Here is a 72089-nt window from a genome sequence, read left to right on the forward strand (position 1 = left end):
GACTCAGAGCTAATTTAAGGAAATATTTCTTTCCAGAGAAGATGGTAGATGCATGGAACAGCCTTCAAGTGGAGGAAGTGGCGATAAGCACAATATCTGAATTCAAGAAATAATGGGATAAGCACATGGGATCTCTGAGGGAGTGGTAGGGATTCCAGAGCTGAGAAGTTGGTGTGGATGACCTTCACCTATACCAGCGCCATTCGCTGCAGGTTGAACCATTGAGTTCCAGGGGCCAGCAGGACTTAGGTGAGTTTCCCTAAGGACAGTCAGAAAGAGAGCCAAGCTGAGGTCAGGGCAGGCCAAGTGATCAGGCAGTTACCAGGTTCAGGCCAAGTGTCAGGGGAAGCAGCAATTAAGGAGAAGTTGGGGGTCTGTTGCAGAGGTCAGTACCTGGCAGTAGGCAAGAGAATGGTCTGGGTCCATAGTGGAGGTCAGTATCAGGCAATCAGGCAGGTGGAGGACTGGAACAGGGCAAGGCAGGAAGCAGAAATGAGGTAAGGCTGGGACTAGAGTTAGGTGTTATAGTTAGTGAGGTTTGGGTGGACCCTTGGATACTGTGGCAGCTGACCACGCCCACGGGGGAAGTCCCATGAGGGGGCCACAGTTCAGGCTCAGCTCTGGACACACAAACATAGATAGTTCTTTATTTAGACAGTTTGAGAAGACACCAGAGGTGGTGGTAGTGAGTAGAAGAGAAAGCCCGGATAGTATTACCCAGGGCGCTGGAACAGCGGTTCTTCCGGTAGCAGTGTTGTAGTGAAGAGAACTGAGAAAGTGAGCACAATAGAATATTCACAGAGTCCCAGATATGGAGAAACCCCGAGATAGGGAGAGCTGACCCTTGAGGAGTGAGTACCAGATCCCTGGAGGTAGAGAGACTTGTTGGCAAAGTACTCACACAGTGGTTCCACGTAGGAGATGGCACTGGCACTGGAACGGGGGCAGGCCCTCTAGGAGCGAGTACCTGGTTCCAGGGCGACAGCTCTGAGTAGTAGATGACAATAGTACTCACTGATGGTGTCTGTAGCGTATTCTTCCAAGTAGAAGAGAAGATAGATGCAGGCAGCGAGTCAGGGAACATGGGCCCTCGAGGAGTGAGTACCAGTTGCTTGATAGCGACCTGAAAGAAACAATGAGGCCCCCGAGAAGTGAATACCCCGTTAGCAGAAAGAGTCCAATAGGAGTTGGAAGGCAGAGTAGTTGGGTATGGAGAGTGAATCCCATCCGTAAGATCACCCTTGCTAACTCAACGGTTAACAATAAACAGTAGGCTTAAATATCCAGGCAGCGTGACATCATCACAGGGGGACGCCCCTGAGGAACGCGCCAATGAGGAAATAAGAATGAGGGCTGCGCGGTGTGCGCACCCTAAGGTACCTGAAGAGCATGGCGGGAGGCAGTGCCCAAGCTGGTCTGGGGACGCCGGAGAAGACGGCAAGCGGACGCCGTGGCAGCCAGGCGTCCATGAGGAGCAGAAGGAGTTGCAAGAAAGGAAAGGTAGGCGGAGTGAAGCCGTCAGGAAGTGACGGTCGCAACACTAGGCAAGGTAGGAACAAGGCAAGGTTGGAACAGGAACAAGACTCGATTGAGGTAGGATCAGGAGCAAACCAGGAGAAGCAACATGCACTGCAGAGCTGCAGGAGGACCTGTTGTTGAGGCACAGAAGGAAGCGTGGATGGGGTTTAAATACCCAGCCATGAGTTGTCATCAGGAGGCATTGGTCTAGGGCTTTCCTGCCATAGAAATATATCACCTGGAGTATGGTGCACTTACCTAAGAGTAGCACCAGGAGAAAGGGAGGCAACAGCTGGCAGCATCCACACCATGAAGACACTTGGGGCCAGATTTTCAAAGGGGTACGCGCGTAAGATACACGCGCACCCCCAAAAAACCTGCCCAAGTTCCCCCTGTGCGTGCCGAGCCTATGTTGAGTAGGCTCGGCAGTGCGCGCAAGCCCCGGGACGTGCGTAAGTCCCGGGGCTTTCCTGGGGGGGGGGGCATGTCGGGGGGTGTGTTGCAGCGGCGCGTCATTTGGGGGCGGGTCTGCGGGGTGGTTCCGGCCCGGAGGCGTTTCGGGGGCGTGGCCGAGGCCTCCAAAATGGCTCCGGGTCTGGGAATTGCACGCCAGCAGCATGCAAAATTGCAATAAAGGTATGGGGGGTTTAGGTAGGGCTGGGTTAGGTAGGGGAAGGGAGGGTAAGGTGCAGGGGGGGTGGAAGGAATGTTCCCTCTGAGGATGTTCCGATTTTGGAGCAGCCTCGGAGGGAACGGAGGCTGCGCGGCTTGGCATGCGCAGGCTGCCGATTTTGTACAGCCTTGCGCGCGCCGATCCTGGATTTTAACAGATACGCGCGGCTACGCACATATCTATTAAAATCCCGCGTACTCTTGTTTGCGCCCGGTGCACGAACAAAAGTACGCGTGTGCGCAAATTTGTAAAATCTACCCTTGGTGTTGGGCCGAACTTTTGGGGTCCTTTGGGTGAGTGCGGCTGGTTTTGGGGCCTTTCCATGGCCAGCCAAACATTACAATGGCCTTTTCCTCATGTGATGTTTCTATGTTTCAGTGGATAGGAAACAGAGTTTAGGAGTGAATGGTCATTTCTCTCAATGGAGAAAGGTAAATAGTGGAGTGCCCCAGGGAGTTGTACTTTTTAAATATATTTATAAAGATCTGGAAAAGGGAATGGTGTGAAGTGATTCTAAATGCATAAGGCACACATTTATTCAAAGTAATTAAAAGATGAACTGATTGTGAGAAATTGCAAGAGGACATTGGGAAACTGGGGAATTAGGCATCTAAATAGCAGATGAAATTTAATGTGGACAAATGCAAAGTGATAAATTTTGGAATGAATAATCCAAACTAAACGTAGATAATGCAGGGTTTCATGTTAGGCATCATTACCAGGCAAAGAATCTAGGAGTCATTGTGAACAAGAGGCCATTATTTTTAAATCAACGCTGAGGTAGATCTTCAAAATATACGCGCGTGCGAACAAAAGTACACCAGATTTTATAAGATACGCGCGTAGCCGCGCGTATCTTATAAAATCTGGGGTCGGCACGCGCAAGGCTGCACAAAATCAGCAGCCTGCACGTGCCGAGCCGCGTAGCCTGCCTCCATTCCCTCCGAGGCCGCTCCGAAATTGGAGCGGCCTCGGAGGGAACTTTCCTTCCGCGTCCCCCCACCTTCCCCTCCCTTCCCTATCTACCCCACCCCCCAGCCCTACCTAAATCCCCCCCTACCTTTGTTGGGCAAGTTACGCCTGCTTGAAGCAGGCGTAACTTGCACGTGCCGCCCCGGCATCCCCCGGCACAGGCTGCAGTGCCAGGGGACTCGGGATCGCCCTCCCGGCCCGCCCCCGAACTGTCGCCATGCCCCGGACCGCCCCTGCCCCCGGACATGCCCCCGGACACGCCCCTCCCGCCCCTTTTACGAAGCCCCGGGACTTACGCTCGTCCCAGGGCTTTGCGCGCGCCGGCGGCCTATGCAAAATAGGTGTGCCGGCGCGCAACTGCCCTGCGCGCGTAAATCCTCCCGGATTTACGCGCACAGGGGTTTTAAAATCTACCCCATAGTGTGTGGTGGAGGTCACAAAAGCAAATAGAATGTTAGATATTATTAGGAAATTAATAGAAAATAAAACAGAGATATCACAGTGTCTCTTTATCGATCCACTATGCTTCTGCAACTCAAGTATTGTATGCGGGACTAATCACTACATCTTAAAAATTATATAGCAGAGCTAGAAAAGGTACAGAGAAAAGCAACCAAAATGATAAAGAGGAAAGGCTGAATGACAGACCTCTTCAACTTGGAGAAGAGATGGCAGAGAGGAGATATGATAGATATCTATAAAATCTGAGCAAAGTGGAACTGGTAAAAGGGGAACGGTTATTTATCCTTTTAAAGAGTACTAAGACTAGGGGACACTCTATGAAGTTAATAGCATACGTAAATCAGGGAAAGTATTTTTTCATTCAATAAAAAATTAAACTGTGGAATTTTTTGCCAAATGATATATTGAAAGCAGTTGATGTAACTGGATTTAAAAAGTTTTGGACAAGTTCCTAGAGGAAAAGTCCATAAACCAATATTTGCCATGTAAACTTGGGAAAGTTTATTCCTGGAGTGAGCAAGAAGGATAGGATCTATTCTTTGGGATTTCTTATGGTTCTTATGCCAGGGGAAAGTAATTTACTGCAGTTAATTATTTGTATGAACTCCATGAAGGTGTCCAGGGTACAGGGCTAGTGCAAGAGTATTTGGTACCCTAGGCAAACCTTCAGTCAGGCACTCTCTCCCTAACTTACCTACTGGTGGCAGCTCCAGCACAGCCTCTTTTCTGCATTAGTGGCTTCATCACAGATTTCTCTTCTTTGGCAACATTTGCTCCAGCACTGCACAGCACCCTCTGAGCCTCGTAATGGATGGGTTTTGCCTCCTTCGAAATTTTGGCACTTTTGGTGACCGCCTAGTTTGCTTAACGGAAGCACCGCCCTGCTAGGAAATTCCCAGCAAGTCCCTGCATCCAGCAGTTTCCTAGCAGCTTAAGCAATAATGCACTTTGCTTCAACATTGCTCTAAGTAAATACAGTTATTGATGACCCTAGTATAAATAACTTTATTTTAAAGAACTGTAAGATATGATGTAATCTCTATATAAATTTCTAAATAGACATCATATGAGCCGACAGACTTTGCCAAAGTAGTATTGTGAATTGACGAGACCTCATATATGTGGCGGGCTGTTCAACCACAAGCCCTACTGCCACTATTAGAAAAACTTGCGGTGATGTAGGAAAACTTTTGCACCGTCTTCACGTTATAATCATTGGTCTCACAGAAAAACTGGATGTGTAACCGTGAATATGTAACAGTTTACTATGCAGCGGGTTATAAACAGTAGGTTATTTTGTTACTTATCGTAGCGTGGTGTTGCAGATAGGGTATAACACTGGCTCTGGCCCGACACGGCTCGTGTTTCGGAGAACCTTCTTCAGGGGCCGCTCAATGCCATTAATTTCCCAGTTCTGCCAATCAGTTCCACTACCGGGCTGCAAATGTGTTCGGACAGCAGCCCGGTAGTGGAACTGATTGGCAGAACTGGGAAATTAATGGCATTGAGCGGCCCTGAAGAAGGTTCTCCGAAACACGAGCCGTGTCGGGCCAGAGCCAGTGTTATACCCTATCTGCAACACCACGCTACGATAAGTAACAAAATAACCTACTGTTTATAACCGCTGCATAGTAAACTGTTACATATTCACGGTTACACATCCAGTTTTTCTGTGAGACCAATGATTATAACGTGAAGACGGTGCAAAAGTTTTCCTACATCACCGCAAGTTTTTCTAATAGTGGCAGTAGGGCTTGTGGTTGAACAGCCCGCCACATATATGAGGTCTCGTCAATTCACAATACTACTTTGGCAAAGTCTGTCGGCTCATATGATGCCTAGTATAAATAAGACATTGATGTTGATTTTGTAGGAATAGAAAGAGACACATACAGATTGACATAGAAAACTAGACAGAGCTGCCTGGTTTTGAGGATTAACGATGCAGTATATTTTCATAACTTTGTGGGGAGTCCTACTCTTCAATTCAGCATGTCTTCCAACAGGTAAGTGCACTCTAACAATGGTATCTGTACGTTTCTCTCACAGTATGAACGTGTAACATATTATCGCAGCAATTTTAAAAGCCCTTCATCCACATAAAAGCCCTTCCTCCATATAAAATACCCTTCATCCACATAAAATGCTCTTACATTTGCATATCCTAAGGACAATTCAATGACATATATTGTAGCAATTTCCAAAGCCCACTTACATGGGTAAAGGGCATTTACACTTGTAAAATCCAATTTTAAGCATGTAAATGCTTTTTAAAATCAGGCCCAGAGAATGAATAATGATCTTAATGATTTTGATTATTTAAACTGTCATAAGAAAATGCCAGTTAGTATGATTGTTTTAATATCCCTTCAGATCCTGCATGAGTGGGATGTGCTACATGAATCTACAGTCTTTCTATTGCATTAAGATAAAAGTGGAAAATTGATTTTGTAGTTTAGAAAAGTCTCTGATAAAAGCTATATTCCAAATTATTTATTTGTGTTTTGTGGACCCACCTAACAAATGTGAAAAAATCATGGATCCCACTGCACAATCATGAGCCTTCAAAGTCACTTTTAGAAATTCTTTCCAGCTTCATACTGGCTGGGCTATTATTATTAAATAGAAGGAGGTTAATTTCGAACCTGACCATTTAAATAACTTAACCAGTTTTATCTTATCTTTATCTAAGCTACGAGATATATTCAGTGGCATGACTAAATTCAAACAGGTACATACAATAAAAATTGTATACTTACCAAATGATAAATGTTTAAATGCTCACAATTAGCATTCAACACCATCAATTGCATCAACATTTGTTTTGTTCCCTTGAGAAAGGTGCTGTTTAATGAAATTATCTCTGACCTCTAGGTAATGCTGTTCCAATCGAATAATTTAATTTAAATAACGACATCAGCATAATACAGTATAGTGTCCTCCTTCTAGAAAATCCTTTGTGATCCACAAGTTGAGAATGACACATCCATTCTGACATTACACCCGCATCCATCAAACTTTATCCCTTCTTAAAGACCTTGAAGAAGAGCTACTACAATTTTATGATCCTAACAGCATAATAAACTTCTTTTCTGTGTGTTTTTTTTTTTTTAGCTGTGACAAAGGATGATAAAGCCAGCAATACCATCAGCAGTAAAACTGCTAGCTTAAGTGACCTAATTGACCAATTAGAGGTAAAAATGTTTGTTTGTTTGTGGATTGCTGCCCTGAGGCATATCACTTGTTGAAGTGTCTGTTATTTTGATCCAATATTATTTCCCCTTTTTGCACTGGACAGTGATGTCCAGCAATGGCAAAATCCATGTCCTGTAAAAAGAAGTTTATGGTTTTTCTTTTACTGCCCCAGAATTCTATTTGTATGTCAATTTATCTTACCAATCCAACCAACAAGTCAGTGTGCACCCAGCGACAGAAATTAGATAGGTACATGTGTTAAGGTGGCCATTCAACTATTTAGCACAGAATTGCAATACTTAGGGATTGAATCACTAAGGCTTATTTCATTTTCGTGTCTGTTAGGGAAAACATTTTTGGGGGCTGATAATCAGCTGACCCTTTGGGGTTTGATGTTCAAAGAATGTGTCCAACTTGACAATCTTTGGACTGAATATCTAAAGTTAACCAGACCGCTGAACTTTGTTCCCTCTACTTACAAATTTAAAGGGACAACTTTGATTCTATTTATATATTCAGCCTGAAGATGGTCCAGCTGAATACCTGTCTGTAGGTAACTGGGCAAAGTTGTCTAGTTAGCACCTGCTATTTGACCAATCAGCATTAACCTGATTGGCCAACCAGTATAGAATATGAGTACCAACCAGCTAGATTTTAAACACATCCTGGAAACACTCCTATTACCATCACTTTTTTTTTTCCCCCTGTGGGCAATGATTTTCCAGAACAAATTTAGCTAATTGGGGGAGTTAATTTCAAAGCTGAAATGCAGAACCTCCAGGGAGGCATTCTCTGAAATATTCCCTGTTCCACAAGCAGGTGCCCAGAGGCAGGCAGAGCTCCGGAGTTTCAATGCATGGATGAGACGATGGTGTAGGGAAGGGGGATTCAGTTTGGTAAAGAAATGGACAACCTTTTGGGGAAGGGGGAGACTTTCCTGAAAGGACAGGCCCCATCTTAACCAGTGGAACTAGGCTGCTGGCACTAACTTTATAAAGGAGATAGATCAGCTGACAGTCACTCAGCAGTGCATGGTTTGGAGGAAGCTATCTTTGAAGGATACTAATGAAACAGGAAAGTTAAAGCACCCCAACAGAGAGGTTCCAATAAAAGTAAAAGTAGTCCATGTGCCTATAAGTAAAGAATCACCTGAGCTAAAGGATTCCAAGTTATTCCTATCAACTGAAAAGCAGTTGTTAATACAAACAATGCACTTTGAAATGTCTGTATGTCAATCCCAGAAGTCTAAGAAGTAAGTTGTGAGAGTTAGAGCATATAGCAGTGAAGGAGGAAAGGCATAATTATTAGCTCAGTGACCTGGTGAAGGAGGATAACCAATGGGACAGTGCTATATCAGGGAACAAATTATATCACAATGATAGTGAGGATCAACTTGCTGGGGGTGTGGCGCTTTATGTCCGGGATGGCATAGAGTTCAACAGGATAAAGATAAAGATACAAGAGACTAAATGTTCAGTAGAATCTACAAGGATAGAAATCCCATGTGTGTTGGGTAAGACTATAGTCATAGGAGTATACTACTGTCTACCTGGCCTTAAAATGATGAGATGGATGATGAAATGCTATGAGAAATCAGGGAAGCTAACCAATTTGTCAGTGCAATAATAATGGAAGATTTCAATTATCTCAAAATTGACTGGGTAAATATAATATCAGGCATGCTAGTTATTTAAAGTTCCTGGATGGAATAAATGACTGCTTTATGGAGCAATTGGCTCAGGAACTGATGAGACAGGGAGCTATTTTAGATCTAATTCTTAATGGAATGCAGGATTTGGTGAGAAAGGTCATGGTGATTTAGCCACTTGGCAATAGTGATCATAACCAAGGAGATGCAAGGAAAAAGAGAGTATTGCAACCAGTATTTGTTTTTCTGCTGAAAGGATTGTTTCTTGGGACAAAGAAAAAAAAAAAACCCAACGGGAAAGTAGAGATGATTTTTGCTTCAAGGAAAAAGAGAGTCTGGTAAACTTCAGTGGGCATTGGGTTTTCTGCTTTCTGTATTCTCTTAGGACAATCTGAGCCAGATGGTTTTTTTGTTCACAAAAAGAATGACAGGAACAATGAAGAGTATTACTTTTCTGGGTACCCAGTAGCTAAGTATCAGCTGAGATTTATTAATAATTTACTATTTTATTCAGTTGCTTGACCTAATTGGCATAAAAATTCTATTTTCAGTGATTTTGTACACTGTACTTCAATGTTTTTTTATTGTTGCTTATTCTGCAACATTTTCCTAATTGGATGGCGTTATAATTTTATCTCTTAATAGGCTAATGAGATTGAATTCTTGTAAGTTATGTAATTTCTGGAAATTGAGCCAAAAAAGCAAAAAAAAATTCAGGGCTGACTCCTAATATACTTTATGACCTTTAGCATACATTCTAGCATTCAGTTGCCTCGGATAGGTTTTACAAGTCTAATCTGTGTAATCTCATTACTGTAACTGTCTTTGATTTCTTCAAACTAATCTGGCTGCATAGGAAAACCATTTCAAAACACCCATATGATCCACCCTTTGTCATATTTAGTATGACAACATAATGACTTAGATTTAAATGGTAATTATAAAAAGGTCTATTGGGACTTAGACAGTCAAAGTGGTTCTAGGTTTTGGGTCATCAGGATACAAAGTAAGGGGTGAATTATAAAAGAGTTGCTTGCATTAAAAGGCACATATATATGAGTATCTCAGCCAAGCATGAGCAACTCATATTTTAAAACGGCCCAATTACATGTGTGTATGTGCATGCGTGAACAACCCATTGGGTAGAAAAAGGGGTGGAGTTAGGGCATGTCAGGGGCATTCTGAGATGTGTGTAAATAGAGGTTTAAATCTCACGCCTGCAGTGCGTTTTGGGCTATTACCCGTGCTTATTTACTTATGCTCTTGATGAGATGATTATTTCAGCAAGCGTCTCAGGAGGGTAGCAGTAAATGGTGAATATTTATATTTATAAATTAGAAAGAGCTAAAAGCAGTAGTAAACTGTTGAGTTGGTCAAATTGTTAAATGTCTTGTCTTGGAAGAGTCTTTTGTTAGGCTATTAAGATGATAATTGTATGAAGTATTATCGATGAAAACAGTCTTTTATGCTGAGTGATTGTTTGATTTTGATTTTAGTTTATATGTTTATATAATTATGTAAACCGATATGATGGTACCTAACCAAATACCGGTATATAAATTTTAATAAATAAATAAAATAAATAAATAAATCTGAAATGACTGTGTGAGGGGTGTGGGTAAACTGGGGGGGAATGCAGGCTGAAAAACCTTAGGGGCCTTGATAACATAGAGATAGACTAGGCAAACTAAGTGGTTTAACTGTTTATTTCCTTCATGCACGCTTGTTTTAAAATTGGCTTACTTGTGAGTGTTAAAGCTGATAAGGCCTAAGGAAAGATATGTAAAGGAAATTTCCTTGCATAACCACTTAAAACTAGGAGCATACATATACACATTGGGGTAGATTTTAAAACCCCTGCGCACGTAAATCCTCCCGGATTTACGCGCGCAGAGCACTCACATGCCGGCACACCTATTTTGCATAGGCCACCAGCACGCGCAAAGCCCCGGGACATGCGTAAGTCTTGGGGCTTCGTAAAAGGGGCGTGTCCGGGGCGTGTCCGGGGCGTGGTGACGGGTCGGAGGCGGGTCGGGAGGGCGGTCCCGAGTCCCCCGGCACTGCGGCCTGTGCCAGGGAATGCCGGGGCAGGCGTAATTTGCCCAACAAAGGTAGGGGGGGATTTAGGTAGGGCTAGGGGGTGGGGTAGATAGGGGAAGGGAGGGGAAGATGGAGGGACACGGAAGGAAAGTTCCCTCTGAGGCCACTCCGATTTTGGAGCGGCCTCGGAGGGAACGGAGGCAGGCTGCGCGGCTCGGCGCGCGCAGGCTGCCGATTTTGTGCAGCCTTGCACGCACCGACCCCGGAGTTTATAAGATACGCGCGGCAACGCACGTATCTTATAAAATCTGGTGTACTTTTGTTCGCGCGCGTGTATGTTTTGAAGATCTACCTCAGCAGGTGTATATTAAATAAATGTGCACTTGTGTGGATGATTTAAAATTGCAGTGTATATACACTTGCATGTGCTCATTTTAAAGTTACCAATGACCATCTAATAGTCCTATTGTAGGTGGGTTTGGCCCTTTTCATACATATGTTAGTATTTGAAATAGGGGATTGCAATGGGATATACTGACATTAAGAATCATTTGCAGTTTTGAAGTTTTTAAATTAAAGCAATTCTCTCCCCAGGAGGAAGGAGGCAGGAAATGGCTAGTTGTTTTTTTGTGGCACATTAGTTAGATTAATATAAATTTGTGGGAAGTGGATAGAGCTCCAAAACATATTAGTAACTTTTCTAGCTGTCACTACCAGTCAGAGGAAATGGAAGGTAGTAATATAATATTCTAGTTAATTCAATAAGCCCAGCTTAGCAGTTAGCTAGATGATGAAAAATACAAACCCAGGTCAACTGGGCCTACTAAGATTCACAATTCCTCACAATTGCATAGATAAGCAGATTTAAAAACTTTCTTATGGATGCCATGCTACCACACCCATCATTACACTTACACATCCCTATAAACATTTTACAATAACTCCATAATTATCAAATGAACAGACTCTTCCTGAAAAGAGAGCTCCTTCAATTCTTGTCCTGTTAGTGAAGACCACCCCAGCAAGTGAGGAAACTTCTTGTTGAGGCTTTACCAGTTTTTTGCTGGTTTCATTGGCTATTTGCTCTACTATGAAGGAGCAGTTTTTCACAAACACTGCCAGCCCTTAGACTCCAATGTTGGGAATTAATAATGCAGAAATTTGTGCCAACTGGACAGATTTAATGGTGTGGTGACCCCTTGGGTCAGCCACTAGATGATCTCAGGTTCCTGTTTAGAACATTTACATCTACAAGCCTTCCATCCCTTTCTACTCCTCCCAACCTGGAGAGTTTGGATTGAATGCCTCACCCTATTTAGTGCAGCTATTTTAGTAATCTGTGGGGACTTTTTGAGTCGACTTTAGAGCAGTGAGGATATAATTTTTCCACTCTCTGGTGACACCTCCCTAGGTGAGGCAAGCACCAGTGACAGTACCTGCTGCGTGAGATTTTTGATGGCCAATGGAGTTCAGGCATGCCTCGTCTGTGGTTGGTGTTTGCTGTTGCAGGTTCAAAACTCTTTTTGCAGTGACTGACATTGGGATGCATGCTTTAGCTTTCTTACCTTTTACGTTCATTGGCCTTTAATTTTCATGGCTGTAGGAGTGGTGAGTAATACTTGATAGGGTTCTTCCTAGCGTTATTTGAGAGTGGTTCTCTGAGGAAAGCTTCTGATCAAAACAGTGTCACTGAATTGTATTCTATGTGCAACGTCAGCTTGTGATCATGGCAATGCAGCATTGATATGTTGAGAGGACTTAGAAATAATACTTTGCAATATGAAGTCATTGAGTCTGTTAATTGAAACAAATCACATTCAATCAAGATTATTTTTGGAGATGGGGTGTTAGGTATTGGAATGGGATGCCCAGTAATCATCTGAAATGGGTTCAGATTAGTGTTTTATTAGGATTATTGGCAGTACCTCTGGTCAGGGTAATCCGGTTTATTTTGCAGTTTTAGTAAGTCTAAGTCAGTTTAGTCATTCATTTATCTGCAAGGAATATTCATACTACTTCAAAAAATCTCTTAATTCATTTATGCAAATGAAAACATGCTTAAAATGCTTTCATATAAATCAATAGAGGTGACATTGCACTCAATATGACAGAAGAAAGAAAAACTCGTTTCAATTAAATAAAAGTAATCTTTACTTTCTAAAGGCAGTACAAAGAAAAATCCTGTAACAATCATGGTACCAAACAGTAGTAGGATGAAAGAGTTAAGGAAAAAAAAAACCTAATCAGGAAGCATCGTCCTTTAGCAACAGCACCCGAAAAAATAACAGGTTTTAGAATGCAATTGTAATAATCCACATCATATCAAACTAAAACTGAGTTATTTCATAGCAGCAATATAATGAAATATTTTGAGAAAAATTAGATCTCAAAATTTTAATTTGTGCCAAAATGTGATTGCGTACCCAGACATGGCTGTAGGTCTCAAAATATTTAAATTTCTTAAAATAACTTCTTCATTCCATATAACTAGACTTTCTTAAACAATGCATAATATTGTTGCGATTCGGGTCGGCCCCGGAATCAACTACTCACGCCATCAGAGTCCCACGTTGGGCCTGCGCTCCCCGGACCTCCGGGGGCCTCGGCCGCCGTGGCTCGGCGTCTCCCCGCCTCCCCCGGGCCTGCACTCGCTCCTGCCCAGGCCTCTTTGCTGCGACGCAGCAGCCGCGCTCCTCGGTGGCTGGCCCCGCCCCCTAGACGCGCGCGCGCGTCTCTGATTTAAATTTAAAGGGGCCAGCGCGGAATAGGCAGGGGACGCTCCTGATGACGTCAGACGCTGCAGGGTATTTAAACCCTGCAGCTCAGCCAAGAGATTGCCTTGCAACCGAGGTTCCCAGGTTTCCTTCCTGTCCCCAGTTGCGGCGTTCTTGCTTGTTTGTCTCCTACTTGGCTCCTGACCCGGATTGGCTTACGTTATTCTTGGCTTCTGACCTCGGACCGGCTTGCGTTGACCCTCTGGCTTCTGACCTCGGACCGGCTTACGTTGACCCTTGGCTTCTGACCTCGTACTGGCTTACGGAGATCCATTGGTTCTGACTCTGGACTGGCGAGCAACGACCCTTCGGCACTCAACCTGGACTACAGCGGACCAGGCCCCCGCGGGCCCTCCTAAGTCCCAGCGGGCCGGGGTCCCTACGGGCTCCTCCTGGGGGGACTCCGGCTTCCAAGGTGAATCTCCTAAGTCCCAGCGGGCCGAACTCCTACGAGCTCCTCTCGGGGGAGATCGGCTTCCAGGGCGAAGGTTCTCTCAACACAGTGCCAGCACACTATCACCTCTTTCCTCGCCAGAGCTCTTGGTCGCATAGGGCTCCCAGAGTTCCACCTTCGGCCAGTCACCAGTCTGTCCTCGCGCCTCCCGGTCGGGGGTCGCTGCTGCAATCCTTACAGCAGTTCTTCCTCCGGCTCCGATCGGCCCAAGGGTCACGAATCCAACAATATGATTCTAAGCTTATTAGTTTCATTCTTATCATAGCTTCAGTTGTCTGATCTGTTTTAAGCACTTTCAACCCATACTGATATTTATTTCTATAACCAAGTTAAATATATAGAATTCTTGTACTTTATTTCCTATATTGTGTTTTTTTGTCTATTGTTTCTTTATGTATAATAATGGTGGTAGTTTTTATTTTCCTCTAAAAAATGAAAAGGAATTCATTGTTTATTGATACACAGGCTAGTGAAAGATTCTTTTTCAGCTTGCACAGAAAATCTAAAATAAATATAAGTAGAAGCAGCATAGAAACAGAAAAATGGCAAATGATAAAATATATTATTATAGAATCTCAACCAGGTACATTAGAACATATTACATATTATTACTGTGCATCAATACATTATTTATAAACACACACACTCATACACACAGTTACCATAATCACTTTTCCTTTTGTCATTCCTATTAACATCACAGGGCACTACTGGCACAGGAGAGAGGAAGGGGGTTTTTGCTAGGGCTGGCATTCCACAATTCACAGTACAATTGAGGAAACAGACAACACAGACAGATATGAAAATAACAGTTTCAGAATTCTGCTCTCTGTGCAATGCAGTTATCATGACTCTTAACACAAAATTGATTCACTCATACATTACCCAAAATAATCCTTGGCAATAACAGACAAAACAAAACTTGCAATAAATCTCAAGTATACATTCGCATACATTCACACTCAATGTCCCCAAAACTGTTACTTCTACAATAGACAGCTAAAACAAACTCAGATCTCCCTAAACATGAGAGCCATTCATTCACACACAGTGATAAACAGTAAAAGCACTACACAACACACAAACGTTTATGTGATTCCTCATTCAAACATAACCACTATCTCACTTGAAAGCACTCATGCATTCTATTCTGGATGTCTTCCACACTAAGGGGTAGATTTTAAAAGAATGCGCGCACGCATGTTATAAAATGCCGGGTCGGTGCGCCCAAGGGGGAGAGGATTTTTTGCAATAACGCACAGCGACGCATTGGGCATTCCCCAGTTCCCTCCCAGTCCACTCCAATTAAGGAGCGGACTGGGAGGGAACTTCCCAACCTCCTAACCCTGACCTCCTTTCCCCTTCCCCTATCCTGCCCTCCCCCTATCCCTATCCTACCCCCCCCCCCCCATAGCTTTAGCCTACCTTTTGCCGCATGCTTCGAGGAGCCAAGTTGCGTGTGGGATCCCCCGGCACAGCGGCAAATGGACTGCTGTGCTGGGTACCTCTAGCCCGCCCCCCCCGTACCGCCCCTTCAGCAACCCCGGCCCTAATAGCACTAGTATAATTTGAGAGCTCACACAACACTGTGACTAGGCTTAATCAAATACTATCCCTGCTACCTGTCTCAGGTGGAGTCTTCCAAGAATTAATGATGTAGAGGTAACTGTAACCAATTTCACAAAGCAATCCTCTTGAGGTTAGTTCTACTCTACATAAGCAAAATAAGCACAGACACTAAACAACTAAACAAACCTAAACCCATTTAAACAGAAATGTATCTCACCTGTCAGTATGCTGAGCAAATGCCCAAATTGATGGGGACCCTTACATGGGGAGACGAGGGTAGAGGAAACCAGGGACTCTCTAGTCTGTACAAGGAAAACAAAAGCAAGAAACAAGCCTTTACTCCCCTCCCCCCTTCTTATTCCATGTCCCATCTCAGTTGTCAAAATTGTTGTGTGCTATAAATAAATACTTAACACTGGCAGCTAAAAGAGAATAATCTTTATTCCAGAAAATGGAATATCCCAAGAGAGTGCAATTACTAGTAAGGGGAATGCAGGAGCAGACTCAGAGAATGTTAATAGTAAATTAGGTTAAATAGTGGCCTTCTGGTTATGCTCTGAAGTAGGCAGACACGGCTTGACTGAGCTCCTGCTTACCTCCTGTTCATTCACCCTTTTTTTGGAGTCTTTTTGCTGTTTTACTTCTACAAAAGAGCAAGATGCTTTCCGCTAAAGATCTGAGGAAATGCTTCAATCCATCCTTTTAGGCAACAAGGACAGTAAAGCAAAACCTGCAAAAAGATACGGAAAGACCAGCTCCAGGGAACAGTTACAAGATGGCAACTCCTTTTTGGAGGACAATTTGATGGAGAACAACTCTGCTACATTTGTCTCAGATGAGATGTGGGCATTTATGGACAACTTTGCAGAGCGTATCTCTGCCAAATTAGATTCTTGTCTGGGGATCATCACTGAGAAAGTGGCACTAATAGTTAAAGGGTGCACAACACGGAGCGCCTTGAGGAGCATGAAAAAAGTTTACTGACCTGGAAATCACTGCTACTGCTACTTCAGCTAAATTGGAGAAGATAGAAAGAAACTACTTGGCAGCCTTAGGCAAACTAGATGATTTGGAAAACCATTCCCGCTGCTCCAATATCTGAATATTATGTGTTCCAGAGCGCATAGAAGGCGCTGAAGCAGTTACAATGTTTTCAACATGGCTGTCGAACATATTGCAGATGGATGTGATGCATACCCACTTCAAATTGGATCGTGCACACAGCGTTTTAGCCGCAATGCCTTCTCAAGGTGGGCGACTTAGAGCGGTTATTATAAAATTGCATAACTTTACAGATATGCAATGACTTTCTCTGAAGCTTTAGCTTATGTATAGGTACCTCAGCAACCGAAGTTTGCGGGTATTACAATCTTTCAGTTTTTTTTCTCTGACCAAGATGTTTTGGCAGCAATCAATGGTTCTTTATCGGCTATTTTGATCTTTCTTTGATGGAAGATGAACTTTTTTTCTTTTATATTTTTTCTTCAGGAAGGACTTATAAGCCTTACTTTGAACAGTTTCTTGACTTTTTAGGTCGCTATGAAAATTGTTACACGTTAGGCATAGTTGTGGAAGCCGCCATTTCTTGTTTTCTTTTCTCCTTTTTTTTTTCACTTGCCACAGCTGAGCACTGTAACTTGCTTGTTTTTGAACTTTACAGACTTTAGGTCAAAATATTCTGGACAATGGTGACGTGCCCTTTGATCCTTTTTTTTGTGGCACGCATGTGTCTATTGCTGCTTATTCTGTGTGTTGTTTTCTGCTATTTTATACAGCCTAGGGCAATTTGTGCCATTCATTTTTATTTTTCCCTGGTTTTCTGGAGATATATATTGAGCTGCTGGTCCTGGTTTACCTGTTTAATGCTTCTTTTATGCCATTAATGTATTTCTCCTTTCAGTTTTCTTTCAGTTGAGTTTTTCCTTTTTTGTCTTTCTGTTTTTATTTATGACACAATATTGCTATTGTTTTGGGTTAGAGATCCTTCCTCTCCTTTCTTTTATTTTATTGAGCTGGAGTGGATGGGTATTTGCCTGGTAATCCAAGGAGTTGGAGGGGCTGGGAAGATTGGGGAGGGGGGTTGGTTGGAACCACTTTGGGGAGGATGAGCTCTTAGTCCCTTTTGGGCATGGGTGTGTTTGGTTCCTGGTGCAGGTTGGTTATATGTTCTTGTTTGGGATGGTCCCTCCCCTTGGGTTCTTCTGGGGGTTTCACTTGAGAGGTTCTGGGCTTGGGGGGAGGGGGTTGGGTTCCTCCTGGATTTTTCCCCAGGAAGGCTTGTTGGGTTGGAAGAGGGATGGGTGGGTCATAAGGTTTTGCATTCTCTACCCCAATTTTGGAAGGGTAGATGTTTATGGTATACTGGAGTTCTTAAGTTGCAGCCTTTTTCCTGTAGCACAGTTTATAATCAGGGTTGGTTCTCCTGATGTCACTCTCTGGACTAGTAGCTGTATGGGTGTTTATTTGTTGCCCTCTATTGGGTGTTACTCAAGTTACATCTCACAAGCTCTAATGCAAAGGTCTGGAATAATGGCTAATGCGGTGACCTGTCTCTCCTTGAATGTTAGAGGCATTTCTTGCCCTATAAAGCATAAGAGATTCTGCAGATGGCTCAGAGGAATCATGTGCAGATTCGTTTTTTGCAGGAAACCCATCTCATTGCAAAAGAACATGAGAAGCCTCAGGTCTGGATGGGTAGGCTCTGTGTATTACTCCTCTTATAATTCACATAGTTGGGGGGGGGGGGGGTTTTGTACATTAATTGGCATTTACCAATTACTGTAAACAGATCACTGGCTGATACTGAGGAGGAAGGTTCATTATTTTGGACTTACCCTGTTTTTTAATATTATGCTAGTGAATGGCTATGGGCCAAATGTGGGTCAGTCGGCCGTCTATCGATCTCTTATGGACAGGTTATTTGTTCTTGGGTTTCAGCAGCTCTGCATAGGTGGTGATTGGAACTCCTGTCTTGTTCCCTTATTAGATAAATCTTCAGGGTCTAACAGTATGCATCTTTCATCTGTGCATACTAAAGACCTTCTTAATACTTTTCATTTGCTAGATATTTGGAGACACTATCACCCTGGAGACTGACATTATACTTACTTCTCACCATGCCATACACATATAGTCGCCTTGACTTTTTTTTTTATGTTTCCCTGCCCTGGTTCCTTTTACACGTGATAGTGTTATAATTGTCAAGTACAATTTTGGATCATCACCATTTGTTTTTTCACCTAATGTTTCTCGTTCCTTCTCTTGGCATCTAAACACCTCGCTACTGGAGAATACGCAGTTTCAAAGTATGGTCCATGATGCGATAAAAGAATTTGAAGAGCATAATCCAGTCTCTAACTATGATCCCATTTTGCACTGGGAAGCCCTTAAAGCTTATGTTCGGGGTCACATAATAAGCTTTGGCAGTTTTTTTTTATGTAAAGAAAGGAGAAAACAATCTGAACTCTTAATATCAAATATCAAAGACCTGGAGCGTTGCATAAACAGACTTGTTCACCTCATATGCTTAAGGCTCTGGAGGCTACCCGCCGGGAGCTTCAATCTCTGGATAGGGTTAAAATTGTCAAAGTTCTTAAATATATGAAGCTTAAATTTTATGAACATGGTGATAAGCCAGGTGCATTTCTTGCTGGGCAGTTAAGAAAAAAGCTGGCAATGCCTATATCTCTAAGGTATGGAAGCCTAATGGTTCCCTGATCTCCAGTTATAGAGAGGTGGAGGAATCTTTTGTGGAATTTTTACTGAATTATATAAAGATCCTGTCATAGCCTAAGCTTCTGCCAGATCAGATTGACCGGTTTAGCGGCACCTATCACTTTGCTGGAAATACAGATGGCTGAGGCATTCGTACCTAGAGGCAAATGTCCCAGTCCCGATGGCTATCCTATTGAATTTTATAAAACATTTTACCAGAAGTTTGCGCCATCCTTGTTTCAATTTTCAACTTGGCTGGGAAAGATACTTTTCCCTTGTGAGACATGGCTGACACTACGGTTATTCTCCTTCCTAAGCCTGGTAAAAGCTGCAGTTGAATGCAGTTCCTATCACTCCATCTCACTCCTGAACTCTGACATTAAAAGTCTTGCAAAATGTTTGCAGCTCTGCCTGGAGCAAATGCTTCCTTGCTTGGTTCATGAGGATCAAATGGGCTTTATCAAGGGCAGGCAGACTACTTGTAATACGAAGCGCCTATTTACTATTCTGCATCTGGTGAAGCAGAGGGGTATTTCAGGATTCTTGCTGTCTTTAGACGCTGACAAAGTATTTGATAGAGTGTCATGGCCATTTATGTTTGAGGTTTGGCTAAGGTGGGTATTCTGCACAGTTTGTAGAATGGGTTAAGGCAATGTATGCATGATCTAGGGCATGTTTGTTGGTAAACGGGCATTTAACTCCCTTTTTTAAGATTGCCAGAGGCACTCAGCAGGGCTGCCCCCTGTCATCTTTGTTGTTCAATTTGGTCATCGAACCTCTGGCTCGGGCTTTACGTCAACACCCTAAAATTACTGGAGTGAATCTTGGTGGTCAGGAGCATATTATAACCTTATATGCTGATGATGTTCTTTTATATTTAACTAACCCTTGAGAATCAGGACCTGCACTAATTGATCTTCTTTGGGGATCTTCAGGATATCAAGTAAACCTGAACAAGTCTGAGCTTTTTCTTTCTCACTGGTGATATAACCCCTTCCAGATTGTCTTTCTGTCTTTTGTTGAGTCACAGATGGTTTCAAGCACTTAGGGATTTTTGTTACTAACAATTTTAATTCTTTATATACCGCAAATTATAGTCCAGTGATAAGTCAAATAAGGGAGGATTTGGTTAAGTGGGGACATCGCTCTCTTTCTTGGGCAGGGAGGATTAGACTTTTTAAAATGAATATTCTGTCAAAGCTGTTGTACTTATTTCAGCATTTCCCTTGCTCAGTGCCTGCTAAAGTTTTTGTGGAGGTGCACAAGTTGATGGCTCAATTTATCTGGAAGAACTATAGGGCTCAGGTGAAATTAAGACAACTGTGGTTGCCTAAACACAAGGGGGCATGGCTCTTCTGAATTTATGGCTTTATTATTGGACCTGCAGGTTAATTTGTTACATGAGTGGTTACACAGGGGGGGGGGGGGGGGGGGCTGCCTCATGATTGGCCCAGAAAAAATTGCAGGCTGAATTGGTTAACTTAGCCATGTTGCCACTTCTTCCCCCTGGGTCTCCGGTAATTAGACGAATCATCTGATGATTAAGTCCAATATTAGCTCATACCCTGTGTGTTTGGGGGTCAAGTTTGTACATTTTGGAATTGGATAGGGATACACTTTCTCTCATAGCACCCTTGTTTGAAAACCCTCTGTTGACAGGTATCACTTTTTCTTTCAACTTATAGGGACTGGAGAGCTAGGGGTTGCTTTTTATTTCACAATTGTGGGAGGATGATACTTTTTACCATTTTCTGATCTCATAGAAGAATTTGATTTGGAAGCAGACTCTGAGGCACTTATCTTCAATTAAAGGACATTTTAGCCTGCCACTTTTCAGTGGCTAACCTCTTGAGACCTCTTAAAGGCATGGGACTCTTTTTGATTGAACCTGGGGATATGCGCAAGGGAATATCTTTGATATATAAGTGCTTGTTGAAAGATAAGTACGGCTCTGTTACAACTCCCAATTTGATTACACAATGGAACTCAGATTTGGGTCTGAATTTGGGCAAGCAGGCTTGAAAACGTATCTGGCTCTCAGCCTACCACATCACTATTTGTGCTTGATGTACAGAGCTCATGGTTAAGTTGCCTCAAAGAGCACACCATACTTCGGTATATTATTCTAAGGTTTGCTCCAGTACGAGTTCTGTACGTTGGCGGGGCTGTGGTCAAGAGGGCACATATATACGCATGTGACAGTTTTGACCATCTGTTCAGCAGTTTTGGTCACAGGTGACTCAAGAAATATTTATTTATTTATTTATTTTATTTCAAATTTCTTCTATACCGATAACCGTTTGCACATCGTATCGGTGTACATACAACTAAGAACTATTGGGCAAGGCCCTTACATAGAACAATAGCAAAAAGGAAGCAAAACAAACTATATATAACGTGAAGAGGAGGAGCAATAAAACGGGTATGTTAGGCATAAATTATACCCTGTATAATACATAATACATAAACTATAATACAAGGTAAAGAGAGGTTGGGAGTGGGAAAGATAAGGGTAACAATAAGGGGAGTATAGATGACAGGAGGGGGAGAGAGGGTTTCTAGTGATTAAGAAATAACTTACTGGCTGTCAGGTATTATTTGTGGGAGGGGGAAGGGAGTAGAGGGTAGGCCTGAAGGAACAACCATGTTTTTAAATTTTTTTTTGAATTTAGGAGTGGAGGTCTCGGTGCGTAAGTCAGGGGGTAGGGAATTCCATAAGGTGGGACCAGCAAAGGAAAGGCTCTGTTCATAGTAGAAGTCAGTTTGATGGATTTGATTGAAGGGGTGCGGAGTGTTCCTTGGAGGGCGGGACGAGTAGGTCTTGTGGTTGTGCGAGGAAGGAGCGGGGGGTTGATCCATTGGAGGTTGTCATTTGTAATGCTTTTATGGATGAGGGAGAGTGCTTTGTAGAGTATGCGTGATTGTATAGGAAGCCAGTGAAGTTCAATGAGAGTAGGAGTGATGTGGTCTCTTTTTTTGGAGCATGAAAGAATACGTGCAGCGGCGTTTTGTAAGAGTTGTAACGGTTTAGTATATGTTGAGGGGAGGCCGAGGAGGAGAGAGTTACAGTAGTCTATTTTAGAAAAAATAATAGACTGAAGAACTATGCGAAAATCAGAGAAGTGTAGTAAAGGTCTGATTTTTTTAATAGTTTGTAGCTTGAAAAAGCAGTCTCTTATGATAGAGTTTATAAAGGGTTTGAAAGTGAGATTGTTGTCAATGAGAACACCCAGGTTGCGAGTGTGGGAGGGGAAGGATGTGGTGGAGTGAGAGAGGGGGATAGGGGGGTGAGGATGTTTGGAGGAAATGATGAGGAGTTCAGTTTTTTTAGGGTCAAGGGCAAGGTGCATGTCAGTGAGGAGCTGGTTAATGGAGGAAAGGCATGCTTCCCAGTTTTGGAGGGCGGTTTGTAGGGAGTCAGAAAAGGGGAAGAGAATTTGCACGTCATCTGCGTAGATGAAATGCTTGATACCAAGATTGGTGAGAAGTGTGGTAAGAGGAAGCATGTAGATGTTAAAGAGGGTAGAGGACAGAGATGAACCCTGGGGGACGCCCTGGAGAAGGTTGATAGGTTCAGATTCAGTGTTATTAGTTAGGACGGTGAAGTAACAATTTTGAAGGTAGGATTGTATCCAGGAGAGTGCAATTCCAGATATCCCAATGCTTCTGAGGATGTTGATGAGGATATTGTGATTGATGGTGTCAAACGCAGCAGAGATGTCCAACATGGCAATCAGATAAGAGGAGCCAGAGTCAATACCCTTGATTAATGTGTCAGTAAGTGAGATTAGAAAGGTTTCTGTGCTAAGGTGCTTCCTGAAACCATATTGCGTTGAGGGAAGTATATTGTGTTGTTCAAGGAAGAAAGAGAGGCAAGAGTTGACTAGTTTTTCAAGGATTTTAGCTAGGATGGGTAGGTTGGAGACAGGTCTGAAATTGGAAAGGGTGGAGGGATCAAGATTGGGTTTTTTGAGGATGGGTTTAACCACTGCTTGTTTGAGAAAATTGGGGACTGTGCCTTGTTCCAGTGGGCAGTTGCAGATGTTAGACAGGGGTTTGGCAATTTCTTTGGGGATAGATAGGAGAAGTTTAGAGGGGATAGTTTCAGAGGGATGTGAGGATGGTTTCATCTTTCTTAGGATGTTCTCTATTTCCAGCGAGGAAGAAGAGTCAAAAGAGGACAGTGAGGCTGTGAAATTGAGGATAGGAAGAGTCACATTATTGGGGTTGTGAGAAAATTGAGCAGTGAGAGAGGAAACTTTATTTTTAAAGAAATAGGCTAATTCATTGCAGAGATTCTTGGAGGTAGTTGTTAGAGGTTGCATAGAGGGGGAGCTGGTCAGGTCAGAGATCATAGAAAAAAGGGCCTTGGGATTGTATTGCAGACCATGTATCTTTTTAGCATAGTATTCTCGTTTAGTACGGAGGATGGTGTTTCTGTATTCGTGCATGCATTGATAATAAGTAGTTTTGGTTGCTGGAGATGGGTGTTTGCGCCAGGACCTTTCTGCAGCTCTCAGGTGTGTTTTGAGATTTCTGAGATCATGTGTGAACCAGGGTTTTCTATTTGAGCAGCCGGGATTGATAGTTTTTGTTGTTAAGGGGCAGAGATTGTTAGCAATGTTGCTGGTGAGGTCGACCCAGGAGGAGAAGGCGCTTTCTGGAGATGAGAGGTCAAGTTGGTTATCAATGTCAGATAATGCTTGTGTGAGAGTGTCCAAGCTGCAGGTTTTGCGGTATTTAAAGGATAGGGGTTGTGATGGGTGGGTAGGAGAAGTTTGTGGTATTACGAGGGTGGTATGGATAATAGAGTGATCAGACCAAGGAATTGTCAGACCTGAAGGGGATTTGATGATATTGATGGTGGAGTTGATGAAGATAAGATCCAAAGTGTGGCCAGCATTATGGGTGGGGGAGTGTATGATTTGGTTGAAGCCCATTGCTTCAAGGGAGGACATGAAGGCTTCACACGCAGGGGATTGTGGGAGAGAGTCAACGTGGAGATTGAAATCTCCAAGGAGAATCGTGGGTATATCAGGGGAGAGGGAGTTGGCGAAGAATTCAATAAGGGGGGAAGAGTCTTTCTCAAGTAGACCTGGGGGGGGGGGGGTGTAAATGAGACAGATTTGTAGTGAATTGGATTTGAAGAAGCCTTTTTCATACTGGTTGGGAAGATAGCATTTCTGGGAGGTGAGCTTGAGCTCCTTTTTTACCGCCAAGATATTATTAACCTTCCAATTCATATTACACCTTTCTGTCCCTGGCTGTTCTGCAGTATGTCCTTCAGAGATACACATTTGTCTGACATGACACAGTGACTAGGACTGGATCAAAATGCCCAGCCCACAGCTTCAAATGAACCCATGTTCCCCTGTGATTGTCAAGACAAACTCTGACTGACATCCTGGCTGACAGAGCACTGACAGGGCACACCTGATCTAGGAGTCCCTGCCCTCTGGACACATAGAGGATTTGGTTAACAAGTGACATTTCAAGAGCTCCAAGAGGGAGGATTTGAACAACTACTTGCTTATATTAACAAGTTGAAAGTCTGTAGTGTTCAGTTACACACAGAGCTTTGTGGTAAGTGCAATGTTTTGGCATGCAACATTAATAAGCCTCTCCAGCATGGAATGTGAAACCAGCGCCCTGGCACTATGGCTTGTAGACCTAACTGAGCAAGTCACTCGTCATGTAAACAATGCAGACACATTCCTGACAGCCCCCCATATCAGTGGAGCTTGCTGTAAACACATAGCCAGAGAGGGACTATAGAAAGAAGCAGCTCTCTTACCTACATACCAACTGTCACCATAGAGGCCATTTTCAAAATTTTCAAACATCAGATTGTCTAAGTATAAAGGAATCATACACAGCTCCTGAATACCTGGCAAATATGTTGAGGATGTGCAGTCAAATGACACAAACCACTTGTATGTTGATGAAGTGGAAGAGCTTTCTGTTGCAGTAGATTTCCTCCCTGCCATAGGTGGCATGAAGGCTATTACTGAGTGCAGTCAATAACTCCAGAATATTATAAAATGTGTCAATGTCTTAAAAACCTCTCTCCAAATCCAGCAAGCAAGTCCTGCTTTTCATGAGGGAATCTTATGTAATGATTAATGTGAACACATACAGCTGTTACGACCTGCCCAGACAACAGGAAAAAGACATTTGGGATGATTCCCCGATGACCCCAACTGTTGTATGGAAGGAGCCAGATGCTATAAAATGCAGGGCGCACAATAGTTTGGTGAGGCCTGGTATAGCGCAGGACCTTTCCTTGACCAGATGCAGATCTCTCAGTTCTTGATTTAATACAATGACAGCCTAAGAGCTAAGGTGATACCTCATAAACACATGTTCCTCTGGCCTCTGCAGCAAGGTGGTTTGTGGATGAAAGATGTGCTCCCTGTTCTGTCTGCATGCTCTCCTGCATGGCAAGCCCTGCCATGGGCCAGGGTGCTCCACTGGCAGGCCTTACAACTCTGGCTTGGTACAGATACTTCCCTAGAAGGCGTTTGAACCTCCTTTGCCTGTTGCAATAGTAGTAGTAGTAGTAGTAGTTGTTGTTGAGCAGCCTGAAACAGCCAGTATCCCACTACAAATATAATTTCCCCTAACATTGTAGCTTTAGGAAGACAGGGTAAGCAAGAAAAGCTATTTTTATTGGCCCAGCAGTGCTGTGTAGGTGTGTCTGAGAGAAGGCCTCATTTTATTGCCCCTCTACTACAAAAAAAGTTATTTCCCACATTAAATCCTGCATTATTGTGTGTATTTTACTGCAAAATGTGGTAAGTCTCTCATTTGTATAATTTTCTAACTTTTGCTTGCTCATTATCTTTTTTAAATGCTAATGCACAATGTGATACACATCACATGTCTAAAGGGTGTTAGACCCCATTTATCACACTATAAGAACCTAACACAGCTTGAAGGATGACCCAGTAAATTTCCATTTGAGGCAGTGGAGGGCGAAGCGACTTGCTGAAGTTCACAAGAAGTGTCAGTGGGATTTGTATGCTGGCATCCTTGATATACAGCCTGCTGCTCTAACTGGGCCTAGGCCTTGCCCTCAGTGACCAGACCCATCAGGTCTAGGCTTGCACCTCAGTGATGGGACCCATTCTAGGTCAAGCCTTGCACCAGGCCTAGGCCTTAGCGATGGGAGTCAGCTTTAGCTGTGTCCTGGCTTCAGACCTGGGTGATGAGATCTAACTTCGTATCAGCCTTTCATCTTAGTGATAGGACCCTGGCATCAGGCTTAGGCTTAGGTCTCGAAAATAGGACCCAGCCTTGGGACAGGCCTGGCATTAGGCCTAGGCCTTGATGTAAGGACCTGGCTTCTGGTCAGGTCTCATTGTCAGGCATAGGCTTATACCTCAATGATAGATCCCTGCATCAGGCCTAGGCCTTGGCAACAGGACTTCACGCATATCCAGCATAGCTCTCTGCTTCAACGGCAGGGGAGAAGAAAAACAACCAATAAGGGCTGAATAACATAGTCTGGGTAAAACAAATAAGCATGGGTGTAGCTTGCTTATTGCGGCGGTTACTACCCCTACTACCCCTAACTAATCAAGCTAGATATTTCACTCGGATGCAGCTCCATCACTGCTCTCTACATTAATGGTGGGGGTGGAAGGGAAATAGAACCAAAGAGCTAAGAGAAACAGATAAGTATGAGAAAAAAATGTGTGAAGCTTGCTGGGCAGACTGGATGGGCCGTTTGGTCTTCTTCTGCCGTCATTTCTATGTTTCTATGTAGGACCAGTCAATGGTCCTAAGCCTCGGCCTTGGCAATGGATCCCAGCTGAAGTCTAGTTCCACTGGAGGCCGTTTCATTTTTTTATGCATGAATACAAAAAATACCCCAAAATTTTGAGTGTTTTCATAAGCGGCTATTTCTGATTCATTTTATTTGGCATGAACCAAAAAGAGACTCATTAGTTGCATTTTACCCATTTGGTTCAAATGAATGCACATCCCTAGTATTTGATAGGAAACTGTATGCATTCATATGTCTTAGGAAGAAGGTGGAGCAAGATGGATATAAGTTTACTTTCAAGTCATTATTAGACAATTTTATTTTATTATTTTATAATACATTCTCTTTTTATTTTATACAGCATTTATTGAATTCATCCGAAACAGTATCTACTTCGCAGAGATCTGAAGTAAATTCTTTAGTGTGGGAATTTCAGCAGGGACTTGATATTCTAAAAAAAGTTCAAGAAAAAGGTAAGATTCTCTAATCACAGCTTTAATCTTTTTCTGTGTTGCACAGATGCTGTCATTTCATAAATGAATTAATTAATAATCAATTCATAAATATAAAAATGCATTGATTTTTTTCCAAAAAGATATAGGTATGTATTTGTTTGTTAAGTGTGCTCCTGACATAATTAAGAAACTAGGACTATATTTTGAAAAAGGATTTTGCCTAGATTCAGACAATTTTCAAAGGGGAATATATGTATGTACTTTCCCTTTGAAAATTATCACATCAAAACTATTACTCCTGCCAATGCATATTTTTTTCAGGAAAACTCACAATGCCACTTTTTGAAAATTCAAAGGCATGTGCATAATTGCAAACCTTGCCCCCAAATCCACCAAAACAATGCCTCTTCAAACTGAAGTTAACAGTACATGCTTGCAGGTCCTGTGTGCATACTTTTATAGGCATATTGGGTGGGCTCTTTTGTAAAAGTTCATTTCTAGGGGAAAAACACTGTTTTGCCTGTAGAAATGGCTTTGAAAATTATCTTCAGTGAATGTCTTCCCTAAAAGAACGTGGAAATGTTGTTTAATGGGTAATCTGCTGAGCATTAAATTTCCCTGAACTCAGTCACATCTCAGTGGCAGAAAGGACAAAGGATAATCAGGTGACTTTGACCAAACTCCAGGTGACCTAGATCAGAAAGATTGCCCATGATTCAGGAGCCAAGCCTGATCTATCCACCCCTGCCTTCTTGGCCAGGGTGGAAAGGGTTGGGAGATTTGAAGCCAGGATAGCAAAGCAGGGATTGAGGCATGTGTAAAGAAAAGTGTTTGGCTAGTATCCTATGAATGCTCTTACTTCGTAGACAAGAGAACCTATGAGAAAAGGATAGAGGATTAAGATTAGGTTAATAGAAAACAGTTCCTTTTTTTTTTTTTTTTAAATATTTGGGCATGTGCTGGCCTTGTATGCCCACTGTTCTTCTTCCACTACAGCTTTATAAAGTATTGGAGGTTTATTTGCTGTACTGAAATGTGTTTTGTATTTGTTTTGAGTGTTGATGTTTTCTGCATTGATTTATATGTTTTTCAGAGAGTATGTAAATGAGACAGTGTGGAGACTAGAGTGTGAGCAGGTGTCTTTGATTCTGCCATTACTATGAGCTGATGCCACAACACAAACATTCTGTTTTCCTGGGCGTTTTTTTTTTTTTTTAAATAGAGGACTGATGTTACCCAAACTAGTTTGCATGTCTGAAAAAGAATTATCATGCTCATGCATGGGGAAATGGGATAGCTGGTACAGTGTTTCTCAACCTTTTCCATCATGACATTCCTGTAGCTGAGCTAAAAAAAAAATCCAAATTATTATTTTAGTATTAAAAATGGTAGAAAAGAAAGATAAAATATCCTTTATTTATTTTTTTTCAAGGTGTTACTGAAATTTGAGTTATTACATTTTATATTTTCACAGGTTTTAATCTTTGCTTAGCTCATCAGGGAGAAATGTAGGACTGATGTACTTCGCACAGTTCTCAAAATGGGGTTGAAGGGTAGAAAAACCGTCATGAATCTCACTCGCAACATCAAAATATTTTGACTTATAAAGAACAACTCATCATACAATAAATATATATTCAGATTTTGGAATCATCTCTGTATTAGTGCGCCTGACGCTTTGTGAGATAACAGACACTCAGACACTATATACAAAGATATAAGAAATGCACATTCCTAAAGTTGACATATTCCAATCACTAAAACCTAAAAATAAAATCTTTTTCTACATTTGTTACACAGTTTGGGCATTTTATTTTTCTAATTGAGGTGATCTGGGTCTCCCATTTCCACTTTTGGTCCTTTCATAGAATGAAAGGGTAGTGTAGACGTGAGAGCCAGGTTCAAATCCTATGTTGTTTATGCATGCTTCTTGTGACTTTGAGCAAGTTTCTTAACCCTCCATTGCCTCAGGTAAAAACATGTCTGATTTAGTGAGTTTTTTCCCCATAGACACAGAATGGGAGAAAAGTCTTAGTAAATTAAGTCTTTAGATTGTAAGCCATCTCAGGCAGAGAAATACCTTCAGTACGTGGTTATAAAACTTGCCTTCAGATTGGATTTGAAAAGGCAAGAAATAAAATCTAAATCCTTTTCTTTTCCATTCCTTCCCTACCTCTCTCTCTGATACTGATCTTACAAATTTTTTTCTCATTCTCTTCTCTGTTTTTCTGTCCACTCAAAGCTGGATTTCACCTTTCCTCCTCCTTATCTCTCACCCTCCCATTCCTTAAACTCTCTCTTTTTCACCTCTCACTTGCCTATCAACTTTTCAGCTCCTACTCCTCTCAATCAACCCAATCCCCCTCTCTGCCTCCCATGGCTTCTCCAGCTTTCTATTCTCCCTCTCACACATTCTCTAAACCCCATTTTCACCCTCTTTACTTACACCCCCTATCTGCCTTCCTCTGACTAATTTCCTCACCAGCCCTATCTCTATTATTGTCACCCGTCTTCTCCTGGACATTCCCTTAACCTTTCCCCCCTTCCTTCCCAGCTCCCTCATTTTTACCTTGTCTTACTTCCTTCCCAGCCCCTCCAGGTCCTTCTCAGTTTCACACCATCTCTTCATTCAATCCCACATTTCTATCCCCTGTGTCACACACCCCAGCCCATCTAACACACCTTTACACATACCACCCACCCAATCACTTAGTACCCACTGTTCTCCTAAACCCCGAGTCCTCACCCAGTCTCTCGGTCCCCATTCCCCCTTCCCCATCCAGATACTGAGTTCTCCCACATCCCTATCCTGCCAGCCATTGCTTAGGTGGTAAAGCACTTGTTATACTTGGCTCTCACTCCCACCAATAGCAACACCATTGCACCAGGCTCATCCTCTTGCTCTCATGCTCCCCAGGTTCACCCTTTCGCTCATTCCAATCCCCTTCCCCCACCAGAGCCATCAGGAGGAGTAAAATGGGAGAAAGCCTTGAATCCAAACCTCTTCCCTTGCAGTAGAGGTGTGCATCCGTTTTCCACGTATTTGTGATCCGCAACTTATTTTTTGCTATCTGTTAAATACAGTGGAGACCAGGATCTGGTGAGAGAGTTAACAGTGGTGGGGCCACTTGGCAATAGAGATCATAACATGTTCAAATTTGACTTAATGACAGGAAGGAGACAGTAAATAAATCCATAGCTCTATCACTAAACTTTTAAAAGGAAAACTTTGACAAAATGAGAAGAATCGTAAAAAAAAAAAAAAAAAAGAAAGGTGCACCTACAAAGTTAAAGAGTGTACAACAGGTGTGGACATTGTTAAAAATACCATCTTAGAAGCACAGACTAGATATATTCCACACATTAAGAAAGGTAGAAGTCCAAATGATTGCCAGCATGGTTAAAAAATGAAGTGAAAGAGGCTATTTTAGCCAAAAGATCTTCATTCAAAAATTGGATGAAGGATCCATCAGAGAAAAATAGAATAAAACATAAGCATTGGCAAGTTAAATGTGAGACATCAATAAGACAGGCTAAGAGACAATTTGAAAAGAAGTTGGCTATAGAGGCAAATACTCATAATAAAAACTTTAAAAAATATATCCAGAGCAGAAAGCCTACGAGGGAGTCGGTTGGACCGTTAGATGATTGAGGGGTTAAACGGGCACTTAGGGAAGATAAGGCCATTGTGGAAAGACTAAACAAATTCTTTGCTTTCGTATTTACTGAAGAGGATGTTGGGGAGATACTTGTTACCACCCAGGAAAGAGATCTAGGTGTCATAGTGGATAACACATTTAAATCATCAGCTCAGTGTGCTGCGGCAGTCAAAAAAGCAAACAGAATGTTAGGAATTATTAGGAATGGAATAGAAAATAAAATGATGGATGTTATAAAAATCCTCTGTATCGCTCCATGGTGAGACCGCACCTTGCAATGGAGAAAGTACAGAGAAGGGCGACCAAAATGATAAAGGGGTAGAAAGGCTAAAGAGGTTAGGGCTCTTCAGCTTGGAGAAGAGATGGCTGAGGGGGGATATGATAGAGATCTTTAAAATCATGAAAGGATATGGACGGGTAAATGTGAATCAGTTATTTACTCTTTTTGATAATACAAGGACTAGGAGCACTCCATGTTGTTAGCAAGTAACTCATTTAAAACAAATCAAAGAAAATTATTTTCCACTCAACGCACAATTAAGCTCTGGAATTCATTGCCAGAGGATGTGGTTATGGCAGTTAGTGTAGCTGGGTTTAAAAAAGGTTTGGATAATTTTCTAGAGCAGAACTCCATAAGCTGCCTTTAAGCAATAAGGATTAGTAGCTTGGGTTCTATTCATTAGGAGGCAGATTTTAAAAAAGTACGCCCGCAGGGGGAACTTGGGGCAGGTTTTTGAGTGGTATGCACGTATCTTAAGTGCGTACCCCTTTGAAAATATGCCCCTTAATGTTACTTGCCTGGTACTTGTGACTTGATTGGCCACTGTTTGGACCCAGTATGGCATATCTTATGTTATGTTCTTATGTTCTCCCCTCTACATGCCAAAACAAAATTGAGCACTGCCAAAATTAAAGAACTGAACACTCCCCAGGTTTTTCACTATGCCCTCCCCCTTCTCCTGGATGCCTCTCTTACCCTTTCCATGGGGCAGGAACAATCCTCAGTCACTCCTTACCCATCAGGTCCTGATTTGCAATCTGCTGGCCAGTCCTGTGTCCTATGCCTTTTTTTTTTGTACAGCCAAGTTATTTTTTGCAATGGCAGCTGTGACAGGAGACTCAGGTGCAGGTGCCTTCCATTTTTGAAACAAAATGAAAAAAAAACCCCCAAACACTCCATCAAATTTCATTGGGGATTTTTGTTTTGTTTCGAAATCACGAGTAGCAAAACAGGCTCTTTGGTTGCCTTTTTGTATCATTTTAAAATGAATACACACCCTTAATGCATACCATGGCATATTGCAGGACATGCCCAAAATGCTTCATTGTATGCTTATCACCCAATTCACTGCTATTTGGCCTCCTATGCAGCCTCTGCTTTAGCTTTGAACTGACGTTTGCTTTTATCATCTGCCTTGTAGGAATAGCTATTTGCCATAGCCTCCTTGCTGACTTCATGTGAAGTAAAAGGAGCCCTAATTTATTAAATCTTAGCTTTGTCCTCCTTTCAAAGCAAAAAGGAGGCCAGATCGATGAGAGAGGAATACTTAATCATGTGATACCAGATCGCCAATCAGATTTCGGCATTCACATAACGTAAGCTCTGAAAAGTATTGTGCTTTTGCTTCTGTGACATGGACTACTTGCTTCATGATCATGTTTCTTTGTTTTTTAAAGCTTGGAATAATTTCACTCCAAGGAATTGCTCTGCTCCTTTGGCTCCCAGTAATGGTGGTTTGGTGTGTGTTACTATTGCAAGTGTCCGCTACTGTAAACCGATGTGCAATCAGGTAAGTGATAAAAAAAATCAGCTTGAAAAAATCTTGCATTTTGGTTAGCAATGCTGTCCATCACCTACCCCCCCCCCCCCCCCCCGCCCCAATACTACCACCACCAACAACAACTTTCTTATTTGCAGACAGGTTACTGATGGGAAAAAAAATAAAATAAAAAGAGGAATGAGATGCTGGGTAGAGAAAGAGTTACATGGGCTGGGAATAAAATGTGGCTATTTCTACTCTCAGTCCTTTTCTGCCACTGCTCCCGTGCACCCATCCAATCTCCTGGAGCATGCATGGAAGAGTTTGAGAGTTAAGAAAGATGCTTTCAGAGGGAGTACCAATGTCACAGCAGTTGGTATGAGACCTGATCCATTGAAACTCTGCTGTTCTGCTGAAAGTTGCATATTTTCCAATAGCCACACACATAGTAGGGAGATAGATGGCAAAACTTCTATTTGAATATTTGCACTGAAAACTAAATCTTTAATGGAGAGAGCTGGGTTATTGTCAGCGACTTTAGGTTTGGAGTAGCTGAGTATGCTTGTGATATCCTGTTTAATGCTTCTTGCATTTTGCCCAGAGTATTCTGGTCCATATTAAAAAAAAAAAAAAGTGCAAAGCCAGGCCTTTATCACTAAAGAAAATAATCTAGAAACTAAATTCTATACATTTTAAAGTGATTTTAGGGTTTTTTTTCTCTATTTAGAAATAAAGCACCCTTTATCCAATATGGTCAGGACCAAGACCATTTCAGATAATGGAGTTTTCAGAATAATGGACATTCACCACCTTTCACCACCCTGTGACCCTCCCTTCCCCTCCAGCTGTCTGACCTAGCCCCTTCTCTGCTAGTTCACCCTGGCCCAACACTACTTTCACCCATTTCTTCTGCTGCCTGCCAGTTTCCTTCCAGTGTGGTTGGCAGCTCAGATCAGCTGTTTGATCTTCAGAGTGCTCTGTGAGATTAATCATGGTTAAAACATCTGATCTGAGCTGTGAACCACTTGGGAGTAAGAGGAGGGAAGAGAGGTGACATGAGGAGTGAGTAAGAAAAGGGCTGGGGAAAAGCACCATTTTTCAGATAACTAGAGTTTCTGGGTAGTGGATAAAAGGTGATCTACTGTATAGATATTTCAAAATTTAACAAACTATCACATTATATATCAAAGTATGAGGGGCCAAAAAGAAAAACATGTTTAACAACATGAAAACTCTACTTATATATACCATAATCATTTATGATTTAAGTTGATGTATGTTTTAATTAAAAGTTTTTCTTGTGTACAAGGGTTATGACTTTGCATTCTTGAGAAAAAGCAGATTATTCGAAGAATGTGGAATTCATACTGGTTACTCCTGGACAACACAACTTGTTGGTGGAAACAAGCTAGCTGATTGCATAGGTGAGCACTGCTGGTGGAAGTCTAGTTTATTAAGGAAAGGCAATTGTTTATATATATTGCAAATTTTAGTGCAGCTATACCCTGGTAAATGTCATGTAAACAGAGATAAAGTATTTCAAGGCAGAATGCATTTATATACTTTCAGGCATTATATAGCTTATAATAGAATTCATTTTTTATGTTAGGAAGGAAGGCATTGAAAGAAATCCAGAAAGGTAAATGAACAGAGGCTTTAATAGGCTAACCAGATTTAAGGATGTAGGCATACTATCTTTGTTAAGACCTTTAAAATTACTGTATATAAATGAAATGGACATACATCTGGCTTTTACAGCTTTCTGACATTGACTCTATATAAGGATTTTCTCTTTTATAGATGCATTAATCCACATTAATCATCACTTTTAACACAGCCTTAGCACATAGTCGTCATAGATAGCATGAAGAGCTTATTTTTTCAATAAAGCTTTTTTTCTCCTCCGGAGTCAAGTTTAGTGTGGGAAAATATAGATTTTTCAAGGATATTGTCATAGAAAATGTAAAAGAATTGTGGATGCTGTGCCTGTCAGGGTGTATGTAGTGTGCAGACATGTTTATTAGTTTCACGCTGGTACCAAACTGAACTTTTTATCATGTTTTATTATTTCAGCCTCATCAGTTGCTGTCAGTGGACAGACATCAGCTTATTTTCCTACTGATATGAATTGCCATAAAACAATAGCAAATTCTGCTGAAGAAGAGAAGCATATAAGAATCTTTCTCCAGGACCTCCAGGAACATGCAAAGAAGACCATAACAGAGAAGGACGAGAACCTTTATGGTTATGTAATCTGTGGCTACTAGAATTGTTCTTAGGTTGATGGAAAATAAAGATGGAATTTGTCAAATAATTCCAGGGACCACACCTCAAATCCAAGTTTAGATGTCACAATCCTCTCTGAATATTAATTTATTCTACGTGTCCAGAATTCCCTAATATGGGGGGGGGGGGGCAGGGACAATCTCTTCCTAGACCCTTAGCTTTGTGTAATAGTCCAATCTGTTAACAGGTACATGTTGAAGCCAACTGCAAAAAGTAATAAAAATCACGCTGGATGCAAGGATGGGTTTCCAACCTAACTGTTAGTGATTGTTGATGGAAATTGATAAAAGATTCCTTCACAGTTCTTGATATTTACAATGTCCAGCTCTACAATTTAGGGTTTCAATAAATTTCTGACTCGTTGCTTCCAAATCACTGAACAAATGTTCCAAGCCAATTGTCTCTCATGATTTTATTCCTTTCCATTATTTGACTTTCTCTTGAAACAATGATGAATAATAAAGCATTTCAATTTAAGTGCAATGTATCTATTTCATACCTTTTCTCCAGCTGAGCAGAAATCTCATGTTCCTATTGTTGTACATGAAGAGTATTCTCCAAACTCTTTCTCGCCTTGGTTGATCTCATTGAGATTGTTGTGGTCGCCCTGAGTAGTGCTACTGGTCTTCTTCTTTCCTCCCCTACTCCTCTTCCCTGAGAATGGATGTGGATCCATGGTCCTTCGGTTCTTTCTATGCGAAAAATATACTTTTTCTCGATGGTAGAAAATGGAGTTCCTTTTTGATCTGGCGCACTCAAGTAAATCAAAAGCAAAGTTCTTCAATAAAAGGGGAAACCAAACAAGAGGCAGGAAGGATGGAATAAACGTTCTCCTCACCACTGAAAATTTTCCAAAGAACATGGCAAAAATAGGTGAAGATGCCCTTTAATTCACTCAAATCTCAATCCATAGACCCAAAGGCCCTTCCCTAGGAAATAAACAAAAAATTGGAACAGCAAGGGGGACATGCTGCCCCTAGGGGACTCAACTAAAGATTTCACATAGTAAGATGGCGACTAGTGGGGTCCACCATCTCAAATTCCCACATGGGGGAGCTAAAGCCCAACCAAATACTATCTTAGTCCTACTCTCCATACCCCTGGGACAAACCTGTTGGTAGAGATCCTTTACGTTCTCTGCACTGATATTTTTTGTAATCTGCAGCTTCAAGAGATTGCAGAATATTGCCTGAGACTGCAATATGCACACTTTAGCTCTAGATAGTATTCTTTCCAAAAGATATAAGAGAAGAAGAATTAAAACAGAGCATTGGATTCCCAGAACAGCTTACATTTTCCATGCTATATCTTTAATCTTCTGATTTTCAAATTATAAAATGCTTCCAAATGTGTACACTGCATTTTTTGGGATTTATGAAACATAAATATTAGCAGCCCAACCCCCCCTCGAATATGTATATACAGTAGGCTGCCAAGAGAATGGAGTAGTCACATTAGAAAATAAATATACAGCTTATTAAATTTACACCCTAACAGAATTTAACAGTGGATTCTTTAACCTTCAGGGAAGAACAGTAGTTTGCAGCCCTATGGTCCAGGGTACTCAGTGCAAGTTCCCAGAAAGGCAGCACAGCACCTGAAATTCAAATACTGGCCCCCTGCATCTCCACCTTGCAGTATAATACCCCTCTGTGAAACCCCTCGCCGAGTCCCCTTGGTGAGAACCATTTATTCCCCTGCCGTATTGTTAGGGCTGTGTTGTTGTTTTAGAGTACTTTTACAATGTGTGCTATTCATGTACATTTGGGTCAAGATTGTTATAATTGAGGGGGGGGTGGGGGAGTAAATTGCACAGAAATGTTAGGCCAGAGTTTCCCAAACTTTTATCCAATGTGACCCCATTTTAGCACTTAAAATTCAGACGTACCCAGATGGCAATCCGAAACAAATTAGCAAGGGCGCGGTCCCCCACTAACAATCACCATTCTCACCTTACCCGCACTCCAGCTGATCCCTTCTCTCCTTCCACCCTCTGCAGTCTATTTCATCCTCCACCTCCTCCAGAGGAGCCTCTCTCTTAATCTCCTTCCCTCCAGCAGACCCACTCTCTCAACCTCCAGCCCTCCAGTCCATCCCCTCTTGCATCTGTAGCCCTTCCCCCTCTCTCTCACTCCTTCCTTGTATCTCCACAGCTGAACATTTCACCCCAAGTCCGTCTTATAACTTCCAATTGATTTTTTGTCATTCCCTCCCTCTCAGCCCATCCCCCATTCTTTCCTCACTCTAATCCCCATCTCCCCTCCAACCTTCCTTTCATACATCCCCCAGCTGATCCCTTCTCATCCTTAGCTCCTTTTTTTATATTCCTCAATCAATCTTCTGTTATTTCCCCTCTCTCACCCTCTACATCTCCATATTATCCAACCCTTAAAACCCTCCTGCATCCAATCCTTCCTCTCCTCCAAACATTCCCCTGGCCAAGATCAGCAGGCCAGGGGAATGTTTGCCCTCTCCTACCATCAGTTGGATGACAACTGGTGGTAGGAGAGGGCAGGCTGATGACAGGTGCAACACTTTTCTTTTGGGTAGGTTCAATAGTGAATGAGAAGTTTGGAGCAGTGGGAATTTTCCCTAGCTCATGCACATTTAGTTCTGCATGGCTGGTCTCAAGCCTGTTGGTGATCTGCAAGCGGCAGCAGTATTAGTATTGAAAATCAGCACTGGGCCTGTGAGCTAGTGCAAGCTCAGAGCCTCCTTAGTGGCCCTGATCCCTCTTTGCAAAGGGCTTCCTGTTAGAAACTTATACAACGGCAGTGCCACTGCAGAGCCTGTGAGTGCACGCTGGCTATTGCTGACTTTCACTACTGCTGCTGCTGCTGCTATGGGAACCTGCAGAGTGACAACAGTTGAGGCACTTGTAACCCTAGCTAAAGGTTTTGTTACCCCATATGGGGTCCTGACCCACAGATTCGGAAGCTCTGTGTTAGGACCTGCAATTATAACCTTGTCTACCAAAGTTTACTAGAACCCAATCTCATGTACAGGAAGGAACTTCCCCTGTCTACTTTTAAAATTGCCCTGTTAAATGTGAGATCAGAAAGTAATGAGGGATACTGATCTGATGATGATAATCCCTTCCTTTGCTATGTTATGCAAAGTGAATCATGGCTAGCAGAGTTTTTTTAAAATTATTGTTGTTTTTTTTAAATTATGTCTGCTGGATTTGTCTGCTTCTGGGGATATGCAACAAGGCAGTAAAAGAGAAGGCATTGCAATTATTTCTTCTGCAATGCTAAAGGTAGTAGATGAGCTCCTGTAGGACAATGGCTTAGAATGGCATTGTCTATCTGTAAAATCAAGGATGATGGAGGAGGCTGCTTTCTTTCTAATATAATCCGCACCCCATATTGTGCTGCCTAGTTTGCAAGATTTGTTAGAGATTATTAGTTAGTTGCATATCAAAAAATGATTATATCTCAGCAGATTTTAGCCTACAGGTAGACATTATTTCTGCCAGAGTTGCTGTATTGTTTTTTTCTTCAGACATACTCATTTCTAAGAGATTGTGAAAATGCGGTATTATAAAATGAGCGAGTAAATAAATAAATAAATAAATAATGCTCTCCATACAGCAAATAAACACTTTGAGGTAGATATTGCGCCGCTGTGTGGCTCAGCTAGTTAGCTGGATAAACTTATCTGGCTCATATATTCTGTATGTTCAGCGGTGTAAAGCTTAAGCTTTACAAATGCATGCAAAGCAGCTCATGTTCAGATGATTTTATGTAAGCAAAATAATGCAGCTTGCCTCAGAAAACACAAAGTCTGAAAGTTAGTTGCAACTCAGGAGTTGTAGCTAAGTTTTCCCAGGGGCATCAGCATGCTAATGCACATCCTGATGCTCCTGGGATGCTTTTTAACGGCCATGATGGTCCTAAAGACTCACCCCAGCCCCCAACATGTAAAAGATCCTCTCTCTAGAAGCAGCCCACAACTGATAAAAGTTAGAAAATTAACAGGTAGAATTTAAAAGTGCTGCTCGCACAAAAATGGCTGCATACACGTGTACGTTGGCTGTCCCCTAGCAATGTGAATTTTAAGAAGTCAGGAAGTATGTGCATACTAGGGATGTGAATCGTGTCCTCGATCGTCTTAACGATCGATTTCGGCTGGGAGGGGGAGGGAATCGTATTGTTGCCGTTTGGGGGGGTAAAATATCGTGAAAAATCGTGAAAAATCGAAAAATCGAAAAATCGCAAAACCGGGGTGAATTTTGTAAGAGTACCCATAGCAAAGCATTTGGGCCTCCCCAAGCTCCCTCCCAGTCCGCTTCAATTAAGGAGCGGACTGGGAGGGAACTTCCCTACCCTCCTACCCTAACCTTGCTTCCCTTTCCCCTCTCCACCCCGACCCCTAACCGCTACCTATCTACCCCTAATTTTTTAATTTTTTTACTTACTGCTTCTTGGGAGCAGAAGCAATTTATGCATGCCAGCTGGCTGCAGGCGCACTTCCCCGGGACGCGTACAATGGCACTGTCCCTGGCACTTTTGCGCATATTGAAGTCTATGCACATGGCTGGGCCTCTTTGAAAATCCGCGCAGCGAGCACAAGGCCCGGCCAGTGTGTAAACCCCGGGTTTTACGCGCGCAGGCCTTTGAAAATCCGGCCTTAAGTATTTTAGAGATACAGTAGCATTTTGTTCTATTAGTTACAGAAAGAATATCCAATTACTCAGTGGCACTTATCCAGATAAAAGTGCTGCTGAATATAGCCAGAGAAAGCTACCTGGGTAACTTAGCTGCTCAGTGGGTTTCTGAATCTGGACCTCAACGTTTTAAAAATGAAAAACGCACTCACAAATAAATCCCTTGCCAGACAGAAAAATTAGCTCTATCCTTTTTCTATAGAGCCAGATTTTAATTTGAATATTCTTTCTTTGCTCCATTAATTGCAAACACAGAGCTGGATTTTCTAAGGTTGCAGACCTTAGAAAATCCAGCGGTAACGGGAGCAGGAAAGCGGGGGGCGGGCCTGCGAAAGCCGGCAGCCATTGCACCACTGCGGTGCGCTGGCTGCCAGCTTTCGCACCAAATAACTACACCATAAAAGGTGTAGTTATTCGGCGAGTAACTGGCGGTGAAAACGGTCCTTACCTTTCACCACCAGCGATGTCTGCACAGCATCGGCCCCGGTGCCGCCCCAATTCCTCCTCTTCCGGGGGCCGACTCCGCCTCCATTTAGTGATCACACGTGAAAAGTCCCTTTTCACGGGCAATCGCTTTTGAAAATGACCCCCACCGTTATTTCAATGCATACGAGCCAAGATTCTAAAAACACTAGCTGGGTAGAGATTTTAAATCATGCAGAGGAAATATGGCAGATAATAGAACAAAGTCAGCAAGAAATCAGACTATATTATGGCTAACAAATTAAAATTGAAACTTCTCTAGTCACAAGCTCAGGTCTGTGTGTCTCTGGAAAGGCACCTGGACAATTATTTTTAATTCTGTATATATTACTTGTTAATGACCCCCTGCAGTGCCTTGTGAGTCACCAGACCCAGAAGCTATAAGTTTAGTTCCATTGGAAATGACATACAGTGCCAGTCTAGAAAATGAATAAAAGTCACTTTAATAGGAAATAGCTAATTGGGATTTTGATTAGATGTTCTTAAAAGAAAAATATTTCTTTTACTTATTAATATCAGTACTTCTTACAAGATACTGTACATCTCATCTATTGTCACTTCAAAAGTGGAGCTAATATTAAAATATCTGTCTATAATATCTGTGCATACCTGGAATTCCTGGGTTTAAATCTGAGGTAGATTGAAATGATTTTAGGCAGAAATAATGAACATGATCTGTCTTTAAAAGTGCATTGGATAAAAGTTCTATAAAAGAACAGAATTATTGTAATTATTTATTTTGCTTGCAAATGCTACTGTGCAGGTAAAAATAAGAATATTTGTACCATTACAAGCCCCTATTTTGACTATATGCATAAAAACAGGATCTCCAAGATCAGATCACATCATAATGCAAAGTTATGTTCGGGTTGTTGGATGTAAAACTAAGACACATCACTAAGAGAAAGAACGCAAAGAAAAAGGAGCAGAATAGGGCACAGGAAAATATCAAAACAGAGATAATCAATTTTAAACGTGCTCAAAAAATAAATTTAAATTTCATGTTTGACTGAAAATAAAATGTTTAACTTTAAAACATAGGCATGCCATCTAAACCTATAACCATGTTAGCTGTAGGGTATATTATATAAATATCCATTATATTACATAATACAATCTGATCTGTATATTAATAGGAGGATATGATAAAAGCTGTTAGGGTAGCTGAGTTTAAAAAAGGTTGGACAAGTTTCTGGAAGAAAAATCCACAAACGATTATCAAGGTGGACTTGGAGAAATCCACTACTGTTCCCTTGAATAAGCAGCATGGAATCTATCAACTTTTTGGGATCCTGCCAGGGACTTGTGCCCTGGATTGGCCAGTTTTGGAAACAGAATACTGGCCTGGGCTTGATTGACCTTGGTCTAAATCAGTATGGAAAATCTTATGTTCTTACTATATGTTTTTCAAACTTGATGTTTTTAGGAAGATTCAGTCTTTAGGAACTTCTCACAGAGAAATGGTTCAGGGGGTAATGAGGTCAACATTCAGTAAGCCAGCGAGCAGAGGAGTTTTCTGGATAAAGCAACCCAGATGACTGAATCTACTTGGATAAAGTTATCCGGGTACTTTTGCCACTCATTGGGCTTTTGAATATTAATTTGTAGATGGCCAATGGCATCCTTATTTTCCCTCCACCTCTCCCACCAAGATTAAAAAAGCTAGGGGCCAACAACACCCCAATTCCTCCCATCCCATACCTAAAAAGAAAGTCCTGGGCCAAATCCCCAGCTCTGATCCCCCCATCCTGATGCCCCCATATGTGCCCAACAAGCCCACCAGAAGGAGGAGAGGCTCTTACCTCCTTCCACTGGCAGGCACCGGTAGTTAGTATTAATTATTCCCTTCACTCCTGGGTGAAGCAGCCAATCCTCATTCAGAACTCAGTCCTGAATGGAGATTGGCTGCTTTCCAAACCTGTTTTAAAGAGTTCCCTTTGAAAAGTGAGTTATAAAAAGTGCATGAACAAGATTGTACCTACTATTTGGGCAGGGAACATTTTACTTGCAAATGTATGTGTCCTATTTAAAATCAAAAAGTACCTGCTTAAACCCTGCCCACACTCTGCCCCCAAGAATGCTGCTTATCCTCTATGTGGGTAAAAGGACACAAGCAGTGGCAGTGCACTTTTAACCACAGAGAAAGAAAGCAAGTTTCAAAGACCCCGTTTCCACAGCTAAAGTGCTGTTTTAACCACATAAATGTCTTTGAAAAATGTCCTTCCCATTGTATAAAACAAATATAACTAATAGTGGTAATTTTCAAACTGTTAACCTAGAAACAAAGGCTGCAGATGCCTTGTATCCACAGATTTTGTACCTTGTACCTCATTATCAAAGAGAAAGAGCACACACAACTGCCACTGATTCAAAGTACCCGGGAACTTATATCAGGAAAAAATAATTTTATTTTAAAACAGTATTTTTTCATTGAAAAGATATATGTGAAGGAGTGTATAAGAGGGAGTCTTAGGACACCTTAAGGGACCAGCTCCAGGAATCTATCTGGCCCGATCCACCTTAATGCGCTCCCCAGAAGGGAATCTTGGTTTCAGGGCATTTCCCTAAGCAAGAGCCTAAGAAGGCAGGCCCAGGGAGGAGAGGGAAGTCAAGAATATGCCTAAACTGCTTATGTGTGTAACCCTTTTCTTTGGAGGGAATATTTTCCAAGGGCACACAAAAGAATTTATTTCTGTCGGGGCTATCTTCCTCTTCCAATTGACTCCTCCTCCTTGTGACTCCAGGGATGAGTCCTTTCTTTGGCGTGGAAACTAGTGTTTCTGGCCCAGGTGGTGAAACTGTTGCCTTCGACAGTGTGCAGCTGGTTAGGGTGATGCTGATGCTTGGTTGGGACAGATGGCACAGGACACAGGACTGGGTGTTCAAATTGTAATCACTGTCCATATGAAATAAACAACTTTACATATGTGTGGCCTTTCCTCTCTGTGTATGTGCCGGTGACTCGGGTTCCTGGCTGATTCCTAGCTCTCCTGAACTGAGAGTGTCAGAGTCCCAGAATCTGGGGAGATCCTTCGCTGTGAGGGAATCCCCTTAGAGGTTCACACAGTCCTACCTGAGTTCCACTAGACTTCAGACAGTTACCCAGCCTGCGCTTGTATCCCAGGGTTTGAAGATCCTGTGGAGAGTCTTCTGATCTCTTCAATGAAAGGAGGGGAGGGAAAAATACCTCCTCTCAAAAGAAGAGACAAAAAATACTGAATTGTGGTATCCCTTCTAGGTGGTTATCATCTATAGCAGGAGTGGGCAATTCCAGTCCTCGAGGGCCACAAACCTGTCGAGGTTTTAGGATATCCTAATGAATATGCATGACATAGATTTGCATACAACTGAGGCAGAGTGAATGCAAATCTCTCTCTCATGCATATTCATTAGGGATATCCTGAAAACCAGACTGGTTTGTGGCCCTCGAGGACCGGAACTGCCCACCCCTGATCTATAGGGATCTAGTGCCATCTAGTGGCCAACCCATAGGGGTGCCACTTGTGTAATTACTGCAACTTTTTTCAAGACTGTTGAGGTAAGCAGCCCTTTTTTTGCTTTTTTTGTGTAAATAAATTTTTTGTGAAGAAACAGCCAGAGTCCAGCACTATCACAAACCATGGGTCACTCCCACAATTTTACATATAGTGGTAGTAGTGGGATTCTTGCTCTAAGTGCTGCACAGACCAGTAACCCATGATTAAAGAAAGAAAAATGATGCCAACCTGCCAGGATAGGGGCTTATCTAGTTTGATGGTTGGTCAGTGTCATTTTCGAATGAGCAAGCAGCCAATCCAAAGTCTAGGGGGGGCACTCTGGGTCCCCTGGAGCACCACATATGCCTGGGAAGTGGGATAGGATGGGTTGGAGGTTCGCGGGGTGGTAGACTGATACTGTGGGGGAGAGAGAGCCCTATTGGGATCCAGGAGGGAATCTTTTGAAAGGTGGTAGGGGCAGGACATCTCTGCACAACTTTTACATTTACAAGTACATTTAAAAAAATGTGCACCCATAAAGCTGCTCAATTTTAAATCATGCACGCAAGCATACGCATACCGAGAGGGAGGGAGACTCTTTTAAAGGGTAAATCTGACACTCTCTATGTATCCCACTGTAAGAGGGGCACTTTCAACTCAGGGTGGGATTTTTTTTTTTTTGGGGGGGGGCAGAGTTACAAGGATCTATAGACCCTTCTGTCCTAGGCAGACCAATGTAACACTGCTCCCCCCCCAAAAAAAAAACCCACCCTGGGTTGAAAGTGCCCCTCTTACAGTAGGTTATTTAGAGAGTGTCAGATTGGCCCTTTAAAAGAGTCTCTCTCTCTCTCTCTCTCTCTCTCTCTCTCTCATTCATATATATTCAGGATCCCTCTCTCCAGACTTGCACTTCATCAGGACCAGTAGTAAAGTTACCTGCATAACTTGACACACATTGCCATGGTCAGTCTTGCAAAGATCTTGGCCCCTTTTCTGCTTCTCATTCTTGACACGCACACAGGTATGTATGCACTAGGGATGTGAATCGTTTTAGGACGATTAAAATTATCGTCCGATAATTTTAATATCGTCTTAAACCGTTATGGAACACAATACAATAGAGATTCTAACGATTTATCGTTATAAATCGTTAGAATCGTGAGCCGGCACACTAAAACCCCCTAAAACCCACCCCCGACACTTTAAATTAAATCCCCCACCCTCCCGAACCCCCCCCCAAATGAGTTAAATAACCTGCGGGTCCAGCGGCGGTCCGGAACGGCAGCGGTCCGGAACGGGCTCCTGCTCCTCAATCTTGTTGTCTTCAGCCGGCGCCATTTTCCAAAATGGCGGCAAAAAATGGCGGCGGCCATAGACGAACACGATTGGACGGCAGGAGGTCCTTCCGGACCCCCGCTGGACTTTTGGCAAGTCTCGTGGGGGTCAGGAGGCCCCCCACAAGCTGGCCAAAAGTTCCTGGAGGTCCAGCGGGGGTCAGGGAGCGATTTCCCGCCGCGAATCGTTTTCGTACGGAAAATGGCGCCGGCAGGAGATCGACTGCAGGAGGTCGTTCAGCGAGGGTTCCGGCGCCTCGCTGAACGACCTCCTGCAGTCGATCTCCTGCCGGCGCCATTTTCCGTACGAAAACGATTCGCGGCGGGAAATCGCTCCCTGACCCCCGCTGGACCTCCAGGAACTTTTGGCCAGCTTGTGGGGGGCCTCCTGACCCCCACGAGACTTGCCAAAAGTCCAGCGGGGGTCCGGAAGGACCTCCTGCCGTCCAATCGTGTTCGTCTATGGCCGCCGCCATTTTTTGCCGCCATTTTGGAAAATGGCGCCGGCTGAAGACAACAAGATTGAGGAGCAGGAGCCCGTTCCGGACCGCTGCCGTTCCGGACCGCCGCTGGACCCGCAGGTTATTTAACTCATTTGGGGGGGGTTCGGGAGGGTGGGGGATTTAATTTAAAGTGTCGGGGGTGGGTTTTAGGGGGTTTTAGTGTGCCGGCTCACGATTCTAACGATTTATAACGATAAATCGTTAGAATCTCTATTGTATTGTGTTCCATAACGGTTTAAGACGATATTAAAATTATCGGACGATAATTTTAATCGTCCTAAAACGATTCACATCCCTAGTGCATACATACCTGTGTGCGTGTCAAGAATGAGAAGCAGAAAAGGGGCCAAGATCTTTGCAAGACTGACCATGGCAATGTGTGTCAAGTTATGCAGGTAACTTTACTACTGGTCCTGATGAAGTGCAAGTCTGGAGAGAGGGATCCTGAATATATATGAATGAGAGAGAGAGAGAGAGAGAGAGAGAGAGACTCTTTTAAAGGGCCAATCTGACACTCTCTAAATAACCTACTGTAAGAGGGGCACTTTCAACCCGGGGTGGGTTTTTTTTTTGGGGGGGGAGCAGTGTTACATTGGTCTGCCTAGGACAGAAGGGTCTATAGATCCTTGTAACTCTGCCCCCCCCCCAAAAAAAAAAAAATCCCACCCTGAGTTGAAAGTGCCCCTCTTACAGTGGGATACATAGAGAGTGTCAGATTTACCCTTTAAAAGAGTCTCCCTCCCTCTCGGTATGCGTATGCTTGCGTGCATGATTTAAAATTGAGCAGCTTTATGGGTGCACATTTTTTTAAATGTACTTGTAAATGTAAAAGTTGTGCAGAGATGTCCTGCCCCTACCACCTTTCAAAAGATTCCCTCCTGGATCCCAATAGGGCTCTCTCTCCCCCACAGTATCAGTCTACCACCCCGCGAACCTCCAACCCATCCTATCCCACTTCCCAGGCATATGTGGTGCTCCAGGGGACCCAGAGTGCCCCCCCTAGACTTTGGATTGGCTGCTTGCTCATTCGAAAATGACACTGACCAACCATCAAACTAGATAAGCCCCTATCCTGGCAGGTTGGCATCATTTTTCTTTCTTTAATCATGGGTTACTGGTCTGTGCAGCACTTAGAGCAAGAATCCCACTACTACCACTATATGTAAAATTGTGGGAGTGACCCATGGTTTGTGATAGTGCTGGACTCTGGCTGTTTCTTCACAAAAAATTATTTACACAAAAAAAGCAAAAAAAGGGCTGCTTACCTCAACAGTCTTGAAAAAAGTTGCAGTAATTACACAAGTGGCACCCCTATGGGTTGGCCACTAGATGGCACTAGATCCCTATAGATCAGGGGTGGGCAGTTCCGGTCCTCGAGGGCCACAAACCAGTCTGGTTTTCAGGATATCCCTAATGAATATGCATGAGAGAGAGATTTGCATTCACTCTGCCTCAGTTGTATGCAAATCTATGTCATGCATATTCATTAGGATATCCTAAAACCTCGACAGGTTTGTGGCCCTCGAGGACTGGAATTGCCCCACTCCTGCTATAGATGATAACCACCTAGAAGGGATACCACAATTCAGTATTTTTTGTCTCTTCTTTTGAGAGGAGGTATTTTTCCCTCCCCTCCTTTCATTGAAGAGATCAGAAGACTCTCCACAGGATCTTCAAACCCTGGGATACAAGCGCAGGCTGGGTAACTGTCTGAAGTCTAGTGGAACTCAGGTAGGACTGTGTGAACCTCTAAGGGGATTCCCTCACAGCGAAGGATCTCCCCAGATTCTGGGACTCTGACACTCTCAGTTCAGGAGAGCTAGGAATCAGCCAGGAACCCGAGTCACCGGCACATACACAGAGAGGAAAGGCCACACATATGTAAAGTTGTTTATTTCATATGGACAGTGATTACAATTTGAACACCCAGTCCTGTGTCCTGTGCCATCTGTCCCAACCAAGCATCAGCATCACCCTAACCAGCTGCACACTGTCGAAGGCAACAGTTTCACCACCTGGGCCAGAAACACTAGTTTCCACGCCAAAGAAAGGACTCATCCCTGGAGTCACAAGGAGGAGGAGTCAATTGGAAGAGGAAGATAGCCCCGACAGAAATAAATTCTTTTGTGTGCCCTTGGAAAATATTCCCTCCAAAGAAAAGGGTTACACACATAAGCAGTTTAGGCATATTCTTGACTTCCCTCTCCTCCCTGGGCCTGCCTTCTTAGGCTCTTGCTTAGGGAAATGCCCTGAAACCAAGATTCCCTTCTGGGGAGCGCATTAAGGTGGATCGGGCCAGATAGATTCCTGGAGCTGGTCCCTTAAGGTGTCCTAAGACTCCCTCTTATACACTCCTTCACATATATCTTTTCAATGAAAAAATACTGTTTTAAAATAAAATTATTTTTTCCTGATATAAGTTCCCGGGTACTTTGAATCAGTGGCAGTTGTGTGTGCTCTTTCTCTTTGATAATGAGGTACAAGGTACAAAATCTGTGGATACAAGGCATCTGCAGCCTTTGTTTCTAGGTTAACAGTTTGAAAATTACCACTATTAGTTATATTTGTTTTATACAATGGGAAGGACATTTTTCAAAGACATTTATGTGGTTAAAACAGCACTTTAGCTGTGGAAACGGGGTCTTTGAAACTTGCTTTCTTTCTCTGTGGTTAAAAGTGCACTGCCACTGCTTGTGTCCTTTTACCCACATAGAGGATAAGCAGCATTCTTGGGGGCAGAGTGTGGGCAGGGTTTAAGCAGGTACTTTTTGATTTTAAATAGGACACATACATTTGCAAGTAAAATGTTCCCTGCCCAAATAGTAGGTACAATCTTGTTCATGCACTTTTTATAACTCACTTTTCAAAGGGAACTCTTTAAAACAGGTTTGGAAAGCAGCCAATCTCCATTCAGGACTGAGTTCTGAATGAGGATTGGCTGCTTCACCCAGGAGTGAAGGGAATAATTAATACTAACTACCGGTGCCTGCCAGTGGAAGGAGGTAAGAGCCTCTCCTCCTTCTGGTGGGCTTGTTGGGCACATATGGGGGCATCAGGATGGGGGGATCAGAGCTGGGGATTTGGCCCAGGACTTTCTTTTTAGGTATGGGATGGGAGGAATTGGGGTGTTGTTGGCCCCTAGCTTTTTTAATCTTGGTGGGAGAGGTGGAGGGAAAATAAGGATGCCATTGGCCATCTACAAATTAATATTCAAAAGCCCAATGAGTGGCAAAAGTACCCGGATAACTTTATCCAAGTAGATTCAGTCATCTGGGTTGCTTTATCCAGAAAACTCCTCTGCTCGCTGGCTTACTGAATGTTGACCTCATTACCCCCTGAACCATTTCTCTGTGAGAAGTTCCTAAAGACTGAATCTTCCTAAAAACATCAAGTTTGAAAAACATATAGTAAGAACATAAGATTTGCCATACTGATTTAGACCAAGGTCAATCAAGCCCAGGCCAGTATTCTGTTTCCAAAACTGGCCAATCCAGGGCACAAGTCCCTGGCAGGATCCCAAAAAGTTGATAGATTCCATGCTGCTTATTCAAGGGAACAGTAGTGGATTTCTCCAAGTCCACCTTGATAATCGTTTGTGGATTTTTCTTCCAGAAACTTGTCCAACCTTTTTTAAACTCAGCTACCCTAACAGCTTTTATCATATCCTCCTATTAATATACAGATCAGATTGTATTATGTAATATAATGGATATTTATATAATATACCCTACAGCTAACATGGTTATAGGTTAGATGGCATGCCTATGTTTTAAAGTTAAACATTTTATTTTCAGTCAAACATGAAATTTAAATTTATTTTTTGAGCACGTTTAAAATTGATTATCTCTGTTTTGATATTTTCCTGTGCCCTATTCTGCTCCTTTTTCTTTGCGTTCTTTCTCTTAGTGATGTGTCTTAGTTTTACATCCAACAACCCGAACATAACTTTGCATTATGATGTGATCTGATCTTGGAGATCCTGTTTTTATGCATATAGTCAAAATAGGGGCTTGTAATGGTACAAATATTCTTATTTTTACCTGCACAGTAGCATTTGCAAGCAAAATAAATAATTACAATAATTCTGTTCTTTTATAGAACTTTTATCCAATGCACTTTTAAAGACAGATCATGTTCATTATTTCTGCCTAAAATCATTTCAATCTACCTCAGATTTAAACCCAGGAATTCCAGGTATGCACAGATATTATAGACAGATATTTTAATATTAGCTCCACTTTTGAAGTGACAATAGATGAGATGTACAGTATCTTGTAAGAAGTACTGATATTAATAAGTAAAAGAAATATTTTTCTTTTAAGAACATCTAATCAAAATCCCAATTAGCTATTTCCTATTAAAGTGACTTTTATTCATTTTCTAGACTGGCACTGTATGTCATTTCCAATGGAACTAAACTTATAGCTTCTGGGTCTGGTGACTCACAAGGCACTGCAGGGGGTCATTAACAAGTAATATATACAGAATTAAAAATAATTGTCCAGGTGCCTTTCCAGAGACACACAGACCTGAGCTTGTGACTAGAGAAGTTTCAATTTTAATTTGTTAGCCATAATATAGTCTGATTTCTTGCTGACTTTGTTCTATTATCTGCCATATTTCCTCTGCATGATTTAAAATCTCTACCCAGCTAGTGTTTTTAGAATCTTGGCTCGTATGCATTGAAATAACGGTGGGGGTCATTTTCAAAAGCGATTGCCCGTGAAAAGGGACTTTTCACGTGTGATCACTAAATGGAGGCGGAGTCGGCCCCCGGAAGAGGAGGAATTGGGGCGGGCACCGGGGCCGATGCTGTGCAGACATCGCTGGTGGTGAAAGGTAAGGACCGTTTTCACCGCCAGTTACTCGCCGAATAACTACACCTTTTATGGTGTAGTTATTTGGTGCGAAAGCTGGCAGCCAGCGCACCGCAGTGGTGCAATGGCTGCCGGCTTTCGCAGGCCCGCCCCCCGCTTTCCTGCTCCCGTTACCGCTGGATTTTCTAAGGTCTGCAACCTTAGAAAATCCAGCTCTGTGTTTGCAATTAATGGAGCAAAGAAAGAATATTCAAATTAAAATCTGGCTCTATAGAAAAAGGATAGAGCTAATTTTCTGTCTGGCAAGGGATTTATTTGTGAGTGCGTTTTTCATTTTTAAAACGTTGAGGTCCAGATTCAGAAACCCACTGAGCAGCTAAGTTACCCAGGTAGCTTTCTCTGGCTATATTCAGCAGCACTTTTATCTGGATAAGTGCCACTGAGTAATTGGATATTCTTTCTGTAACTAATAGAACAAAATGCTACTGTATCTCTAAAATACTTAAGGCCGGATTTTCAAAGGCCTGCGCGCGTAAAACCCGGGGTTTACACACTGGCCGGGCCTTGTGCTCGCTGCGCGGATTTTCAAAGAGGCCCAGCCATGTGCATAGACTTCAATATGCGCAAAAGTGCCAGGGACAGCGCCATTGTACGCGTCCCGGGGAAGTGCGCCTGCAGCCAGCTGGCATGCATAAATTGCTTCTGCTCCCAAGAAGCAGTAAGTAAAAAAATTAAAAAATTAGGGGTAGATAGGTAGCGGTTAGGGGTCGGGGTGGAGAGGGGAAAGGGAAGGAAGGTTAGGGTAGGAGGGTAGGGAAGTTCCCTCCCAGTCCGCTCCTTAATTGAAGCGGACTGGGAGGGAGCTTGGGGAGGCCCGAATGCTTTGCTATGGGTACTCTTACAAAATTCACCCCCCACCCCCCCCCCGGTGCACGCATGTTATAAAATCTCCCCCTTAACCGCCAGAGGAGGCAGTTGTCGAAGCTGGAACCTCCTTTCTTTGAAAGTTTTAAAAATTCTGTAAGCTACAGCCACATAATTTTAAAAGAATGTTGCTGGGCAGTAACTTTTTAACTCACAGAATTCTCAAATAAATGAAGGGATAGATACTTAAACCTCGCACAGTCTGGCAAATCGCATGGGTAGTTTTTATCTGCTGAGTTTGCTGCGATATTCAAACAAAATTTTGTGGGCAGTTTTGCTTTATTGCTTCCTCAAAAGGTTCCCTGCACCAATCTGCAGCTCATTTTAGTGTGGGCAATTTTTTTTTAAGGCAAAATGTCACATGTAGCTTTGAATATCCCAAACTATTTGATTGTTTAGTTGCCTCTCTGAGCTGACCCCACCCAAGAATACCTAGGAAATAGACAGGAAAAAGTAGGTGACAAATTGTTGACAGATATTTTTACTGGCTGCAATCAGCCCATTTTTGTGGGTTAAACAGCATTTTACCCAAGGAAATGATTTGTATTATTGCCCTCACAAAGCATTAGTGTTAGGATGAAATGAAAATTACATGAAATACAAAATATAATACATTTCAAGGATTTGCTCCCCTCCTTGTGCTCTTGATGTACTCCCAATGCTTCTTCCTCTAAACTCACTTGGCCTCCCTTTCTTCTCCTTCCCCCATCTCTCTTTCCTCGGCCTCTCCCTTCAGATTAACCCCTTCCTAGCATCTCTAGCCTCCCATGCGTCTCCGCCCTCCCACGACCTCCTCTCCAGTCCATTGGTACATTTTCTTCCAGATCTTACATCTGCTCTGTGCACGACAGTCCTCTTGCTTCTCTCTCTCCTGTGCTGCATTCTGCTGCTCTCTGTTGAATCTGATACTGATGCCTGATTCATTGTTCCTTCCAAGAGCCTCCTCTTCCCTCTCTTTAAACACTTGTGCTTTCCCCTTTATCCACCTCCCCTCTCGCTGGTTGCTTTCTCCCAACTTTATTACTCCGGTTACAGTTTTTCTGGTTTTTAACCTGTTTTCTGTACATTTTTGTTGTTGTCGAGTAATATACATTTTACTAATTCAAACAGACATGTATGCTAATAAAACGGTACATAGCTTGAACAATTTTTGACTTTTCCTCTTTTTGAAAACAAAGCCCTCAGTAGTTTAAGGCGTGTGCTGTGCTATCTTTTTTTTTTTTTTTTTCAGAGACCTTTTCTGATCGCTGTAAGAAGCTTGAGTTCTCGGTAACCAACAGTAACTGTGGAGTGCACTTGTACAGGAAGGAGAAAATTATTTTCTTTGGTAGGCGGGAAATGTCCAGTAAGCATCCAACCTGACCCAGTCCTTGATGTCCCCCCCTTCTCTGCATGAACTGCATTATACTGCTCCATTCAAACTGATGTCCGGCAGACGCCTCATCCTCCAGATTAGCAAGAGAAGTGAGGGAAGAAACATTAGAGTGCTCATAATCAGCACACTCAGGAGGACCAGCAGCACAATGGCCCACGGTTCCAGGAGTGTATCCACCATGACCTGGCTCAAGTTCCAGCTCTGTCTTCCTCCAAGCTTTGTGCTATGAATCTGTAAAGAAAAACACAAACCTTTTTAAAATGAAATTGCTAAACTGAAGTTCTGAAACCATCTAGCAAGGCTCCCTTGCACTCTCAACTTGTACTATCCAGCAATTACACACGGATATTAGATGCAAGGGATTTTCCCAACCAGTCATGACAATTCAGTATATTCTTCCCTGGTTATGTAACAGGCACAGCTATTCCCATCAATCTTTGTTTCTAATTTTATGGACACTTTCTGAGCTTTGCATCTGTTCTGTTCTAAGCAGTCCTTTTCTAATCAGGATCTTCTGGGTCTTCTTTCGCTTATTTTGCATGTTGAATGTAAGCCTTACTTTTATTACTATGGAATTATTTTGGTCTTTTCTTGCTGTTATTGATGCTTGGTAAAGGAAATAAGCAGAAATAAATCAGCAGTGCTAAACAGATGTTTGCAAGCATCAGCCTGATCCTTTCAAGACACTACTGCTTCCATGTTTATCCTTTTTCCCTTGTTTATTTTATTGCTTTCACTTGCACTTTTTTGGTGGTAATGCTACTCAGAGGAAAAGTCATGATTTTTAGGGATGTGAATCGTTTTTCTGATGAATTAAAATATCGTACGATATTTTAATTCATCAAAAATTCGTGAATGATGAGAAACAATCGCATCTCCCCCAGATTTTCGTCAAAAATCGTTTTTACGATTAGTGCGCTCTAACAAAAATAGCAAAAAATAACAAAAAGTAACAAAAATTAACGGTTTTCATTAGTGCGCGCTAACTCCCATTAGTGCGCGCTAACTCCCATTAGTGCGCACTAACGAAAACCATTAATTTTTGTTACTTTTTGTTATTTTTTGCTATTTTTGTTAGTGCACACTAACGGGAGTCTGCGCGCACTAACGGGAGTTAGTGCGCGCTAACTCCCATTAGCGCGCACTAATCCGAAAAAATGATTTTTCACTAAAAAAAAAATGCCGATCCGCAGGAAAATTAGATTTTCCTGCGGCCACACGAACCCGATAGCAGAAACGATGGGGCACCCGATTCACATCCCTAATGATTTTAAGCTTATAACCTTGCTACTGATAATCAATAGGAAAGTTAAGAGCATACTTTACCTACTGGTGAATTCGTAGAAATGAAGAAAAGTTGACATTTTTGTCAAAACTAGTCTAAAAAAGCCATTTTTGTGTGCAGGTTTTCACAAAATTCATGATTAATGAGCTGATTTGCATGATGTCACATTGCAGCAGATTAATAATATTGAATTCCATAAACTGTCACATGTAGTGGATTACATTTGTAAGTTTACTACTTGTGAAGGGGAAAATGTGTGCATTTCTTTTTACAAATAAGCCCTATGCATGTAAATCTATGTAAAATGTGCAATGACAGCATGTTCTGGGGCATTCTGTGCGTATTTACATTCATAGTCCCCTGTCTGCGAAAACATTCGCACCTTATTTATTTATTTATTTATTTATTTAAAATTTTTATATACTGGCATTCATGTTGCAAACACATCATGCCGGTTTACATATAACAGGGGTGTACAGTGAACAATTCAATAACCTATTTGTGTAGAAGGAAGCAGTTACAAATAACAAGGTAATAGAACTAATAAAAAATAACAACTAATAAAATAAAAACTAATAAAAAATAACAAGGTAATAGAACAAATAACAAGGTAATAGAACCTTAGTTCATTGGATTCTAAATGAGTTAAATGGTTGCAAAATATAACTTGAAAGCCATAAAGCAGAATTGGCATGCATATTTCATACAGCCAACACTACAGTACTTAACAAAGCTACAAGACCTGGTGGTAAAATACGTGTATGTTTTAAAATAGTTCAGATAATATTTAGTGTAACTGGAAATTATGAAAAGAAAATACCCTCATGTGCTATGCAATATTTTAAAAGTACATACTATAGCCATGTTTGAAACAGTGTCACAGATAGCCTCACATAGCATGAAATTTGATTGGTTCATGCAGTACATGAGGCCACTTGTGACATTATAGTCTATATAGACAAATCAGATCTAATGACTGACTGATAACACTGGTCTACATCAATTTTGCTGACTACAAGATAACGTGATCTTTATGTATTTTAGTGTGCTGAATCCAAAAATCACATCCGTTTCCTCCAGTTAAATCTGGTTTTTCCGCAAAAACGCTGCCTACTCATAAACTCTTATAGCAATAATGTAACATTATTATTTAGATGTGCTGAATACGCAAAAAGATAATTAATGCGCAGAATGACATGCTGAATACTCAGTCGGTATAACCAATAGGAAGACTGCTTATTAAACAGTTTAAAACTGCTGCCATCGGCATTTTATGGCTATATAAGCAGAGTGAAAACCGACAGCAGCATTCAGTCGTTCAATAGGCTTAGAAGCCTCAGCAAATTTAACTCTGTTAAATTGGTTTTTGTTGAATATGTCATCCTACACTCGAATAGTTTGTGGACGGTGCCGGAATGATCCTGATATATTCTGTTACATTTGTGGTTGTTTTACAACACCCAAACAAAGGAGAAATATATCTGACTTTGTACGAAAAGCTTATCATAAATATTTCAGGGTTAAACTGGGTGACCAGGACAAACCTTGGGCACCACATAAAGGGGCAAATCTTAAGAAATACGCACGGGCGTAGATTTGTTCACGCAACCCGGCGCGAACAAATCTACGCCCGATTTTATTACATTCGTGTGCAGCCGTACGCATGTTATAAAATCCGGGGTTGACGCGTGCAAGGGGGTGCACACTTGTGTACCTTGCGCGTGCCGAGCCCAAGGGGATCTCCGATGGCTTTCCCTGTTCCCTCCAAGGCTGCTCCGATTTCGGAGATTTTAATTAGTCCACCTATTACTACTTACTCATATCCATCTTTAAGTCATTCAACAGTTGGATAAAATTTGATTTATACTGGTTTCTAGGATTTATGGTTAAATAACTCCCAAAGAACTTTAACATATCAGTCATCCACTTAAAATGAGTTATTATTTATTAGGGATGTGAATCGTGTGATCAATCGTCTTAACGATCGATTTTGGCTGGGGGGAGGGAAATCTGATCGTCATGTTTTGTTTTTTTTTAAAAATCGTAAAAAATCGTAAATCGGGGGAGGGCGGGAAAACCAGCACACCAAAACAACCCTAAAACCCACCCTGACCCTTTAAAACAAATCCCCCACCCTCCCGAACCCCCCCAAAATGTTTTAAATTACCTGGGGTCCAGTGGGGGGGGTCCCGGCGCGATCTCCCGCGATCTCCCGCTCTCGGGCCACGGCTGCGTTAATAGAAATGGCGCCGGTGGCCCTTTGCCCTTACCATATGACAGGGCAAAGCTAGCGCCGGCGCCATTTTGGTTCCTGTCACCCGACGTCACGAGTGCAGGAGATCGCTCCCGGACCCCCGCTGGACCCCCAGGGGCTTTTGGCCAGCTTGGGGGGGTGTCCTGACCCCCACAAGACTTGACAAAAGTCCAGCGGGGGTCCGGGAGCGACCTCCTGCACTCGCGCCGTATTGCCAATATTCAAAATGGCGCCGGCGCTACTTTTGCCCTCACTATGTCATACGGGTCGAATGACTTTTGCCCGCACTATGTCATATGGGTCGTATGACATAGTGAGGGCAAAGGTAGCGCCGGCGCTATTTTGAATATTGGCAATATGGCGCAAGTGCAGGAGGTCGCTCCCGGACCCCTGCTGGACTTTTGGCAAGTCTTGTGGGGGTCAGGAGGCCCCCCCCAAGCTAGCCAAAAGTCCCTGGGGGTCCAGCGGGGGTCCGGGAGCGATCTCCTGCACTCGCGACGTCGGGTGACAGGAACCAAAATGGCGCCGGCGCTACTTTTGCCCTGTCATATGGTAAGGGAAAAGGGCCACCGGCGCCATTTCTATTAACGCAGCCGTGGCCCGAGAGCGGGAGATCACGCCGGGACCCCCCCACTGGACCCCAGGTAATTTAAAACATTTGGGGGAGGGGTTCAGGAGGGTGGGGGATTTGTTTTAAAGGGTCGGGGTGGGTTTTAGGGTTGTTTTGGTGTGCCAGTTTTCCCGCCCTCCCCCTCCCCCGATTTACGATTTTTTGACGATAAATCGGGGGAATTGTTATTGTATCGCGGCTCTAACGATTTTTGACGATTTAAAATATATCTGACGATTGTTTTAAATTGTCAAAAAATGATTCACATCCCTATTATTTATTCCTTGAAGGAATCTATAGTATCAGAATATTGGAAGAATAATTTTCAACCTGAAAAGACCAACCTTATATTCTGATAGCTCTCCATATACATGATATGTTATATTTACAGTGTTTGATTTTAAATGTTTATAAATGTAGGTGTTTATTTTCCAGCTAATTAGGGGTTCTTTGGGGATACCAAAAATCAGTGTTTTCATGGTGCAGGAACTATTGTTGGGTATCTTTTCTGGTTGAATCAAATATATATTTGTGCAGCTGAGGAGTCATTAGCTTGGAGAAGGCACAAAAGCAAACTGAAGCATCCAGGGTAGGCAAAGGAGGGGTGAGAGAGTAAAAGGGCCGTGGTGTTTTTCTGGTTTTTATCTAATAAACATCTATTTTATTTTATTATTATTATTATTATTTTTTGCATCAGGGTGTTTTATTGGGGTTTATCAGTTAAAACTTAAAATCAGAAGTCCTAGGTATCTTCTTGTTTGAGCCTGAAAATGCACATCAGAGTATACTTTTATGTGCACAACCTTTGGGTAATTTTTAAAAGACCATTTACTCACATAAAAAAGGGTTACGCCTTTAAATCCTTTGGCAACGTACCCTCATAAGTGCCTATTTTTATGCGCAACAGGAGAGGTGTTCCTAGGGTGGAGTCTGGATGAGGTTGGGACTTACACATTTTCATTTTAAAATGTCTGTGCATAAATTCTTTTGGCAAAAATATACATACAAAATAGCAGATGCAATTGTATACACATAGGGGTAGATTTTCAGACGAGCGCGAACAGCCTACTTTTGTTTGCGCTCCAGGCGCAAACAAAAGTACGCTGGATTTTAGTAGATACGCGCGTAGTCGCGCGTATCGGCTAAAATCCTGGATCGGCGCGCGCAAGGCTATCGATTTCGTATAGCCTGCGCGCGCCGAGCCGCGCAGCCTACCCCCGTTCCCTCCTAGGCCGCTCCGAAATCGGAGCGGCCTAGAAGGGAACTTTCCTTTGCCCTCCCCTCACCTTCCCCTCCCTTCCCCTACCTAACCCACCCGCCCGGCCCTGTCTAAACCCCCATCCTACCTTTGTCGGGGGATTTACGCCTCCCAGAGGGAGGCGTAAATCCCCGCGCGCCAGCGGGCCTCCTGCGTGCCGGGCCGCGACCTGGGGGCGGGTACGGAGGGCGCGGCCACGCCCCCGGGCCGTAGCCACGCCCCCGTACCCGCCCCCAAAACGCTGCCGACACGCCCCCGAAACGCCGCGACGACCGGGCCCGCCCCCCGACACGCCCCCGACACGCCCCCCTCGGAGAACCCCGGGACTTACGTGAGTCCCGGGGCTCTGCGCGCACCGGGAGGCCTATGTAAAATAGGCTTCCCGGCGCGCAGGGCCCTGCTCGCATAAATCCGCCCGGTTTTGGGCGGATTTACGCGAGCAGGGCTCTGAAAATCCGCCCCATAGTTTTGTGAGGATAGACTTATGTGCATAAGTCAAGTTTGAAAATTAGAGTCAATTATGTGCATATTTTCATGCTAACCTATGTGCGATGTTACAAAATTACTTAAATTATGTAATGCAAAATTATATTCAAATATATGGAAATATGTGTCAGGATTGCATAAAAAATATGAAAACCTTAGGCCCCTTTATATGTAGACAATTTTTCCCAAACCTGTCCTGTAGGACCCCACAGCCAGTCAAATTTTCAGGATATCCACAATGAATATGCATGAGATAAATCTGCATGCATGGCTTCCATTGCATATAGATTTGTTTCATGCATATTCATTATGGATATCATGAAAACCGGACTGGCTGGGCTCCCCAAGAATCACAGATGTTGACTCTATCTATTGCAAGTGTGGTATTTTTATTAACACATTTAGTACAAGCTACCCTGGCACACTTGTAATTATGTTTAGATAATCTGAGATGCACCCAGACCCCCTTTGTTCAAATGTTTCTCTAACTGCCAGAGGAATATTTGAACCAAGGGGATCCGGGTACATCTCATCTGGAGTGGACTGCTCTGCTCTAATAAGTCCAAACCAGCCTACAAGTCTGACTTCATGCCTAATGCAGATACCACTGCAGTTTTAAAGCGGTGAAATGACTGTAGAATTTCCCAGCCTTTCTTCAGTCTTCACAATGAACGATTCATTATTTTCCAGCCTGTTGGATTTTGAGCTAGTAGTCACTGCAGATCTGGTTACTGCAGGAAGAAAACACAAGATAAATACAAAGCTGAAGCTGCTATTGTTGCATAACCGTCAGCACAAATCTGGAAGTGTACACATCCTGGTACCATCCTAGGATTTGTTCACACAGTCACATGCATTGCCCCAGGCGAAGAGGTCGTCCTGATGGGCATTTTGGCTCAGCAAGGCATTTAAAATGAAGACGTAACTTTAGCTACATGTTATGTAATTAAATAAGTTCTAAGTCCCTAGTCCAGCAACCATAACAGCATAAGATTGCCAACTGGCTCCAGATGTTCAGGGCAGGTTGATCCAGTCTTGGTTTACATGTCTCTATTTGTAGTTCTCTTTTTCCCTTTTCTAAGGAGAAGCTATGTGTATTCGAAGCACCTAAGATTTTGTTTAAAATCCACTACTTTATTTAAGTTATGCTCTTCTTTATTGGCATTTCTATTCTGCTTTATTTGATGTTCTATCTGTATTTTTATAGAAATAGTTAGTTGTTCAGCTGCCCTCTCTCTCAGCAGACGGTTTAGAATCCTCTTCCCCTATTATTTATTTATTTATTTATTTTTAATTTTTATATACCGATGTTCCTGTAAAGAATACATATCGCACCGGTTTACAAGGAACTGAACAGTCGCCTCCAGGGCGGAAATACATTAAAACAGTTTTATTATCTATTAGTATCTATTAGAGTTTAACTTTTCTGTTTCTCCATTCCTCCCTCTCCCAAACAAACAAAACAAAAAAACCCCACATGCTAAATCTAAATATCCCTTATTCAACTTGTTAGAGCACATTCCAAAGCTGCCAAGTTTCCCAGTTCCAGGAGGGGGACGTCAGTCCAGTCCAGGATTTCGGACAACTCATTCTGATACATTAAGGAACTGCAAATGAATTTCATTAGGTAAGATCAGGGACAACAAATCCCACACTGCTTTGGAATGTAAATTAAAACCCAGGACTGCCCAGAAGCCTCCCTGTTGGAACCGGATAACTTGGCAGCTCTGCACTTCCTTTCTTCTATCCCCTAACGTGTTTCCTCCTTTCCCTCCCCTTTCAGCTCTATCGCAAAGGTTGAGATGGAGTTGCAATTCATTTCCTTAACTTCACATCTCCCCCTCTCCTTTTCTTGGTTATAGACCCTTGTTCTTCATTATTTTAGTGGGTTTGAAATCCCATTTTCTTTTCTTTTTTTTACTTTATAGTTTGGGAGGGATTTTTTTCTCGATGATTGCAGCCAAAGGGCTTCAACGCCTCAGTCAACTTCCCAGGGCAGCAGGGAGTCAGCCCACATGTAGCCCCCCAATGGGGTACATAAAAGGATGGAACTGAATTTCCCTATAGTTTAAGGGTCACCCCTTCCAAATTGTTTGGTGGGCTCTTAAAATAATGATAGAAATGGGGAAGTGGATATTTATGGTAACAGCAGGACTGGGGTTTAATCCGTTCTCTTTTTCCACTGACGGGATGCAAAGCATAACCCTCAACTCTCCTCCCTGAACTCTGAGACCCTGGCTAAAATAATACTGTGACAGGCACTAGGGGTGTGCATTCGTTTTGAACGCATATGTAAAACGCAACTTATATTTTTAAAAGAGAAAAAAAAGGTTTGATGCGCAACGCATCGCGACTTCCAACTTATTCAACATAGCTTATTCAACGCCGACGCCGACGTCACGTGCTCCTCCGCGCCTCCGCTCCCGGACCCCCATTGGACCCAACCGAAACTTTTGGCCAGCTTGGGGGGGGGGTCAGGAGGCCCCCCCAAGCTGGCCAAAAGTTCCGGTTGGGTCCAGCGGGGGTCCCGGAGCGACCTCCTGCCACATGACCTACCTGTCACGAGGTAGGAGCACAAGATGGCGCCGGTGACCATGTGACAGGGGCTGACCAATAGCACGGGCAGCCCCTGTGACACAGGCTATCGGCGCCGTGAGGAAATTGCAAAGGAGTGCAGGGATGGCTTCCTGACTCCCTGCTGGACCACCAGGGAGTTTTGGTAAGTCTTGGGGGGGGGGGATTAAGGAGGGTGGGGGGTTTAAATTTTTATTTAGGGAACCGGGAAAAGTATGGACAGATCCTCAACTTATGGAATTCTCCATAAGTCCATATTGAACGAAATCGACACCCTACGAAAACTTATCAACGATTCAACGAACACTTTTTGTCTGCACATCCCTAACAGGCACCAAGTTCCAAAACTGAAAAAATTTGTAACTTTATTTTCTGGATTAACCGGCCAGCAAACTATATACTAGGATATGAAGCATGATTACATTTGAGCAATGAATAAATCAGAAATTCATGGGTTTCTAACCATGAGCATTACACAAGATATCCCAAATTACTTAGGTTCATAAAGATATAGGGGTAGATTTTAAAAGGTGCGCACGGGTGCACATGTGCGCGCTCTACCCGGCGTACACACATGTAAGCCCAGATTTACACGCGTAACCTTTTTTAAAATCCGGTCCATACCATTCTTACCAATTCTTTTCCCTGGACTAACTTGGATGACCGGTGTATACTTTCACAGTTTCTTATCCAGTACCATCCCCCCAAGCCTGTTAGTGACAGGTATTCTTCCTCCTGAGCATACCACATCCGAAAGGGACCAAACGCAATTTCCACATACATGGCTTATTCACACTCCTGGGGTTATCGACCTCCTTTACCATTTCCACTTCTCCTTCCTCCCAGAGCACGGCACATGAAGGGATGCTCTGGGGCAATCCTCATCTGGGACTCACCCCATTCCTGAGTGCCGGCCAGCAGCTTCCTCTGAGAAGGAATGACCTTTCCTTCCTCCCACCTCCTGCACAGTCCCTCGGGAGCAGGAAAAGAAAACCCAACTCCACACAGCAGCTCCTGGCCTCTCTATACCACCACTCAGGGAAGCTCCCAGGGATGAGGAGAAAACCTCTCCATCATGGGCTCGGGCCTGTCCCCTTGAGGGAGGAGCCCCTGCAAGGCCCACTTCCAACTGGGAGGATTCCTGGAACTGGCTGCTCCAGATTATCACGTTCCTGGAAATCCCATTACCCCAACCCACTTCTGGAATGGGTGGAGAAGAAAGGGTAAAATCCTGCCAAAGGTTCCCAGTTTTATTCCTCTTTAAATTTAGCCAACCTGTAGGGAAACCCCCCAAATTTAAGGGACATATACATTACACAGTACACCATTTCCCCACAATCACCTTCCCCATTAAATACAGGGCTCACCCTCATATAAGGCCACACAGTGGGCTTCTAGTAGTACTACGGGCACACAACTTTAAACAATTTTCCAGACAACTATGAAAAACTCCTGGGTCTCCCCCGCCCAGAGTCTCTTGCGTGGCTACCAAGCTAAAAGAAAAACTAATTGGGGGTCTCTCTACACAGTGTTTCATGTGGGCTTCTATTTTCCTGATTTGTTTACTCTCCTGTGCACTGTATTCTATATTTGGGCATGTTTTATGAAATTAAAAAGCATTTATTTTACTTTGTCCATTTGTCCATCCATCATTCTGACATCTCAAGTAGGGATTAGCAGCAGGGAGGTGGAGCAGGTGAGGGGAAAGAATGCAGGAAAGCAATCCAGTGGCAGAAGCTGCAGATCTGGGGAGCTTCCATAGGCCTTGTCTGCTGAATAAGGGAAGGAGCCAGTAGTGGCAGAAGCAGGGGATGGGCAGGGTTCCCCAAATCCCTCCAGCTGAAGATAAGGTGCTAGGGGCAGTCAGAGCAGCGAGGATGATGGGGTTCTCTAGATCCTGCCAGCCAAAGAAGAAAAAGAGGAGCTGCTGCCCGGATGCCTTGGATGAAGAACTGCAACCTCTGGAGTCCAATCCTGCCCACAAGCCCTTTGCTATGTCTACTAACACACTTCTAACTCCCCCCAATACCCATACCACTAACTAACCCTTACCCTCCAACACACACACACACACACACACACACACACACACCCCTAGGCAAAGCCACCCAAGTACCACCTCCCCACATGTACACCCTTCACACATACCTCACCCTTATCTCACTACTCATACATAAAACCCATCCACCTCCCACCTCTACTCCCATCCACCTCCCACCTCTACCCCCATCCACACCCCTCCTTCCTTCAACAAACCCACAGCATCCTACTAACATACTTCTTACCCCCACCCACACATACACACTGCACCCCCCCTCAGACGCACATACCTTCTTACCGTATACACCCTCACCCCACACTCTCACCCATCCCCATTTTAACCCCCCTCCTTTGCGACGTGATTACCCTCCTGCTGTCAGTGGCTCAGGTGTAATAATAGATGTTTTTTTTATATGTTTTTAACGGGCATCACTTGTGTTGTCACAACGGCAGCAGTCAAGAGGAATGCTCTCCGTTCGGTCGGGGAATTTTTCCAGGATTTAAGGGAATTTGCCCACCTGAACAGTCCCTCGGAGATAGAGGGGAAAGGCAGAGGTTATTTTTTTTTTTTTAGGTAATTAGATGGAATCACCTGTATAAAATACATTTAAATTTATTTTTGTCAAAGTTATCAAATCAATAATAAGCATATTTTTGTACACCTTACTCTATTTTACCAACAACAAACTGTTCCTTATGTTTCCTAATGTAACACTCATGTCTATAGATACATATGTGTAACTATTAGTAGTAGTTCACTTTTCTTTTTCTTTTAGCTACTGTCTCTATAAATTCCGGTTGGAATGTATTCATGAACCAAGCTTCTATTCAGATAAGTATAAATTATTTAAAGAAATTCTTACCTCATGCACTAAAAGTGACTCTGATGTATATTTCTAAAATTGATCCTTGTGTTTACTTTATGTTTTTTCAGGTTCTCCGGATCAGCAAAGGTGAACTTCAGAGTGATCTAGCAGGCTGATACAGTACAGTGCGCTCCAATGGAGCGCACTGTTAGCCTCCTCTTGGACGCTCGTTTTCCCTTACCCCTTATTCAGTAAGGGGAGGAAAACGCGCGTCCAACCCGCGGCACCTAATAGTGCCCTCAACATGCAAATGTATGTTGATGGCCCTATTAGGTATGCCCGCGCGATACAGAAAGTGAAATGTGCAGCCAAGCCGCACATTTTACTTTCAAAAATTAGCGCTGACCCAAAGGTAGGCGCTAATTTCTTCCGGCACCGGGAAAGTGCATAGAAAAGCAGTAAAAACTGCTTTTCTGTGCACCCTCCGACTTAATATCATGGCGATATTAAGTCGGAGGTCCCGAAGAGTAAAAAAAGTTTAAAAAAAAAATTGAATTCGGCCTGTGGCTGTCAGGCCGAAAACTGGACGCTCAATTTTGCCGGCGTCTGGTTTCCGAGCCCATGGCTGTCAGCGGGCTCGAGAACCAAAACGGCAAAATTGAGCGTCGGCTGTCGAACCTGCTGACAGCCGCCGCTCCTGTCAAAAAGGAGACGCTAGGGACGCGCTAGTGTCCCTAGCGCCTCCTTTTGCCCGTTTTTACCGCCGGGCATAATTTAAATACAGAATCACGCGCACCGGCGAGTGGCCGGTGCGCGCGCCGGTTCGCCCACTCTCCCGCAGACTTTACTGTATCGGCCTGATTGTAAGTATATCTTGTTTTCTTGTTTCTCTCCTTGTCTGTATTGTCTATTATGTATATTTCTGTCTCCTTTTCCTTTTACTCTACTGTTAATCTTTTTATTCCTTTTCTGTTTCTTTGTTTTACCTAGCTATGGCTGGTGTTGGTTGTACCACTGATGCTTGTGTATACACACACTTATCTCTACCATGATGATCTCTTTTTCTTCATTCTTCTTCCTTCCTTCGATTCTTCTTCCTACTACCTGTGACTTTCTATTAAATAGATCAAAAAGAGAGTCTATCTCCCTGTACTGATAAATCTTCCACAGACTATTGTATGAAATGTTCCCTTGGTGTATGCCCTCGAAGGCTTGTTGGAAACTGTTTTTCTAACTACAGTAGTTTTAAATAAAACAATAATTAATTTAGCCCTTTCTGTGGAGAAAGTTCAGTGGGGTGCTATGGCTATCATTCACTCTTGAATCTGCAGTGTTTTTTTTTGTTTTGTTTTGTTTTGTTTTTTTACAAATTAGCTACTTTTGTAGCAAATAGATCTGGGCAAGATAGTTACTAAATATCTTATCCCAGCAACCTTCTACAGGTATTGCACTCTGCAAGGATATACATCACTCCTCTTTTGACAGTAAACAGGGGATCTGAGTCACTGACAATACACAGCTCGATATTCTTGGTATTTTTTTTTTTTTTACCAAGTATCATCTCTCAAGCTCACTATCACAGTCACTCTCTGTCTTTATTAAGCTGTCTCTAATCCCTGCGTGACATTTTCAGTATTACTTTTAACTCAACTAACCTACACCGTATCTTGCCCGTATCTCTCAAGCTCACTATCACAGTCACTCTCTATCTTATTTAAGCTGTCTCTAATCCCTGTGTGACATTTTCAGTATTACTTTTAACTCAACTAACCTACACCGTATCTTGCCTGTATCTCTCAAGCTCACTATCACAGTCACTCTCTATCTTATTTAAGCTGTCTCTAATCCCTGTGTGACATTTTCAGTATTACTTTTAACTCAACTAACCTACACCTTACCTTGCCCAGACACACTGCTGCAATGCACTCACACACACTATTCATTCATTCTTGTGTTTATGCTTTTACTGTTCTTTCTCCTTAAATTAGGATCTTGTTATTTTCTGAGGACTATGGGAGAGAGCACCCAGACACAGTGCTTCCATCCTGTTCAACTGCAACCCCTGCTCTGAGTAAATTCTAAACTGCTTCTAGCTTTTGCTGTGTTCTTCAGATTCCTGCACCTTGCTGTCACTAGTGTTATTTTTTGGTGACGCTGGCAGGCGTTGGTCCGTATTTTCATTACTCTGGGTCTACTTTGCAGGGTGTCTAGCCACGCGTATCTTATAAAATCCTGGATTGGCGCGTGCAAGGCTGCCAATTTTGGGCAGCCTGTGTGCGCCGAGCGGCGCAGCCTGCCTCCGTTCCCTCCGAGGCCGCTCCGAAATCGGAGCGGCCTCAGAGGGAACTTTCTTTCGCCCTCCCCTCACCTTCCCCTCCCTTCCCCTACCTAACCCACCCCCCCGGCCCTATCTAACCCCCCCCCTTACCTTTGTCCCTCGATTTACGCCTGCTAGAAGCAGACATAAATCTACGCGCGCCAGCGGACTGCTGGCGCGCCGTCATCCAACCCGGGGGCTAGTCCGGAGGCCTCAACCACGCCCCCGGGCCAGCACCACGCCCCCGGTCCCGCCCCAAAATGCCGCATCATCCGGCCCCGCCCCCAACACGCCCCCTTAAAAAACCCCAGGACTTACGCGTGTCCCGGGGCTCTGTGTGCGCCGGCGGCCTATGCAAAATAGGCGCGCCAGCGCGCGAGGGCCCTGCTCGCGTAAATCCGGGCGGATTTACGCGAGCAGGGCATTTAAAATCCGCCCGTGAGTCTCTTCTTGGAGACTGTTTTTGGTATTTTATTTTTTTTTTATCGTGGCAGACCGGCCCAGACACGGGGTTTCTCCCAGGCTCTCTCCCTCTGCTGTTCCGGCCTTCTCCTCATGGCAGTCCCTCCTCCAGGCCTCTTCACCGACTGGCTCCACCCAACAAAATGGTGGGAACATGATGCGGGCTCAGGCTTGACAGCACTCCCAGCACTCTCCTTCAGCTATTTTTTTGTTATTTATTTATTGATCTAGCCTCCTATTACATCAAAACCCACTCAATCACACTCATCCTCCTCCGATCAACCTCCCACACATACTCCCTCACCCATTCCAATATCAACACCCTTAATCCCGCCCCCTACATCCTAGAACAAATGCAAGACAGACAGTCACACACACACACACAGACAGACACACACACACACACACACACATGTATATATACAGGTCATGGATTCATAACGCTGACTTTTAAGTTGCCATGCTGTTTTAGACTTGTTAATTCTATTTGGTAAGCAATGATTTTTCTGTTCCATCTTCACACATTGAAGGGACATAAAACATATTCTTTTAGTTCAGAAGAGGATATTTCATTCCCATTCTTCATTGCATGAACATTCTAGTCAATAAAAACACAAACTATGAGGAAGAAATGCCTTTTGGAAGGAAAGCAGCAAGATTTAATTTCATCCCAAACTGGATACCATCCAATTTCTAGCTTATGCTTCCAAAGTTGTACCAATGCCATTAGCTACAGCCATATCCCTAGCTTCCACCTCAGCAGCACCACCCCCACCCAAGCAGCTGGTTTCATCCCTGCTACTGCTGGTCATGTTTCTTCTGCTCTAGGTAAGACTAATTCTAAAGCACAGGCCCTTCCATTTAGGGCAATTCCTGCCACAGCAACCCTGCACATACCATCTACTGTTGATTTATCATAAAATGATGGTTGAACATTGATTTTTACTTCTTAAGAGCACAGGTAATGTATGTAAACCTTTGCATGCCCTCCTATTTGATGTTGGATCATTAAAGGTAACTTGTTCCATGATTTATGATTTTATCTTGGATGAACAGTTGGACCTCCTATGTTTTACATAGACCTAGCTGGAAGAGCTTGATGAGATCCTTGTTTCTCAGTTCTGTCTTTTTAGTTTTTATATGGAACAGCAGGCTAGACCAAATGAGCATGGGAATGGCATTGATTTACCAGCATTTTCTAAATATGGTTAAAACTGCAATTTAACAAAAACCTGGCTATGAATGCCTATTCTTGTGTTCCAGGAGCCATGAGAATCTTGGTATTTTCCTGATTTACTGAGTACCTTGTGTACCAACAAAATTCTTGGCAGTTATCTCAAATACTGAATACAGATGGATAATCTAATGGTACTTGGTAACTTTAGAATTTATGATGATCATTCAGCTAATGGTCTGTACAATTATTTTTAAATTCCTTGTTAGCTTTTGATCTGATTTAGTTTATCAATAAATCTACTCACACTGAAGGACACATGTTTGACTTGAATGTTTATTTCTTTGAGCCGAACCATTTATATACTTTAGTTCATATGACCCTTCTGTCTTAAACAGATCATTTTATTACCAAATTTATGTTTGATAGGTGATTAAAACACAGCAGTTCTAGACATTTTATAAGAAAGTCACTCCCTGGAGAAAAATGAACAGGGTCATTCATCAAAATGCGATATGGCATTAACGCCATAACACATGTGATAACATGATTATCACATGGTGCAAATGCAAATTTTTTGAAGGGGTGGGATTAAGGAGGAGTTTGGGAGGGAATAAGTAAAATGAGGGGCAATGTCGCACCATGAGATGGCATAACGCATGCTATCGCACAGTTTTAATGCCAGAAATAACTATACCTTTTTTCCTGGCATTAGACTGTGCGATATGCCCGAAATGGCCATAACGTAATTTGCGATAAAGATTGCAAATAGCATTTTAGCCATTTTTGGGCTTGGATAGGGGAGGGGGAGAGGGAGAGGGAGAGAATGCAAGCCTTTGGGGGGGGGGGGAATTCAACTATTTATATGACTTAAGGAGGTCCAGCTAATAACTCGAGATGAGGTGCTGGTGGTAGTTTAGGATTTAGGGGCCAGTTTTATGTGCACAGTGAGATATATGAATTGCACAGTACAACTCTGTGAAGATTTGACATCATTTGGAGTGAGGAAAGTCTCACAAAGATGAGGTTTATACTATGTTATTTCACTCTAGCTTGATGGAACCCTGTCATAGAGTCCATTAAGCTAGGATGAGAGAACATTGAGAAATCTCATACTATTTTATTTCACCCTAGCTTGATGGAACCCTGTCATAGAGTCCATTAAGCTAGGACGAGAGAACATTGAGAAATCTCATCTTTGTGAGACTTTCCTTACTCCAAATGATGTCAAATCTTCACTGAAATATACTGTGCAGTTCGTATGTCACACTCTGCATGTAAAATTGGCCCCTAAACCCAAAACCATCACCAACACCTTACCTTGAGCTATTAGCTGGCCCTCCTATAGAGATTATAAATAGTTGACTACTAGGAAGGCCTTATAAATAGGTTCTTTTTTCTCCCTCCCTCTCACTCCTCTCTCTTTTTCAGCACTTCACAAGCTACAAAAAAGTTTACCACACCATGCAATACTAACTATGCGAAGTGCTATGTTACCATGTGGTGCAGTAATTCTAAAAATTACCCTCTTACTGTCTTTTATCTGTCAACCAGTTTGAGACTATTTAATAATTTATTTTCTGTTGGTAATGTTTTATGCTGAGATATTTCCTATTATGTTTTGTATTGCTGGTGGTTTGTTTAGGTCTAAACAAATTATCTTGCCATGACTTGTCATTTTAATGTGGTATTAACCTTATATGAAATGTTGTACTGATAACTTTAATTGCTTTAATTGCTATATGACATTTATAATTTTTTTGTATTTTAATTATTGTAAGTTGTCTTGGCCATATGTGTAGAAAGGTGTATACTAAATAAAAATGTTATATTGCATTATTGTGATGGGATGCCAGGGACCTGGGGGTATGTCTTGACTCACTGGCATATGGTTGTGCTGTCCATAACTTGGATGAAGGCAGCCCCTCACCTCGGGAGCCAGAAGGCTCACTCCTGCCCCATTCGCGGCTGGCCTCCATCCCCGATGCTGAACTTTGCGGGCACAGCCTGCTTCCACCTTCTCTGCATCTCCTGATGCCACTGCCACTGTCCAAGGTCTCCCCAGGCACACACACATGCTGTTTTCTCCTATTTAAAGGGCCAGCATCAGGGAAGTCCCTGCGGCCCAGAGTGATGAGGACAGGCAAGGCAGGTATAAATACACTGCCTTGCCATCTCTCCCTTGCCTCAGCAACAGGTCCTGCTCCCTCATGAGTGTGAGTTGCTATGATCCTGCTCTGATCTGTTCCAGTTCCTTGACCTTTGCTCCTGCTCCGGTTCCTGCTCCTCTCCGTACCCTGGTTCCGCCCCTGCTTTCCTTCCAGATCCTCTTCCCTTCGGCTTGCTCTTCTGGTTCCTGACTCAACTTGTCTCTGGATTTTGCTTTGTCTGCAGCCTGTCCTGACCTCCTGCCTGCCTACCGTCTTTCTGCCTTGCTGCCTGCCCCAACCACTGGTATGTCTGACTTCGCTGCTGCCTTCTTTCTTCATTGGATTGTCTTCACCTGGAGACCCGCTCCTAAGTCCTGCTGGCCCCGGTACCCAAGGGCTCAACCTGCGGGGAACATGGGCTGGTATAGGTGAAGGTCCAGTTGGGTCTCCACTTCACCTGCATCTGCCTCCCGATGATGATGAGGGCCTATAGGGGGCTCCCCCTATAGGTGGTGCCGACCATCTCTGCTCAGGGGTGCCTTCCTGCAACAATCAGGGCTTTCACAAGTAGCTTTAAGTGTGTCTCACCTTACCTCCATTCAGATTCTTGGCTGACACCAAGACAACCTGCTACCCCCAGGGGTAGGCTCTCTGGCTAAATGTGCTTCCAACAGCAGCTACATTGCCCCCTTTTGGGTTGGAGAAGCAGACTCAACAGGGCTTCTCCAGGTTAAGCCTTCAAATTAGCACCCATAGCTCTTCTCTGGCTGAGTTTGAGGAGCTCCTGTTCTGCTTCTTTATCTATACAGTCCTTGCAGGGTCTTGAGACGGTGCATTCTCTGTGGCTTCACTAAATTATCTCTGACAAACTATGCCAGGGCTTTATATTGAAGGGTTTTCTCCTGATTTCACATCACAATAAATAAGTCAGGGTTTAATTTATTTTCCAACTTTTCTCTTCTTTGACTTCTCTTTGCCAGGTCCTCACTCTCTTCCATGCTTGCCTCAGCCACCCTTACTCAGTGCTTTTTATATGGTGTGGGCCTTACATGGGATATAGATGATACTCAACACATTTAAATTTCATAAACAAATGCCTCTTGCTGTGGAATACAAGGTACAATCCACCAATTAAAACCCAGTACTTAATGTGAAAACTGTCAGCCTTTGTATTAATTCTCAAACTTCAGAAGTCCAATCAGAAAAAAGATTTTAATAATGAGGGTTTTAATTTCTTTACTCTGGAAAAACACTATTTCTTGCTGCAAAAACACCCAAAACCAGACATCTGTCTCATTCTTCAGGGAGCAATCCATTTTCCATTGTAATCACAGGTCACATGTTGGGATTCAAAACAGTTGTTGCAACATTTCCTCATTCATACATTCTTAAACAAAACAATACAACCAGTCAGCTGTTCCTCCTAAGCAGTCCCTTTAATTGAGGCATGAACTACTTGAGGGTTTCTCTTAACTAGCAGGAGTTTTCTTTTATAAAGCAGGTCTTTTTTCTTCAGAGAGCTATTCCAAACCAGGTCCCACATTTGCATCTTTCCTTCATTTGTAAAAGCCACTTTCTATGTTCCTTGACTACTTGATCTGATAGCAGCTGAAACTTAAATTTATCTGTAATTTCAATACAGTACTAGAGACACAGGTAGAGCTTTTTCTTTCCTGCACTTCAAAGTGCCCCTTTAACCAATTCAAGGAACTTCTTTTTTAACTCCAATGCAGTTTCCAACTGTTACGTTTGACGGTCCATGGCCCTGCCACATGGATCGCTGTACTCACCTTCCCCTCTGGGGCTAGCCTCAGCCCTCTTCTTCTAGCATTGGCTCCCCACTGTGCCTCCAGTGCCAGCTTCAATGAATGGAAGACATTGTTTAACATGCAGGAAGGGTCTTACAAAAATACCTCGTGATGCCCTCAGGTTGTGTAATGCCCAGGCAGTCTTCCAAAAGATGATGAATGAGATCTTCAGAGACCTTCTTTACACCTGCATCATGGTATATCTTGATGACATCCTTATTTTTTCCAAAGATCTCTTTTCTCATTGCCGTGATGACCGCCAAGTCCTTCAGTGCCTCCGTGACAATCAGTTATATGCCAAACTGGAGAAGTGCTTGTTCGAAAAAGAAAGTCTACC

General features: G+C 42.9%; 1 protein-coding gene across 1 annotated transcript; it reads left to right on the top strand.

Annotated features, from left to right (window-relative positions):
- The first annotated feature begins 5492 nt into the window (after window positions 1-5492).
- Window positions 5493-35424, top strand: LOC115095563. Its single transcript, XM_029609462.1, has 6 exons — window positions 5493-5631; window positions 6740-6819; window positions 27149-27260; window positions 32579-32691; window positions 33971-34085; window positions 34735-35424. Exons 1-6 carry the CDS (start codon window positions 5568-5570, stop codon window positions 34926-34928), a joined length of 678 nt encoding a protein of 225 aa, XP_029465322.1. The 5' UTR covers window positions 5493-5567; the 3' UTR covers window positions 34929-35424.
- Window positions 35425-72089: the final 36665 nt, after the last annotated feature.

Source organism: Rhinatrema bivittatum, chromosome 7 (assembly GCF_901001135.1).
Source record: "Rhinatrema bivittatum chromosome 7, aRhiBiv1.1, whole genome shotgun sequence".
NCBI classification, from domain to species: Eukaryota; Metazoa; Chordata; class Amphibia; order Gymnophiona; family Rhinatrematidae; genus Rhinatrema; species Rhinatrema bivittatum.

Coding starts and splice junctions, on each gene's coding strand:
- LOC115095563 (XM_029609462.1), top strand. CDS start 5,568: ATGCAGTATATTTTCATAACTTTGTGGGGAGTCCTACTCTTCAATTCA. Junction 6,820..27,148: donor ACCTAATTGACCAATTAGAG/GTAAAAATGTTT, acceptor TATTTTATACAG/CATTTATTGAATTCATCCGA. Junction 27,261..32,578: donor AAAAAAAGTTCAAGAAAAAG/GTAAGATTCTCT, acceptor TGTTTTTTAAAG/CTTGGAATAATTTCACTCCA.